General features: G+C 42.5%; 1 protein-coding gene across 1 annotated transcript in view; it reads right to left on the bottom strand.

The window, feature by feature from the left end:
* Positions 1–329, bottom strand: part of LOC112892591 (glutathione synthetase, chloroplastic-like) — a 15469-nt gene extending 15140 nt beyond the window's left edge. The window contains exon 1 of the mRNA XM_025959724.1: positions 239–329. Coding sequence (XP_025815509.1) covers positions 239–329 — 91 coding nt within the window. The remainder of the gene's footprint in view (positions 1–238) is intronic.
* Between the last annotated feature and the right edge of the window lie 71760 nt (positions 330–72089).

The raw sequence follows: 72089 nt of genomic DNA, 5'->3' as shown, positions 1-72089 counted from the left end.
AGAGCCTCAATCAGTGTGTAACCCAGTGTGCACCTGCTCAAGCCTAGTCATGATTGGGTTATACATGGTGTCGTGAATGTGTTGGCCAAAAGAATTCAAGCGATTGTCCACATAGCCATAGAAGTTTTGCTCCATAGTGTTAAGCCTTTGATTAACTTGCTCCCCATAAATCTCAAAATGAGAAGAGAAACTAGCATTGACATTGTTTTGGAGAGTAGTGAAGTAAGGATCAAAGTACCCTGCAGGAGGCTCCCAAAATTGCTGACCAGGTTGAGGAGGAGGAGGCACGTCTTGAGTAGCTTCTTGAGCAGGAGCTTCTTGACCGGCATTAGGATTATATGTAGCATGTGGATCATCAACCTCATTAATGGGAGTGAGAGCTCTCTGACGGAAATCTCTGTTATTAGCGAATGGTTTGTATGGTGTGTGCTTTTCTGGCCTTGGACCATCATAATTTGTTTCCTGAATAATGAAAGACATGATATAGGGAGCAAAGTAGATGTTGACCTCAAGATTTTTCTTCTTATGTTAAATTTGATGCATGATTATCCTCACAACATCCATCTTCTCACCCCTGAGAACATGATCTACAAAATTCCTTGAATATCCAAGAAAGTTTTCTCGATATCCGCTCTTAGGAACAAGTGTGCACCTAGAAATTTTGTTCAAGACTGCAGGCCAATGCTTAAGTCCTGTGATCCACCATAGACACGGTCAATTCTTGTTCTATTTGGCTCATAGTAGCTTGTAATGTCATCATCTCTCATTTCAGGGTCGTCTTGTAGACTGATAATGTCAGGACCTGTGGTGAACTGATAGTTGATTTTGATGGCACTGGCAAAATCAGCAAAAGAAGCTTCATATTTGATCTTCCCAGTCATCCATTCAATTTGCTCATTTGCAAAATCAAGTTCAACTGTGGCATAGAATTGTCAGATGATGGTATTGTTCCAGTCACACCTGTGAGTAAGAAACTCTCTTAATCCGATGCGTTAAAGCATCGGGATCAAATCATGCATGATTGGCTGAGAAGACATATAATTAAGATCAATGGTCTGATGTGCAAAGACTGTCTTGTTCACAAGATGACCATAGAATGCCTCTTCTTGCACTTTTGTGTGGAAATAAAGATTGTTAGTGTTTCGCTCAAGACCATATTGATAGGAACGTCTTTCCGATAAATAGGCTGCAGCAGTCCAAACTCTAGGGGCAGTGTTAGCTTTCTCATTGATCAAGACATCATCCTCCCCCTCATCTTCATAGTATTCGAAAGGATCATCCACAAGAGTATTGCTAGGAGGAACATATTCCTCATCCTCAGACTTGGAGGAGGACGAAGAAGGATCACGAACGCGTTGCCTCTTGGGAGCATTGTCCTTCTTTGTTGCACTTTTCTTGACCCTTCCATGAGAGGACATGACGAGGGGATACCGAGAAGACATGAGGGGATCGCGGAGTGTCCGGGGATTGAAGCGGAGGGTCCGCGAATCCGGCCAAAAATTGACTTATGGGTGAGGGGATCTTGTGGTGTGAGGTGAGGAAAAGAGAGAGGAGCGGTTATTTTGGGCGGATGGGAACAAATGAAGGGGTGAGGAGGTGTTATGTGCCCGGCGCTAGGGTTACAGGGCAAAAATCGGTTCGACCGAACAGTCCGGTGACTACCGGCGGACAGTCTGGTTTGAAGAAGGTTTCTGTGTGAAAAGTTCCAATTTCACGGACAGTCCGGTATACAACAGGCGGACAGTCCGCCAGGGGCGGACAGTCCGGTTTGAAGAAAGTTTCTGTGTGAAAACTCCAATCACACGGACAGTCCGGTTTACCACAGGCGGACAGTCCGGTATGAGTGATCAAAGTCCAAATTCCTTGTCCAACTTGCTGATGTTAATCCAAAAACTTCCAATACCACAAAATTCAAAATTCATGATGAATCCATGATATCCGATAACCAATTTGTTGAAGATTTGGCCATAAGGGGATTGCTTGAACTTGAGAATTTTGAGACCTCATGCATGGAATATAGGACATGTATGAAATGCATTAAGATGAGTTTACTCATAAAGGTAAAAATCATGAATGTGAAATATGTATCATGTCTCAAGACACATTAGAGAAGTCAATGACATTGAGTTTATTGCGGAGCTTGCAAAAGCGTGATTCATCCAACAGCTTGGTGAAGATATTGGCCAATTGATCATTAGTGCCGATTCCTTCAATCTTGATATCTCCCTTGCTAACATGATCTCTAAGAAAGTGATGCCGAATACCAATATGCTTGGTTCTTGAGTGTTGTATAGGATTGTTGGCAATCTTGATAGCACTTTCATTATCACATAATAAGAGAATATCCTTAAAATTAATGCCATAGTCAAGAAGAGTTTGTTTCATCCATAATAATTGAGCGCAGCAGCTCCCCGCTGAAATATATTCCGCTTCGGCGGTAGAGAGAGCCACGGAGTTTTGTTTCTTAGAAGACCATGAAACAAGGGAACAACCAAGAAGTTGGCATCCACCGGAAGTGCTCTTTCTATCAATCTTACAACCGGCATAATCGGAATCTGAATAACCAACCAATTCAAATTGAGCTCCCTTCGGATACCAAAGACCAATATTTGGAGTATACTTCAAGTATCTCATAATTCGCTTTACGGCCGTCAAGTGACATTCTTTAGGTGCGGCTTGAAATCATGCACACATGCAAACACTAAACATAATATCGGGCCTAGATGCGGTAAGGTAAAGCAAACTACCAATTATTGAATCTATAGAGTTTGAGATCTACCGGTTTACCTTCCTCATCAAGATCAAGATGACCATTTGTTGCCATAGGTGTTTTAATTGGTTTAGCCTCTTCCATACCAAATTTCTTCAATATGTCCTTGACATATTTAGATTGACAAACAAATGTGCCTTCTTTCAATTGTTCGATTTGAAGACCAAGGAAGAAGCTTAATTCACCAATCATTGACATTTCAAACTCCCTAGACATCATCTTTCCAAATTTTTCACAAAAACTTTCATTAGTAGAACCAAAGATAATGTCATCAACATATATTTGACAAATAAAGATATCATGACCAATCTTCTTAGTGAATAAGGTTGTATCAACTTTCCCAATTTTGAAGCCTCTAGAAGTGAGAAAATCTCTAAGCCTCTCGTACCAAGCATGAGGTGCTTGTTTCAACCCATAGAGAGCCTTAGAAAGTTTAAACACGTGGTTCGGTTTCATAGAATCCTCAAAACCGGGAGGTTGTTCTACAAAAACTAGCTCATTTATTTTACCATTTAAGAAAGCACTTTTAACATCCATTTGATATAGTTTAATGTTATGAGAAAAAGCATAAGCAAGTAAGATTCTAATAGCTTCTAATCTAGCTACAGGAGCAAAAGTTTCACCGAAATCCAAACCTTCGACTTGAGTGTAGCCTTGAGCCACTAGTCTTGCCTTGTTCCTTACAACAATTCCATCTTCATTTTGCTTGTTATGAAAGACCCATTTGGTACCAATAACATTGTAATTCTTGGGCCTCTCAACCAATTCCCAAACCTTATTGCGGGTAAAGTTATTTAGTTCTTCATGCATAGCATTGACCCAATCCGGATCTTGTAATGCTTCATCTATACAGTTAGGTTCAATAGAAGAAACAAAAGAATAATGTTGACAAAAAGAAGCAATGCGAGATCGAGTTTGAACACCCTTACTAATATCACCCATAATTTGATCAATGGGGTGATCTTTTGCAACATTATGATGAATCCTAGGTTGTGCACTTGGTTCTTGGGTTGATGAAGATGGAGGGGATGATGACAATAGTTGAGAGTCATCTTGAGGAACATTTTCTTGAACGATATCATTAGAGGGTTGATCTTGATCATTATTATTCATTGAAGAGGGTGGATTCCCCCTTAGAGAGCACGATGCACCAACATCTTCATCTTCTTCTTGTCTTGGTCTAATGTCTCCAATCGACATAGTCTTCATGGCGTTAGCCAAGCCTTTATCTCTAACATCTTCAATATTATCTTTTTCATCTTGAGAGCCATTCGTTTCGTCAAACTCAATATCATAAGCTTCTTCAACAATGCCCTTAGTCTTGTTATATACACTATAAGCTTTGCTACAAGATGAGTACCCAAGAGGAAATCCTTCATCACACTTGCCTTGAAATTTTGATAACCGGATACCTTTCCTTAGTATATAACACTTGCAACCGAAAACCCAAAAATAAGAAATATTGGGTTTTCTTCCAATAAGAGCTCATAGGGAGTCTTGTTGAAGAACCTATGACAATAGAGTTTATTTGAAGCATGACAAGCGGTATTGATTGCCTCGGCCCAAAAAGAATGAGATACATCATATTCCGAGAGCATTGATCTTGCCATATCAATTAGAGTCCTATTTTTCCTCTCAACCAATCCATTTTGCTCAGGTGTATATGTGGTTGAAAATTCATGTTTAATACCCTTCTCATCACAAAAGTTTTCAATTCTTGAATTCTTAAATTCACTTCCATTGTCACTTCTCACTTTCTTCAATTTGTTCTCAAATTCATTTTCCGCCCTTGTAACAAATCTCTTAAAAATATCACCGACATCGGCCTTGTCATGAAGAAAGAATACCCAAGTATATCTAGAATAGTCATCCACTACCACAAGACAATAACTATTTCCACCAATGCTTCTATAAGTAGTAGGTTCAAATAAGTCCATATGAAGCAACTCAAGAGGTCTTGTGGTTGACATGTTACTCTTGGATGGATGTGAATTTGAGACTTGTTTGCCGGCTTGACAAGCGCTACACAATTTATCCTTATCGAACTTGACATCTTTCAATCCAACAACAAGATCATGCTTGATAAGCCTATTTAATTGTTTCATGCCGACATGTCCTAGTCTTCTATGCCATAACCAACCCATAGATGACTTAGAAAACAAACATGTGGTTAGGCTTCCTTTCTTAGAGGCAAAATCAACAAGATATAAGCTTTCATGCCTAAAACCTTTAAAGATGTTGGTTTTACCATCTAGAGAAGTCACCTAAAATTCATTACTAGTAAAAGAACATCTATATCCATTATCACATAATTGAGCAATTGAAAGTAAGTTGAAATTAAGAGAATCAACAAGTAGCACATTAGAAAGAGTGAGATCATTAGAGAGAGCTATGTTACCCAAACCTTTTACCTCTCCCTTGCTATCATCTCCAAAGGTGATGTTGTCAAAGCCGGAAATACCATAGTCGATATAAGAGAACATTTTCTTGTCACCGGTCATGTGATTAGTGCAACCACTATCAATCACCCAATGTCTTCCACCAGCTTTATAATCCACCTACAAAGATGAATTAATTTTGTTTAGGTACCCAAACTTGCTTGGGTCCTTGAATGTTAGTTACCAAAGCTTTGGGCACCCAAATTGATTTTCTTTTAGTGCCACTAATAGGTAGACCAACAAATTTAGCACATACATTCCCATTAGCATTCTTTCTAAGGACATAGGATGCATCAAAGGATATGGTCTTCTTGTTCTTGCACATGTGATGGACTTACACCTTTTTCTTGCAAATAAAGCAAGTTTTCATCTTGTCTTCCTCATTATATTTGACTTGAGATTTCTCAAAGATGGTTTTCTTAGGGATGAAAGCCGATTTTCCTTTCTTGGGCTCATAATCAATACCATTGCGGTTAAGAGTGAATTTTTGACTTGTCCAACAATGGTTGAATTTGGCATGGCTACCAAACCATTTAGCTAGATCCTTGGACTAACAATCAACTTCCTTCTTCAAAGATTCATTCTCCAAGATAAGAGATGCATCACTTGTGCAAGAACTAATACTTGTGCTACAAGAGAAGTTAGATGTACTAGGACAACATGAAGCACATTTTAATTCATCACACTTTGCACAAGAAACTACTTTGTCCTTGACGGTCTCATGCGCAACTAGAGTGACATGAGCTTCCTTAAGCTTCTCATTACTTTCCTTTAGAAACTCATTCGAAGCTTGGAGCTCCTCATGGGACTTTTTAAGGTTTTCATGAGAAGTCTTTAGCTCCTCATACGAATTTAGAAGAGAGGAGTATTTTCTCTTCCATTCCATAATTTTGTCACTCTTTTTGCGTAATACATCGTCGGACTCACTAATCATCCTTACAAGATCATCATAAGAAAGTGAGTCTTCTTCATCATCACTAGCTTCATCATTAGTTACCTTAGATTCACCCTTGGCCATGAGGCAAAGATGTTTGGAGAAGAGAGATGGAGCTTCTTTGATAGCAATCCCGGCAAGAGCACTTGATGGCTTGTCATCTTCATCATCGGAGCTCTCATCGGAATCCCATTCCACAAAATAGGCTTGTCCATTCTTCTCTTTCTTGAAGTATTTCTTCTTCTTGTCCTCAATCTTCTTCTTACCATAATTTTTGTTTTTCTTGCTTGGGAAATTAATTGCAATATGCCCGGGTTCTCCACACTCATAGCACTTTCTATCTTCAAAGGGGTTTTTCTTTGAAGATTGGCCCTTCTTGTTGAATTTTCTCTTTGACATCATTCTTCTAAACCTCCTTACAAAGAGTGCCATCTCTTCATCCGATTCTTCATCATCTTCATCATCACTTTCTTCTTTTGAAGCTTTGGCTTTTAGAGCAATGCTTTTCTTATCCGGTTCATTGTCTTGAGCTTCAACTTGAGACTTCTTGAATAAGTCAAGAGTGATCACTTCCCCAAGTATTTGTGTGGGTGTCATGGTCTTCAATCTGGATCTCACAAGCAATGTGACGATTGTGTCATACTTCTCCGGGAGAGATCTTAGGAATTTTTGAGAGAATTCTTCATCCGGAACAATAAACCCAAGGCACTTGAGCTCATTCACGATATCATTTAACCGGTTGAATATTGTAGGCACATCTTCATCCTTATTCATAGCAAACTCACTAAACTTGCCCTTGAAGATGTATAATTTTTCCTCTTTGATGGTGTTTGAGCCTTCATGAATTTCCTTGAGTTTCTCCCATATCCCATGAGCACTTTCAAGTCCTTTGACTCGGTTAAATTCCCCAATATCAAGAGCACCGTACAACACATTTACAGCTTGATCATTTAATAGCTCATTCTCCTCATCTTGCCTAGTCATGTTCTTATCATCTAAGATCACATAACCTTCAATCATAATTTTCCATATTTTCCTTCCCATTGCCTTAAGATGAGCCGTCATCCTAGTCTTCCAATAATCATAATTGTTCCCATCAAAGAATGGAGGTTTCCCCACATGATTATTTCCCTCTAGAGCCATTTGTCCTACTCCGGGATGATTAAATCCTTATAAATTGGAGTCCACGGCTCTGATACCACTTGTAGGATCAAGGACACCGGCTAGAGGGGGGGTGATAGACGGTTTTAACTAAAAACAAAGCACTTAGGAGAAATTTAATTAGTACAACAAGAGATTTAAACTCCTAGCCTAAGTCGAGCTAAACTAGGGTGATCAAGCAAAGATAGAATCTAGGAATGTAAACTTGCACAAGAGTAGATGCGATAAAGAATTGTAAGGTAAGAACCAATTCTCAAGACACAAGAATTTATCCCGTGGTGTCGATGACTTGCCGGTCACCCCTAATCCACGTTGAGGTGGATTCAATGAACTTGATTGCTCCTCTACCAAGTCTTCACTTAGTCCTTCAGCCAATCGATCAAAAAACCTCTCCAAACCTTGGTTCCACTAGGATGCTCTTCACCGCTCCGGCAAGGTGAGCTCAACCACTCACAAATTTGGCCACGGCACCTTCACAATCTCCTTTGAAATGCTCGGTGGCTCACACGATCTCCAAGCCGTCTAGGAGGCCGCAACCTCCAAGAGTAACAAGCCTACGATGCTTGCTTAGAATCCCACTAGTGCCTCAATGATATGCAATGCACTAAACACACTCTAACTCACAAGAATGCAATCACTAAGCAATGGTGAGTGAGAGATGAGTGAATGAGAGCTCAAGGATGTTCTAGTGTCTTTCTCAAGTGCCAAGGGAGCTCTCATGCAGCCAAGGGGTGAGTATATATAGCCTACCAACACAAACTAGCCGTTTGGAGAAGTTGGTGGGTTTTTTGCGACATTGGCGGACAGTCTGCCAGCTACCGGCGGACAGTCCGCCTGCTCCCCCAACGGTTAACTGTTGCAAAAACGGTGTGGTCAGAACTAGCCGTTACAGACAAACCGGACAGTCCGCCATACAGGACCGGACAGTTCGGTTGGACGAAACTTTCTTTCTAGAAGCTTGAGATAAACCGGGCGGTCCGATGAAAGAAACCGGACAGTCCGAGGGTGCCGGACTGTCCGGTCTGATGAACCGGACTGTCCGGTTCAGACGTGAAGTGCAGGAAACCTCGCTATTGTGTGCATCTTTTCTCTCATGTGCCATGTTTCTCAAGGTATGCAATGCAAAGACTCGATCATAAGGCACTTAGCAAATTTCCAAGCAAACGATCATCGGCCCCTCTTAATAGTACGGCTATCTAGCCTAAAAGTCCGGTCGAGTTTTTCTCTACTTTTCTTTGGACAGGCAAAAATAAAATCCCTATGTTATACCTTTGCCTTGAGCTGTCCATTTTGAGTCTCTTCTTAGATCGTTGCGCCATTTTCTTCTTTTCAACTATTCATCTATGGACCATCCTACTCTCATAAACCTCAATGAAGCAGTTAGTCCACTTATAGTTGTCATTAATTACCAAAACATAATTTTGGGGCCTAGATGCTTTCACAAGCCCCAGAGCATGAAATGTTATTACTTCCATGTATTTGTGCATTTATGTTTGGAGGAGTTTATTGAAACCTTAGCTGCATGATCCTAATACCTTTGTTTGAACACTAGTATGTGTACGACGCTAGATTGCCATGCTAATAGGGTTTCGGTAAAAGACGAGTGATTGCTTGTCACTCGCGAAATATAGGGGTTGCTTGTTTACTTATGTTGGAATCATAAGGTCGACGGGCGGGGCTGGTTACGATATTCATGTTGATGATTGAGGCCTCATCTTTGTAGCAAATTTGGCTAAGGTCGAAGTGTGTGGTAGCATGTGGTTAAGTTTTTGAACATATTAACCACATGCTGAGAATATGGTGATTGGTAAGCTTAAGTACCTGATTGAACTAGTGCGTGGAACATACCTCCCCACCGTCTTGACTTTGTTCCCATGAGGCCTCATGGTGGGTGCAGAGCAGGGCTTTATACTTGAGGGCGGTGGGCCTGTTCCATGAAAAGAGAATAAATGGGAAAAAGTTGCACATGTGACTTTGGGAGTAACCATGTGATGTGTGTTTAGGTTTGCCTTGAAAGGTTAAGAAATTTAATTCGAATCGTCCGTTTCTCGCGGCCATTGAGACTACTCGATTCTTTTACCACATAGAGTAAGTAGAGGAATGATGATAATGATGATTAATATTGTTGGATGCTTAAATTAATTACTTCCACCATGTGTGATGTTGGATAGTTGCTCATCTAGAGTGGTTAACCAAAATAGAATTTGAAGCTAAAATTTGAAAGTAAGGACTTACTCTTTGTTTGTTACTTTTCGGGAAACAAAGCCAATGCCTCAAGCCAAAAGCCTTGCATGTTTAGGAGTCGGCTAAGTATATACCACTAGTTGGGTAAGTCTTGCTGAGTATTAATATATTCAACCTTGGTTGTGGCTTTGTTTTCAGGTGAGACTTTTGAGAACATGGTTGCTAGCTTGACTTGGCCATGTACTCTTCCTCTTGGTTGGTCGGTGGAATGGGATGCGTCCCCGGTCAACGATGATCATGCTGAATGATGTCGTGTACGGGCTTTATCATGACACCTTGTATCATCGCTAGACTATCATTTTATTTTTCACTGTACTATTAAACTCTGAAGTACTTGTTGTTTTATGAATTTAAACTTGGTTTGTAATAATAATTCATGTTGAACTCTATGATGTAAAATTGTGCAATATTGTAATCTCTAGGCTCACCTTCCTGTGAGTTGTACTGTGAGTTGTACGTATGCTTTGTTTCAATTGAAATCCAGTGGTTGCATCAGGAAGTTACCCGACAAACTGTAAAGTTACTCCATTTTAAGTGCGAGTTTGCCCGGATTGCCTTTATGGTGATATTTAGCGCACTTGAGCCGGGTTAATTCAGACGGTTCTGGCACAGCTGGTATTCGAGACGAAAAGCATACACTAGAGAGTATAACGAGACTTAAAAACTTGTTTTCTTAAAACTTGGCAACAAAACTGCGTTTGGAAAAATACGTTGGTTCATAAAGGATGGCGCCTAGTTCGTAAAGCCCTAGAGGATTATGGAAATATGACTAGGTGGCTATTTAACTTATATTTATTATGACTCACTCCCAGCATATTTACTTTCTGTCAAAACTTATTTTTGGGCACAATCGACTTTAAATTTCTTAACGACGCACCTACGCTAAGGTAAGATGGTAAGGATCCTCAGTCAACTTAGAGAGCTTGACTCTCATGTCAGTGATGCGAACCGAACGCTGCCCTCAAGCAGTGGCTTACTTGAGGTGCTGCCAATATACCAACTATTTGTTGATTATATTGGTAGTAAAATATGCTGCACGTACGGTGGCTTCAACATACAAATGTCCCGTAAGGCGATTTATGCGGGAAGTGAATACGTTATCACGGTAACGTATGAAGCACTGTCCATGCAGTATCGAATGCATGGATGCCGCTACTATAGTGAGCGGTAATGTATGGGGACGCTTTCGTGAGTGCTGGCATGAATGGTTCAATTTATATTCTGTTGATCTTCTACAGATACACTAACCACGTATATGTTAAGTTAAGAACGGTTAGGCAATTCGGCTAGTTAATATAGGGAGAGACGTATTATGTATGCCACCGAAATTAACCACGTAAGATCAAAGCTATTTAGCAATTGTTTTGCTTTCTGAGGATGAATACAACGTGCATGCATCATGAGCATAACTGAAAACTGAAAAGTAAAGGTTGAGCTTAATGGAGTGTGGTATGATTCATACCCATGTGGGTTCCTTTCACTTAAGGTCTATCTAGAAATCTGTCTTTTCTGCCATATATGGATAGAGGAATTATTTGAAGCTAGAAAATGACCTTATCTGTAGAAATACACAATAATAAAGTTTCTCCAAAATTTATCTACTACCTGCTGCAAAAAATTTGACATTTTTGGACATATACTCTATGAGAAACACTAGAAACTTCTACATCTTAGTTTTCTGCCTAGTTTGATCATTTCTGTTACAAAAATAATCTGACCTTCCTAGGAAAGTTTTATACAGAAATGTTCAACACAAAACTTGTTGCAAACGTGATAAAAAATCTACTGTTAAAATTTAGTAGTTTTTGGCTGAGTAGATTTTCTATGGTGACAAAACACTAGCTGGCTGTCCACTGTGATTTCTGGGTAGACAGCAAGGGAAATCTTTAAGGAAATGACCATCTTAGAGCCTGATCTAGCCAAAGTGTTGGGTATAAAAGTTGTGCAAAATTATCTTAGGATGTTCTGGTGAAGTTTGAGAAGTTTTGGATTACTCAATTTGGAGTTATGGAGTTTTGAAGTTGCTTCTAGAAATATTGGACTTCCATTGTCCGGTTCATATCCTATGGCAGGATTTGGTCAAAATTTTTACCCCTTGAAGATGATTCTTCTGGACAACTAGTTGAATACCAAAGTCGTCGGGAGTTGCCTGAACTAATCACTGACAAATTTGCAGCACCATTGGAATATCATAGTTAGAGTTATAGGCAAAACACTATAGCTCAGTCTGCTGAAAAACAGCCAGTACAGAGAGGAAAAGAATGAATTTTTCAACCATCTTAACCATCGATTTGGCCTCTGAATTGGATACCAAAGTTGTAGGCAACTACATTTCCTAGACACTGCCAAAACATGAAAAGGTTTGGATGAACAGACCAGGAGTTATGAATTTTCTCGTAAGGAGCCGTGTTCTGTCCATATCATGTCTATAATCTCATAAATTTGAAAATCTTTCTGCACTTATCCTACTAAGCTTTGGAAGCATTGTGGATCACTTAGCTAATGAAAGGTTTGCACATTTCATATTTTTGGATCGACACGTGGTGCCTCTGATGGTTTTGGGACTTCCAGTGGTAGTGGACAGCCACCACCGTCTAACATGGCCGCCCAGACTTAACTGCTCCGCTAGCTTGTCCAGGGGCAGCAGGTGTTTCAGCAACTCCAGCAGCAGCAACACCATCAGCAGGGTGGGCACAATGTCCACCAACCTCATGTTGCGAGCTATCATGACTTCCTGAACACTCAGCCCTCTCTGTTTAATCGAACGGAGGAGCCTTTGGACATTGACGCTTGGATTCGCACCATTGAATCCAAGTTTTCTCTACTTATGGTACCTTGTATTGATGAGAACAAGGCCTGTTTTGCCGCATAACAGCTTCGCGGTACTGCACATCTTTGGTGGGATAGTTATTTCACCATGCTCCCGGCCGATCATGTTATCACTTGGGACGAATTCAAGAATGCCCTCAGAGCCCATCACATTCCAGAAGGGCTTATGGAGAGGAAGCTGAATGAGTTTCTAGCTCTTACTCAGGGTACTCGCATAGTGCTTCAGTACTCTCAGGCTTTCAATAACCTGTGTCAATATGCGGATTATCATGCTGACACTGATGCTAAGAAGAGGGATCGTTTCCGCCGAGGCCTTTGTACCAAGCTCTAGGACCGCTTGAACCCAATCAAAGTGGACACTTATAATGAGCTGGTTAACTTGGCTATCACTCAGGAGGATTGTATCATGGCTCATCATGCTGAAAAGAAGAGGAAGGCACCCACTGGACCCTCTAGTGCTCCACCATAGAGGTATCGTTTCGTGCAGAATCTATCCCTAAAGTTGCTCAGAAGGCCCCTCAGCAAGGGCGCTGGGTTTTTAGGCCCCCACAACAGCAGGGCGTTGCACATTCCCCTACCCCTCAATAGACTGGCCCAAGGCTAAATGCTCCACCGCCTCTTCATTTGAGCATCACCAATCGTTGATTTATTTATGGAAATTCCACTTACTTTGCTCGAGAATGCCCCTAGGATAGACAGCCAAATCAGGGCCAAGGTTCTAGCCAAAACAACAAGAATAAGGGCAAGAGATAGACTATTCAGGTCAAGCAAGGGATGATTAATTTCACTACATTTGCAGAGCTTCCCGAGGGTGCACTAGTGATGTCGGGTACATTTCCTATCCACCACAAGCCTGCAGTTATATTATTTGATTCCAATGCATCGCATAGCTTCATTAGTGAAAAATTCAGTGCAAAAATAGGTTTTGATTTCAGTCACACGAAAGGGTCATATATGATATCAACACCTGGTGGTAAAATTGCTTCCAACCAAATAACACGGTTTGTACCAATCACGTTGGGTAGTAAATGTTGGGAATTTTAGCGATGTGCGAATAAATCCACAAGCGCACGGATACCGTTGTAGCTTTCACCTTAGAGTATTCCAAGGGTTACCAAATCCGAGGAAACGTGTGTATACTAACTTCTATTCTAGTCGATTCAAGAACACACCAAGATAGGTGGCGAGGGTAGAGAGGATTCCTAAGGTAGCACTATAGGTGAGTTAAAGATAGATCTCTCGAGCAAAATACTTGCTTCGGGCACCGGCTTACACCTGGTCTGCCAGGCGACTCCGGCCAACAGCTCTATGCTATATCTGAACATGAAGGATTACAAAGGACCGATAGGGCTGTCACAACCTACGGCCTACCTCTAGCTATCCATGGGATATAAGCCAAACGAAGGATAACCCCTAGCCTAGACACCATGTCTACGCTATTGATTACTATTGCAGTCTAACTACGTTTGACGTCCCGTAGGGCCGCAACAAACTATAACACTCCATATAAATGCGGAGCGATGAACCCGCAAGTAAGAGAACTGATCTACTCAACTACAAGAACTAATAGCGTATACTATAGACATACATGAGAGCACTCAAGCCTATACTATGATAGCAAAGGAATAAGGCCATTCATGCAACCAAGTATAACACTATAAGAAGGAATCACGAATGCTTACTTAACTCTAAAGAATGTAGCAACATTCGCAGAGGTACAAGTTAGAGAAGAGCGCTGATAGGCTTGGTGCCCCTCCAAACTACCCCCTCACTCTCTCCCTAATCTAAACACAAGCTAGGCAAGGCTTTGACTTTGGAATGAGGCTCAAGGCTCTCTTGGATGGTGTGTCTCAAAGCCTCTCCCCTCATATTTATGGGGGTGTACCAGTAGCTCTCGACCGGCAAAATAACATAGGCTCCTTGGAACCGACCTTGGGGAGAGCTGTGGAGGCACCACGTGGAAGATGGGCTCGATTGGCATCAAAACTGAGTGGTTCGGCCAAACCCTTTTTACCGCCTCTCGCGATGCCCTTTGGCTGGGTGACTGCTAGGTGGGCCCTCATGACGGTTCTAGGTGATTTGGCTGAAGTTAAGTCAGTTTCACCTCGGTTGTGGGCCCTTAAATCCATGTGAGCCTGAACGGCATGCTCTGATTGGTCGACGCCTTTTGCCTTGGATTGAGGGGTATGTTTCCTTGCTCTTGAGGTGTGTTTTCTCCTCTAATTGAGCTACACATAAATATTTGCCAACACTTGTGAAAATGGTTAGTAATAAACCCCTACCACTAGGTTGATGCTTGTCTTTCCGGTGTTTATGCAGAAGTTGACAGTCTAAAAATGGTACTTAAGAGCCGTCAACAACACCCCCACACTTAGCTTTTGCTCGTCCTTGAGTGAAGAAGAAAGGACTAAGGTGGAACATGACTTCTTATGGTAAGATATTCAAAGCCATACCTGAATAGCCAAACTTTGAAGTGTCTATCATGTTACCTTGGGTGGTTGATGGCTGGAACGATCTTGATCCAAATCCCCTCTACTCCTTCTATCTAAGTAACTTGGGTTTTTGAAAATGTAATTTTTTTCAAAAGATAACCTTACCTAGCTCCTCAAATGATTCTCTTAGATCACTCAATGTGTATTATCCTCACCAAGGAATTAACTTGCCTTTCTTCACCCTACTTCTAATGAAGCTTATGTGGAGCTCAAGGTAGGGATAAAGATGAGGCATACCTGCATCAAATATGTTGCAAAGCCAAAGACCGGATCCAAGTAGAATACAAATCATACAATCTGATCAAGATGTGCAAGTTTGTGGATGGAATATGGTGGAAAGGTGTATGGACTCCCTTTGTATGATTCCATCTCTCTCCTTGTTCTCTTTCTTTTGGACATGGGCTATCTTTGTCTCTTTTTTTATTTTTTTATCATGCTTTGAGCATGGCTTTATTTCTACTTTTTTTTTGCATAGCCTATGTCTCTTTTGCAAGGATACTTTTGGAGAGAGAGGTCACAACACATGTGGAGTTTTATTTGGTGGATGGATGAATGGGATAATACTAGCTTCCAATGTAGAAGTCTAGTATGTGGAAGTGGAGTGTACGTGATCTTGATCATGAAAGTATGAAGGATATTCCACAAGGGTTACAACAATCTGGCAAAGCTCAACATGATAGCAAGCAGCATATGTGTATCGGTTTTTCAATAAGATCATCATATGGCTTTGGTAGGATGGAGGCATATCACTAAGGAGCTAGCTAGGCCATTATTTTTTTAAGATAATTTTCCCAAGTACTTTGGACAAAACAGAGCAAGGTTCATTTTATCATGCCATATCTCAAACATTAACAACCTAGGTAGCATGCTTTCCTAAAGATATAGGTTCACAAGCAAATAGGAGCAAGCCATGAATATAACACATGTATGCCAACCATTAAGATCATGTTTTGAGCCAAGGTTCATTTTAATTCTGAGTTTAATTTCTTTAATGGTCAGAGATGAGATTCATTTAAACTCATGTATAAGGGAATAGAGAGGTAGAGTGCACATATGAACATCGCTCATGAAGAAGATAGGGATCAAGGCAAACCAGTGGTGATTCGTCTAAACCACGGGGGTGGCTGATTTACTCTTGTGCCCTCGCCTTGTCCCTTGTCATACTGGCATAGTTGATGTTGTGCGATACCTTTGTGGGAGATCTTGAGTGTGTATGTCGATGATGAACTTGAGACATTTCCCCCACACTTGTGCTTGTACTTGGTGCTGTGTATTCAGAACAAAAAGGTGGAAACAAAAGGGAGACTTTGCTGGTTCGGGAACCAAAAAGTCTTATTTTATTCGAACTCAAATATTTTTGTTGTTTTTTATTTTAATAGGGCAAGATGCAAGAACTAACACCATATCCAAACCAAGATAAGATTTGGCATGAAAGGAACTTACTTGGGATACTTACATACCTCCCCCACACTTAAGAGTTTGCTTTGCTAAGCAATGCAACTCAAGTGTGTGGAGTTCAAGCTTCCCTTCATAATCGTTCCCTCTCAAAGAATTACCATGGTGTTGTAGTCGGTGTAGCTCTCATATTCTTAGGAGTCACCTAACTTTTTAATCTCCACCTAAAATGGTTAGCGACCAAAAATACATGAAGGATAGTTTATCCTAAAGACATGAACTTGCTTTTATTTGAAAGGGAAATAATAATCCGGGCTATCTCCTGGCAGTGCTTTGTTTTTGGTCTCAAGCTAGACCATGGGAACTTCCTCCTATAGCTATCATTGGCGATGTGGTTCCCCTCTCACCACCAATTATCAATGTATTATTGAAGCTTCAGCTGCAAGGTCAGTGCCACAATGCATCCATGAAATTTGCAATGTTTATGATAAAAAAATGCATCTACAACCAACCTTCTAAAGATTTTGCAACAGAGGACCTTAAGGAGGTTGCAGTCCTCGTACGTGCCCAAGGCACAAAGCATGGCTGACTCTAGAGAGGCATTGAGCGAGCATGGTTCTTGGGGTATTTCAAGAATGAAGCTCCCATGCTCATCTATGGAATCCTTTCCTTCGGACTCCAGAGTTGGCGTCTCACAAAATTCCATGGCCTATGGATCCTCCATCTCAAGAGATTCAACATGAGATATCATGGCTGGATCTCGATCGTGGTCGAGAACAACATACTCCGGGCCAGTGGGAAGAGGCTCAAACTCAATCCAGGGTGATGATGATTCTTTGTCTTCACAACGGTGAAGGATTTCTTCTGAGTCGTTGTGGCAGAACCGCTTGAATTATTCCGGCTCAAGCGCACTAGTCGTCGCTAGGCAGACGACAGAAGCTCAACACACTTCAAATGGAACAACTCATTGGTTTGTCGGGTCACCGCCCGATTCAACCACGGTTACACAGGATCGACGTAGGTTTACCTCGTACGAAGACGAGTCCAGCCTTACAACAACTCACAACTTTTACACCACAGGATAATTAAACATTATTACACAGGGGTTTTATTTCATCCTAGCTAATACAAATTTATACAAGCATTATTCGAAACTTCAAGTTTACTAGGCAGTATTCAGAGTTAGCAGCGAAACAACAACGCGACTATATACATCATAGAGGTAGGCACCATACTTAGTCCAAAGCATGGCGTTACTCCGAAGCGTCATTACCGGCCGGGGACGGATCCCATTCCACGGACTAGCCAAGCGGAACAGTGCCGGGCCAAGTCAGACTATCAACTTGGTTCACGAACGACATACCTGAAAACCACATTACTAGCAATGCTGAGTATACTAATACTCAGCAAGACTTACCCAATATTTGGGTATACTTAGCCCATAACTAGACCATGATAGGTTAAATTGCTCTAGTTTTCTTTTGCTGAAAAGCAACAAAGAGTATGTCCTTACTTTCATATTTTAGCTTTCAGATTCTAGTTTTCTTTTAGTCATTCTAGGTAAGCACCTATACTAGTCAAGCAAGGTAGATATTAAGCATCCATCAAAATTATTCCATTAACTATTACTGTTATTACTCTATCTAGCAGAAGTATCAAGCAGTCTCAATCTCCACGAGAAACGGATGATTCTGAATCGAATTTCATAACCTTGCAAGGGATCCTAACTCACACGCTCGGAAACTTAACTTTCCGGGCAACCATTCCCATCTTATTCCGGGGCGTGGATCGGAGCCACCACAAGCGACTGCAGGACCATACGCACATTCACTGCGCGGGACGTACACCTACAGCACGACTGTATGGCCATACTCCCGTCTGCTACGCAGAACCTATTCCCACACATCAGTGCGTGTGTGTAACAAAAACCAAAATTCGAGTGGTGGGGTAAGTCCACTTGCCGGGCCAATTAGGTAATAGGCTTACCGAGTACCATATTTATGGTATGTGGCTAGTACTTTCAAACACTTGACCACCACTACCACATACTGCGACCTTATCAAACTTAAATCAACACAGACGGGGTATTCATTCAAGTCATGATATCATACATAACCCCGTCCGTTATCCTCATAGTGGTTGCAGAATGGTAAACAATCAACTCCTATATCGCGCGAGAGATAGGAAATCACTCGACTTTTGCCGGTCCTATTTGCAGAGCATCTATTCAGTAAAGACTCGAAAAACATTACATAGGTTCCTAAGTTTCATGCATCTAGTGTTTCATTACAACTCCTAAAACTTAATGCACAATATAGATATATAACCTAATAAGTGCATAATTTCAAAAAACTGGGTTATGCACCGGGGCTTGCCTTCTTGGGTGAGGCTGGGGTCAGGAATGTCAACTGCCTCCGAACTTTGGTTCGGGGCTTCTGTAAGATCCTCAGCGACGTTCACTTGGTCTTCAGATATACCCTGCTCGGTTTCCGGGACCAATTCGTAGGTTCCGTCTTCAAGCGTCGTTGGTTCTACATGATATGCAATAATTTAAATTAAGTGATTATTAAGTCAATAACTTTCCTTCACGATAAGGTTGCAATCCAACAATTCACATTCAATACACCACAAAGCAAAGGATTTAAATTCCAAGAATTAAAATTTTACTTATTATACATTAATCCAATTAACTCTACTAGTATCATAAATAATTTCTATAACTTCAAGCATAAGAGTATTGAGGTTAGGAATTTAATTACACACACTTGAAGTTGATACAAAGCTTCTATTAATTTCTTACTTTTAAACTTAACAGGTTACTGGTACAAAAATGAACAAATTCAAATTAAGTTAACAAGTTTTATTTTTAGTTTGAAATCTATAGGGGCACTGGCTTTGAATTTTGGTGAGTGTGTTTACTTCTATTAGATGAGCTTGTCATAAATTTTTCATAAATTTTTGAAAGCAGAAACTAAGGTATTTGAATCAAATTCAAATTTCAAGTTTAAATCAAAACCTTAAGTTAAACAGTGCTATAAATTATTAAAAAATTACTACCAATTACTCAACATCAGAAAGATATATGGTAAAAAGATCTAAGCATAGAAGCATCAGAAACATGCTTGAATAATCTTAATTCATTTCAAGCTTAATTTGCACAAATTTAAATGAGTTCCGGTTAGAGTTTAGTACCGATGGTGAAATTTGCACACAAGTTCACTCCTGCCACATACAAGTTGCATACCAAAGATTTCATGAAATAAAGCTAGCATGCAAGAGATACATACAAGATTCCCTTTTGTTAAACTTTAAAATAACACTTAAAACATTGAGTTTCCAACTAAACTTTAGTAACAAAAGTTGCAGAGCCAGACTCTTAGAGTACAACAAAACCGGTTTGACAATTTTTGGATTTTTCTACAATTTTCTATAGATTTTCAAAGTTGGCAGCTTTGAATTGGGGGGTACTGATATTGTTGCAGAAAAGACCCTAGAAAGAAAAGATGAGTTGCAATTGGGTCCCTAGTCAGTTTGAACAGAGGAACCGAATGACGGCGGCCAAATTCCGGTGAGGCGGCTCACCGGCGGCAAGGGGAAAGTCGTGGAAAAGGTTCAGGGGCTCACGGCGGACTCGGGGATGACCAGAATCGAAGAAGAAAGGCTCAGAGGCGGTGGTTCGATGGAGGTCCGAGCCGGGGCGGCGAAGCTCCGAGAGCGGCGACGGCGTTCCAGCAGTCGGAATGCATGAGGGTGACGGGAAAGTGGCCAGGAAGCTTCTACGCGTAGATGTGGTGCTGGTGGTGAGCTTGTCGAGGGCTAAGAGGGGGCGGAGCGTTGGGACGATGGTGAGCCCGAGCGGCGGCGGTGGAGAGGATCATCGGCGCGGTGTTCTGGGCGACGTAAATGTGAGAGGATGAAGAGCTGGATAGGAAGTTTTGGTGGGATGTGGCGGTGCCAGGGGAGCACTAGGTTGCGGACGTGGGGCCGCGGAGGTGGCTAATGGCGGCGAGCAGAACTGCGGCGGAGCTCTGGCGACAGTAGTCGAGCGAAGAAGAAAAAGAGGAAGTGAAAGGCGGCCGCGTGAGGAGGGAAAAGAAGTTGAGGAGGGCTCCTGGACACGCTGCAAGACCAAGAGGAGTCACGGGCGAGCGGGGAGCCGCTGGCGGCCGGCGGCGCGACGTGGCGGCTTCGGGCGGCGGCGGTGCGACATGGCTATGCGGGGAAAACGCCAGCTGGGTCAGGCGAGCGGCGGGCGGGTGAGTTGGAGGCCAGGTGGTGCGGGTAGGGCGGTGAGGGGGCAGCTGGTGGCAAAAGAGTTCGCCAGTGCGGGGGCGGCGGGCGGCCGCAGCAATGAAACAGAGAGGGAGGGGAGAGAGGAAGACGATGAGGACTTATCCGAAATTTTCCAAAAAGCAAGGGGTTCATGGTAAAGTAAAATTTTCTTTCAAACCATATCCCAAATGAAAATATGCCCCAAATCAAAAGTGTGGAGCTTAAAAAGAACTACAACTTTGCTTTAAGGGTCAACTTCAAAGGAGTTAAGGTTTTGAAACTATTTCAAAATCTGACAAACTATGCAATTTCAAATAATACCTATTTAAATTTCACATTTCAAATGAAACCTTAGGGTAATTCCATTTCTTACAGTGTTTTAAAAGTAAATACTTGCTTTTGCAACACAAACCTTCATACATTTTTAAATTACCTTTCATTCAAACACATTTTACAAAAGAACCCTAATTTTTCCATAATTACAAAAATACCTTGTAACTTGCATTTAGGTTTTAAACACATTTACAAGAATAAACGCAAACTTTACACTAAACTCTAGTGTGTCTTACCCCCAAGTACCAGAAATGTCACAGCCTTCCCCCCTAAAAAGAATATCATCCCGAGATTCCGGAATAGGATGAAATCGGATGATTAAATATGTGGATTGGCTCTAAGGAAGTCTGGAAAGTTGCGTTGAAGATATGATTCAGTTTCCCAAGTCACTTCTTCTTTGATGTGATGGTTCCACTAAATTTTAAACATCCTGATGGTCTCTCTTCTTGTGCTTCTTTCCTTGGTATCCAGCATTCTGATTGGATGCTCAGTATAAGATAGATCTGATTCGATTTTGATGGCTTGTGAATCAATGATCTCGGTAGGGGTTTTGATACACTTCCTAAGTTGAGACACATGGAAGACATCGTGGACGGCTGCTAGTTGAGGAGGAAGTTGAAGACGATAAGCTATGGGTCCACAGACTTTGTGAATTTCAAAAGGTCCAACATATCGAGGAGCGAGTTTTCCTTTTATGCCGAACCGTTGAATACCTCTGGTAGGAGATACTCGAAGATATACGAAATCACCAACTTTAAATTGCAATGGTTTTCTTCGTTTGTTCGCATAGCTCTATTGTTGAGATTGGGCTACTTTTTGATTATACTGGATGGTCTTCACTTTTTCTTCTACTTCAGTGACAAGATCAGGTCCAAAAATTTTATGTTCGCCTGTTTGAGACCAACTCAAAGGTGTTCGGCATCGGCGACCGTATAATGCTTCAAACGGAGCCATCTTGAGACTCGACTGATAACTGTTATTGTAGGAAAATTCTGCCAAAGATAAGCATTTTTCCCAAGTCTTGTCGTACTAGGATTACACAGGCTCTAAGCATTTCCTCTAAGATTTGATGTATTCTTTCCATTTGTCCGTCTATCTGCGGATGATATGCGGAGCTTCGTATTAACTTGGTTCCAAGAGAATGTTGAAGTTGCTCCCAAAAACAAGCAATGAACTGTGCTCCACGATCAGAAATGATCGTCTTAGGCACTCCATGGAGATGAACGATTTGGTCTAGGTAGATCTCAGCATACTTTTTGGCATTGTAAGTGGTATGCACGGGAAGGAAATGGGCGGTCTTTGTTAATCGGTCAGCAATTACCCAAATAGAATCATACTTTTGAGAGGTGTTGGGTAAGCCAACGATAAAATCCATGCTGATATCTTCCCACTTCCAAGAGGGAATGGTTAAAGGCTGAAGAACACCAGCAGTTTTTAAGTGGCTGGCCTTAACTCTTTGGCAAATGTCACACTCCGAGATATACTTTGCAATTTCTCTTTTCATGCGAGTCCACCAGAAGTTTTGTCTCAAGTCTTGGTACATCTTGGTACTGCCGGGGTGCATGGAGAACTTGGACAGATGTGCCTCGTCCAATATCTGCTTGCAAAGCTGATGGTCCTTGGGTACTACAATACACTCATTGAACCATAAAATCCCCTTGTGATCCACTCGGAAGCACTTGTACTTTTCTTCTCCTTGGGCTAGCATCTGCTTGATGATTTTGACCCCTTCGTCATGCTGTTGTCCCATAACGATACTATCCTTAAGTGTAGCGTCAACTGCGATATGATTTAAGCTACCTTGAGGAATAATCTCGAGATTGAGTTTCCTCATTTCCCAACAAAGAGTTTCACTGAAGGCTTCTACTGATAAGCAAGAGAACTGCGCCTTGCGGCTAAGTGCATCCGCAACTACATTGGCTTTGTCTGGATGATAGTATACTTCCATATCATAATCCTTTATAAGTTCTAGCCAACATCTTTGCCTCATATTTAGATCTGCTTGCGTAAAAATGTACTTGAGGCTCTTATGGTCAGTGTAAATGTTGCACTTAGTACCCATCAGATGATGTCTCCAAATCTTAAGTGCATGAATAACAGCTGCAAGTTCAAGATCATGTGTAGGATAGTTCTGTTCATGAGTCTTGAGTGCTCGCACTGCATAAGCAATTACTCAGTTGTCTTGCATAAGTACACAACCAAGTCCGATGCCCGAAGCATCACAATAAACATCAAAAGATTTGGAATTATCTGGTTGAGCCAAAACTGGAGCAGCAGTGAGATATGCTCTTAGGGTGTGGAATGCTTCTTCACATTTCTCATTCCAGGAGAATTTAACTCCTTTCTTCAGTAATTCGGTTATGGGCTTGGCTATTCTAGAGAAGTCAGGGATGAAACAACAATAATAGCCAGCTAGACCAAGAAAACTGCGGATTTGATGGATTGAAGTAGGAGGCTTCCAATCCAGTACTTCCTGTACTTTACTCGGATCAACGGATATGCCGTTACTGGAGATGGTGTGACCTAGAAATTTAAGTGTATCCAACCAAAACTCACATTTGGAGAATTTGGCATACAAACGATGGTCTACTTATTACAAGTCAAGCCATACATACGCATGCCACATATAGTACAACAAAGTGGCCCTTGGTTAAAGTAGACTACCCACTCCCTATGTCACACTATTCTACTAAATACATCTAGGATATCGATGATACAGATGAACTAGAAATCGTCGAGGTTGCCCATAGAAGGCTGGCTACCGGAAGAAGAATGATTTGGTTGGGGGTTAGGTCCTGGATCTCCATGCTCGGAATCGAGATCTGAAATTCCTTCAATTTTCTCCAGGTCTTCTCCTTCATCTTCACTCTCAGGCTCCTCAGGTATATCAGGAGGTGCCGGCTGCTCATGGAGCACATTGATGTGGGCGATGGCGTCGTCAAGCTCAAGGGTGAGGTCGTGGACTTGCTACTGGAGGAACTCAATAATGGTGTTGCGCTGGATAATCACTGTATCACTCTCGAGGATCTGATCCTCTTGGTGGGTGATGGTTTCGTCTCGCTGTGCGATAACCTCATCTTTAGCAGTGATCGTGGCTTGGAGCTCTTCAATCTGAGTAACCTATTGGTCAATATTTCTGTGATGACTTTGAGCTATGCTGGTCAGATGGTTCATACTGCGGTGCTAAAGTATCTGATAGTGGTGCTGTGCATTCATGAATCTGATTGTAGCACATAACATCTCTTCGGCCAGATCTCCCAGCAAATGGCCACAATGTGATACTCGGAAAACCCACTCGGGGTCACTAGAATCTACTGCAGGGAATAGGCCAATAGGATACCCGGCAACTTCTTCTGGATGTTGGTCACAAAAATGTGGATAGCTTCAAGGGATGCCACTTCTATAGTGTCAACAAGGCGATAACTAACCATATTAATCTCGATGGGCTGCCACAGAGAACGAAAAGGATGTTGAGGGATGGTCATCTTCACTCTGCACCGAGGAACACCCTCTTCACTATACTCAACTCCATCATATTGCAGGGGCTCGGTGTAGCAAAATAACTAAAGTGACTCCCACAAAAGATGTGGAAAACCCTCCCAATGCAAGGCATTGGTATGAGCATGTCCCTCGTGGTCCCAAAAGATCTTTGCAAATTCCGCCATCTGAAGCAAGAATTCAAATGGTGAGATTGAAGGTTTTCAACAAATAGTTGAATAGATTGGGACAATAAATGTGAGTTAGATGCATGGGATGGCTGGAATGCAACTACCCTGTCGAGAACTCACAAGGAAAATAGAACAAGACAACCGATTCTGATAACAGTAAAGGCTGGAAATCAGATGGATGTTATAGATCTTGAGAATGAAACAATAGATGCCGAGACACTCAACTAAAGCTGTCGTAAGGATCATATCGAGACTGCACTTGGAATAGGCAACACTCTAGATGTTCTTAAAAGAACAACACATTCAATGCATTCACTTTGTTTGATCATGGATTATGCATGCACGTACTACTCGACCTCACAACCAAAAACAACTGCCAAATATCTTTGGACTTACGTGGTTAATTTCGGTGGTACAATACATACGTCTCTCTCTATAATAACTAGTCGATAAATTCTATCCGTCTTAACCTATTAATCGTGGTTAATGTACCTGCAGAAAACCACAGTTATATATCACGAACCTTTCATGCCAGCACGTCATGAAAGCGTCCCCAAACATTACTATTCACTATACAAATAGTATCCGTACAATTTCTGCCGTACGGATGATGTTAACATACGTTACGTCTGCAATGTATTCACGAGGGTACCGTATAAAATGGGGGTATGAATAGCGATCACCATACCCTGTGCCTAACCATATACTCCCAATATGATCAACTAATTGTTGGTATATTGGCAGCATCTAAGTAAGTCACTACTTGAGAAATAGCGTTCGGTTCGCATCACCGACGGGAAGGCCAATCTCTCTCTGTTGGCTAAGGATCCTTACCTTCTTAACTCAACGTCGAGTAACGACGCACCCGAATGTAAAATCTAAGATTGGTTGTGCTCAAAAGTAAATTTTGATAGAAATATAGTGCTGAAAGTTAGAGTAGTACTATATATATATATTAGTAGCCACCTGATAACTCCCATATAAACCCTTAGGGCTTTATGATCTAAGCACAAACCTTAACGAGTCCAACGTAATTTATAAACTCTTTTGTTAAACAAGTTTTATTCTGAAAGCATTTTTAAGAGCTGCTGCAATCCTGGTATCCTTATATCTCTGGTACCGGCTGTAAGCGTAAACCTACAGCTCTGATACCAGCTGTGGCAGAACCGCTTGAATTATTTCGGCTCAAGTGCTCTAGTCGTCGCTAGGCAAGCGACAGAAGCTCAACGCACTTCAAACGGAACAACTCATTCGTCTGTCGGGTCACCGCCCGATTCAACCATGGTTACACAGGATCGACGTAGGTTTACCTCGCAAGAAGATGAGTCCAGCCTTACAATAGCTCACAACTTTTACACCACAGGATAATTAAACATTATTACACAGGGGTTTTGTTTCATCCTAGCTAATACAAATTTATACAAGCATTATTCGAAACTTCAAGTTTACTAGGCAGTATTCAAAGTTAGCAGTGAAACAACAACGCAACTACATACGTCGCAGAGGTAGGCACCATACTCAGCCCAAAGCATGGCGTTACTCCGAAGGGTCATTGCCGGCCGGGGATGGATCCCATTCCACGGACCAGCCAAGCGGAACAGTGCCGGGCCAAGTCAGACTATCAACTTGGTTCACGAACGACATACCTGAAAACCACATTACTAGTAAGGCTGAGTATACTAATACTCAGCAAGGCTTACCCGATATTTGGGTATACTTAGCCCATAACTAGACCATGACAGGTTAAATGGCTCTAGTTTTCTTTTGCTGAAAAGGAACAAAGAGTATATCCTTACTTTCATATTTTAGCTTTCAGATTCTAGTTTTCTTTTAATCATTCTAGGTAAGCACCTATACTAGTCAAGCAAGGTAGATATTAAGCATCCATCAAAATTATTCCATTAACTATTACTGTTATTACTCTATCTAGCAGAAGTATCAAGCAGTCTCAATCTCCACGAGAAACGGATGATTCTGAATCGAATTTCATAACCTTGCAAGGGATCCTAACTCACACGCTCGGAAACTTAACTTTCCGGGCAACCATTCCCATCTTATTCCGGGGCGTGGATCGGAGCCACCACAAGCGACTGCAGGACCATACGCACATTCACTGCGCGGGACGTACACCTACAGCACGACTGTATGGCCATACTCCCGTCTGCTACGCAGAACCTATTCCCACACATCAGTGCGTGTGTGTAACAAAAACCAAAATTCGAGTGGTGGGGTAAGTCCACTTGCCGGGCCAATCAGGTAATAGGCTTACCGAGTACCATATTTATGGTATGTGGCTAGTACTTTCAAACACTTGACCACCACTACCACATACTGCGACCTTATCAAACTTAAATCAACACAGACGGGGTATTCATTCAAGTCATGATATCATACATAACCCCGTCCGTTATCCTCATAGTGGTTGCAGAATGGTAAACAATCAACTCCTATATCGCGCGAGAGATAGGAAATCACTCGACTTTTGCCGGTCCTATTTGCAGAGCATCTATTCAGTAAAGACTCGAAAAACATTACATAGGTTCCTAAGTTTCATGCATCTAGTGTTTCATTACAACTCCTAAAACTTAATGCACAATATAGATATATAACCTAATAAGTGCATAATTTCAAAAAACTGGGTTATGCACCGGGGCTTGCCTTCTTGGGTGAGGCTGGGGTCAGGAATGTCAACTGCCTCCGAACTTTGGTTCGGGGCTTCTGTAAGATCCTCAGCGACGTTCACTTGGTCTTCAGATATACCCTGCTCGGTTTCCGGGACCAATTCGTAGGTTCCGTCTTCAAGCGTCGTTGGTTCTACATGATATGCAATAATTTAAATTAAGTGATTATTAAGTCAATAACTTTCCTTCACGATAAGGTTGCAATCCAACAATTCACATTCAATACACCACAAAGCAAAGGATTTAAATTCCAAGAATTAAAATTTTACTTATTATACATTAATCCAATTAACTCTACTAGTATCATAAATAATTTCTATAACTTCAAGCATAAGAGTATTGAGGTTAGGAATTTAATTACACACACTTGAAGTTGATACAAAGCTTCTATTAATTTCTTACTTTTAAACTTAACAGGTTACTGGTACAAAAATGAACAAATTCAAATTAAGTTAACAAGTTTTATTTTTAGTTTGAAATCTATAGGGGCACTGGCTTTGAATTTTGGTGAGTGTGTTTACTTCTATTAGATGAGCTTGTCATAAATTTTTCATAAATTTTTGAAAGCAGAAACTAAGGTATTTGAATCAAATTCAAATTTCAAGTTTAAATCAAAACCTTAAGTTAAACAGTGCTATAAATTATTAAAAAATTACTACCAATTACTCAACATCAGAAAGATATATGGTAAAAAGATCTAAGCATAGAAGCATCAGAAACATGCTTGAATAATCTTAATTCATTTCAAGCTTAATTTGCACAAATTTAAATGAGTTCTAGTTAGAGTTTAGTACCGATGGTGAAATTTGCACACAAGTTCACTCATGGCACATAGAAGTTGCATACCAAAGATTACATGAAATAAAGCTAGCATGCAAGAGATACATGCAAGATTTCCTTTTGTTAAACTTTAAAATAACACTTAAAAAATTAAGTTTCGAACTAAACTTTAGTAACAAAAGATGCAGAGCTAGACTCTTAGAGTACAACAAAACTAGTTTGACAATTTTTGGATTTTTCTACAATTTTCTATAGATTTTCAAAGTTGGCAGCTTTGAATTGGGGGGGGGGGGTACTGATATTGTTGCAGAAAAGGCACTAGAAGGAAAAGAGAACTTGCAATTGGGTCTCTGGTTGGTTTGAACAGAGGAACCGAATGACGGCGGCCAAATTTCGGCGAGGTGGCTCACCAGCGGCGAGGGGAAAGTGGTGGAAAAGGTTCAGGGGCTCACGGTGGACTCACGGATGACCGGAATCAAAGAAGAAAGGCTCAGAGGCGGTGGTTCGACGGAGGTCCGAGCCAGGGCGGCGAAGCTCCGAGAGCGGCGACGGCGTTCCGACGGCCTGAATGCAGGAGGGTGATGGGAAAGTGGCCAGGAAGCTTCTATGCGTAGATGTGGTGCTAGTGGTGAGCTTGTCGAGGGCTAAGAGGGGCCGGAGCGTCGGGACGAGGGTGAGCCCGAGCGGCGGCGGTGGAGAGGATCACCGGCGCGGCGTTCTGGGTGACGTAAACGCGAGAGCATGAAGAAGAGCTGGCTAGGAAGTTTCGGTGGGATGTGGCGGTGCCAGGGGAGCACTAGGTTGCGGACGTGGGGCGGTGGAGGTGGCTAACGGCGGCAAGCAGAACTGCGGCGGAGCTCTGGCGACAGTAGTCGAGCGAAGAAGAAAAAGAGGAAGTGAAAGGCGGCCGCGCGAGGAGGGAAAAGAAGTCGAGGAGGGCTCTTGGACACGTTGCAAGACCAAGAGGAGTCACGGGCGAGCGGGGAGCAGCTGCTGGCGGCCGGCGGCGCGACGTGGTGGCTTCGGGCGGCGGCGGTGCGACGTGGCTGGTTGGGGAAAACGCCAGCGGGGTCGGGCGAGCGGCAGGCGGGCGAGCTGGAGGCCAGGTGGTGCGGGTAGGGTGGTGCAGGGGTAGCTGGCGGCCAGAGAGATCGCCAGTGCGGGGGCGGCGGGCAGCGCAGCAGTGAAATAGAGAGGGAGGGGAGAGAGGAAGATGATGAGGACTTATCCAAAATTTTCCAAAAGTGCAACGGGTTCACTGCGAAGTAAAATTTTCTTTCAAACCATATCCCGAATGAAAATATGCCCAAAATCAAAAGTGTAGAGCTTAAAAAGAACTACAACTTTGCTTTAAGGGTTAGCTTCAAAGGAGTTAAGGTTTTGAAACTATTTCAAAATCTGACAAACTATGCAATTTCAAATAAAACCTATTTAAATTTCACATTTCAAATGAAACCTTAGGGTAATTCCACTTCTTACAGTGTTTTAAAAGTAAATACTTGCTTTTGCAACACAAACCATCATACATTTTGAAATTACCTTTCATTCAAACATATTTTACAAAAGAACCCTAATTTTTCCATAATTACAAAAGTACCTTGTAAATTGCATTTAGGTTTTAAACACATTTACAAGAACAAACACAAACTTTACACTAAACTCTAGTGTGTCTTACCCCCTAGTACTAGAAATGTCATAGTCATACTCTTCGGAAGTGGCAGATTTTGCAACCTCAAAGGGAACAGGCTCAGATGATACAAATGGAGATACATGCATCATCTTCGTGAGCGGGTTTTTCTTGCGAAGAGGCTTCACCATAGGATTTTCTAAACAAGAGGTAGTGGTGGCTAAAGCGGCTTCCCTAGGCTTTTCATCTAGGCTCCCTTGAGATGCATTGAGAAGTTTTTCTAGCGGGAAGACTAGGAGAAGATCAGAATCGAGGATGTCAAAAATTTGGAAGTCTAGGTTGACCTAGATTCTGTCTATTGTGAGTGGCACGGCACTTGCAAGCCCCCGACATTCAAGGATGTGTCCAGATGGACAACTTCTGAGGAGCTTGTCGGATGGTCTTAGCGGTACATTGCCCAAAAATGTGTACGCTAAGTGCCATGACATGATATTGACCTCCATGATGGGGTTAAACACCGACAGGCTTTTATGGTAGTTCCCCTTATAGAGCAAGGATTGATCATAGAGGGTGAACTAATCCAAATCGCTTTGGAAAAACATCCCACTCCATTCGACCATTCTTCCTTTATGGCCTCCTTGAGATTTGCTTTGTTGGGAGGATAAGGAAGTACCGTAGGCCTGAGGGAAGGTTCTATCAAGGGATTTCTATATTGATCGGTGTGGATAGAAAAAGATTCCTCCCCTAATTGGGCATTAAAGAGATTCGAGGTGTTTCTATGGCTTCTATATGGATCATCCTCGAATTGAGAAGAGAACTTTGGGGGTCGAATTTCTCCCTCCGATGTTCCTGGTTTGGGCGAGGGTTCTATGGCTGAAACAGAGGATGTGGATCGCTCAAAGAACTCGCCCTTAGGAGCAGAGAGGCTTTGGATAGAAGGTTGCTCCACGTTAGCGGGGGTAAAGATAGCAGAAAGAAAATAAAAAAGGATAGTGAATAGATCACTAAGGATAGAGAAGCTTTTGAAGGATGGCTTCTCCATGGGTAGCGGGGGTAAAGGTAGAAGGAAAGAAAAGCAAAAGATGCGAGGATGACTAGGTAAGAAGAAAGATACAGCAACCGTTCCCGGCAACGGCGCCAGAAAGCTTGTTGGGTATTTTAGCGATGTGCGAATAAATCCGCAAGCGCACAGGTACCATTGTAACTTTCACCTCAGAGTATTGCAAGGGTTATCAAATCTGAGGGAACGTGTGTGTACTAACTTCTATTCTAGTCGATCCAAGGACACACCAAGATAGGTGGTGAGGGTAGACATGATTCCTAAGGTAGCACTATAGGTGAGTTAAAGGTCGATCTCTTGGGCAAAAGACTTGCTTCGGGCACCGGCTTCCACCTGGTCTACCAGGCGACTCCGGCTAACAGCTCCACGCTATTTGAACATGAAGGATTACAAAGGACCAATAGGGCTGTCACCACCTACGGCCTACCTCTAGCTATCCGTGGGATATGAGGCAAATGAAGGATAACCCCTAGCCTAGACACCACATCTACGCTATTGATTACTACTGGAGTCTAACTACGTCTGACATCCCGCAACAAACTACAGCACTCTGTATAAATACGGAGCAACGAACCCGCAAGTAAGAGAACTGATCTCACTCAACTACAAGAACTAATAGCGTATACTACAGACATACATGAGAGCACTCAAGCCTATACTATGATAGCAAAGGAATAAGGCTATTCATGCCACCAAGTATAACACTATAAGAAGGAATCATGAATGCTTAATTAAATCTGAAGAATGTAGCAGCATCCGCAGAGGTACAAGTTGGAGAAGAGCGCCGACAAGCCCGACGCCCCTCCAAACTACCCCCTCACTCTCTCCCTACTCTAAACACAAGCTAGGAAAGGCTTTGCCTTTGGAATGAGGCTCAAGGCTCTTTTGGATGGTGTGTCTCAAATGTAAGCCCCTCCCCTCATATTTATAGGGGTGTACTAGCAGCTCTCGGCCGGCAAAATAGTGTAGGCTCCTTGGAACTGACCTTGGGGAGAGTTGTGGAGGCGCCACGTGGAAGATGGGCTCAATCGGCATCAAAACTGAGTGGTTCGGCCAAACCGTTTTTACCGCCTCTAGCCACGTCCTTTGGCTGGGTGACTGCTAGGTGGGCCTTCATGATAGTTCTAGGTGATTTGGCTAAAGTTAAGTTGGTTTCGCCTCGGTTGTGGGCTCTTCAATCCATGTGAGCCTGAACGGCGTGCTATGATTGGTCAACGCTTTTTGCCTTGGATTGAGGGGTGTGTTTCCTTGCTCTTGAGGTGTGTTTTCTCCTCTAATGGAGCTGCATACAAATATTCACCAACACTTGTGGAAATGGTTAGTAATAAACCCCTACCACTAGGTTGATGCTTATCTTTTTGGTGTTTATGCAGGAGTTGACGGTCTAAAAATGATATTTAAGAGCCATCAACGGTAAAACCATCAAAACTGATCTTATCATCCTGGCACTTGAAGGCATAGATATTATTCTAGGAATGAATTGGATGACTGAACATGGAGTTACATTAGATATTCCTTCAAGGGCTGTTGAAATGAAATCCCCAACCCATGGAGCCTCTACTCTTTACCTGCCATTCCAAGAGTGCATAAATTATTGTGCTTTCATGATGGAAGGAGTCAAACTAGAAGATATTCCCGTGGTATGCGAGTATGCAGATGTTTTCCCGAATGACTTGCCAGGAATGCCACCAGATAGGGACATTGAGTTTATCATTGAATTGCAACTAGGCACTGCACCTATCTCCAAAAGACCCTATAGAATGCCGCCCAAAGAGTTGATCGAATAAAAAATTCAGCTCCAAGAACTTCTAGACAAAGGCTTTATTCGTCCAAGTGCCTCACCTTAGGGTTGTCCAGCTCTCTTTGTGAAGAAAAAGGATGAGAGCTTGAGGTTGTGTGTGGACTACCGACCTCTCAATGCGGTGATAATAAAAAAATATGCACTTCCCTGCATTGATGTTTTCTTTGATCAACTAGCCGGAGCTAGAGTATTCTCAAAAATCGACCTTCGCTCTGGATATCATCAGATTAAAATCCATCCAAGTGACGTTCCAAAGACCACCTTCTCCACTCACTATGGATTATATGAATATCTGGTCATATCCTTTGGTCTCACAAATGCTCCTGCCTACTTCATGTATCTCATGAATTCAGTATTCATGCCCGAACTTGACAAGTTTGTTGTGGTCTTTATTGATGACATCCTTATTTATTCCAAGAATGAGGAAGAACATGCGCATTATTCTCCAACGTCTTAGGGACCAACAACTCTATGCTAAGTTTTCCAAGTGTGAATTCTAACTGGATAGTATAAAATTCTTGGGACACACTATATTCAGCAAAGGCATAGCTGTCGATCCTAGAAAAGTACAAGAGGTGATAGATTGGAAACCTCCCACATCGGTTCATCAAATCCATAGTTTTCTTGGTTTAGCTGGCTATTATCGTCGCTTTATTCGGATTTCTCCAGAATCGCTGAGCCTATGATTGAACTATTGAAGAAAGGAGTGAAGTTTGTGTGGAGTGAGAGATGTGAAAAAGCTTTCCACTCTCTAAGGGAACAATTGACTATAGCCTCAGTCTTAGCTCAACCCGATAACACCAAGCCGTTTGATGTTTATTGTGATGCTTCTGGCACTAGACTTGGTTGTGTGCTTATGCAAGATAATTGAGTCATTGCTTATGCTTAACGAGCTCTCCGACCCCATGAACCAAATTATCCTACTCATGATCTCGAGTTAGCAGTCATTCATGCTCTAAAGATTTGGAGACATTATCTTATGGGCACTCATTGCAATATCTACACCGATCATAAAAGTCTCAAGTATACCTTCACTCAAGCCGATCTGAATACGAGGCAAACAAGATGGTTGGAACTGATTAAAGATTATGATCTCGAGGTGCACTATCACCCAGGCAAGTCTAATATTGCCGCGGATGCAGTAAGCCGCAAGGCTCATTGCAACTGCCAATCCGCAGAGTTCTATAATAAAACACTATATCATGAGATGAGGAAACTCAATTTGGATATGGTTCCCCAAGGCACTTTAAATCATATCTCTGTTGAACCAACTCTCCACGATCGAATCATCATGGCACAATTAAATGATGAGGGAGTAAAAATCATCAAGCAAAAGCTCTCCAAAGGGGAAAGACAAGAATAGAGTCTTATGGTTTGAAAGCCGCATCGTTGTTCCAAAGAACCATGAACTCCCAAAACAAATTCTTGACGAGGCTCATCTTTCAAAATTCTCTATTCACCCAGGTAGTAGCAAAATATTTCAAGATCTTAGGCAAACCTTTTGGTGGAATAAAATGAAAAGGGAAATTGCTAAGTATGTCTCGGAATGTGACAAATACCAGAGAATAAAAGCCAGCCACTTGAAAAAGTAGCCAGTAAACTTCAACCGTTGCCTATACCATCATGGAAATGCAAAGACATAAGTATGGATTTTATTGTTGGATTGCCAAACACTTCCCAAAGACACGATTCTATATGGGTTATTGTTGATAGGTTCACGAAGACGGCACATTTTATTCCGGTATGCACTATCTACACTGCCAAGAAATATGCCGAGATTTATCTGGAACACGTTGTTTGCTTACATGGTTTGCCCAAGACAATTGTTTCTAATCGAGTTGCTCCATTCGTAGCATGCTTTTGGGAACATTTGCAAGCTTCTCTAGGCACCAAGCTGATTCAAAGTTCAACTTATCATCCTCAAACCGATGGCAAACCTAAAGAGTAAACCAAATCTTTGAAGACATGCTTAGAGCTTGTGTCATTCATTATGGCAAAAGTTGGGACAAATACTTACCTTTAGCAGAGTTCACCTACAACAATAGCTATCAAGCAAGTTTGAAGATTTGGTAATCGAGGCAGAGGAGAAAGTGAGGGTAATACAAGGTATTTGGACCAGATTTGGTAATTGAAGGTATCGTACTCCTTTGAGTTGGTCCCAAACCGGAGAACGCAAGGTATTTGGACCAGATTTGGTAATCGAGGCAGAGGAGAAAGTGAGGGTAACACAAGAGAATCTTAGAGCTGCATAGTCTAGATAAAAGAGCTATTTTGATAAGAGAAGAAAGTCCTTGCAATTTGAAATTTGTGATCATATCTACCTTCGGGTTTCACCAACCAAGGGTGTACGAAGATTTGGGGTAAGAGGAAAATTGGCTCTCCGATAGTTGGCCCTTATGAAATCACCAAAATTTGTGGACTCGTGGCCTTTAGAGTGCGACTTCAACCTCAACTTGCAGCCGTACATGATATCTTCCATGTCTCTCAGCCCAAGAAATATATCCGAGTTCCTACCGAAATTGTTGAACAAAAGGAAATATGAGCCGGACCTCTCTTATGTTGAATATACTATCAAAGTTTTTGATCAAAAGGAAAGGGTCACAAGAAGAAAAGTGGTTAAAATTTATGAAATCCAATGGAATAATCACACCGAAGATGTTAGCAACATGGGAAATTGAAAGTTATCTAAACCAAAATTTCCATGATTTTCTAAATCCACCCAAAGGTGCACGCACTTTCCACACTAGGATACTTATCCAAATCTCGGGACGAGATTCTTTTTAAAGGGGAAGGGTATAACATCCTAGGTGTTTGAAGTGCTAAAACCAGATCATGCATAATGACCAAAAATAATTCAAACAATGCATTTCTTATATGTATATGTATGCATGTGTATGTTTGTGTACATAGGACTTTTTCATTTTGTGTTTGTAATCTTTCATGCTCCACTTGTCATGATAGATGTAGTATAAAAACACAACCACATTTTAATGCTTTGCAAGCTCACTTAAAAGACCAATTGCAAATTTGAATTTTAAACACATAAAATGAATAGGAATTCAAATCCTATTAGTCTTAAATTTAAAATAACTTTTAAATTATAGCTCAAATGAACTTTGGTCTAAAACAAAAGTTGTATATTTTTAAATTTTGTACAACTTTCAAATTCAAAGTTTTTCTAATTTCAATACAAAATATTGAGAAAATTTTATTTCAAACCGGCCCTCCCTTCCTTCTCTCTTCTCCCTCTTTTCTCTCTTCCCTCCCCTGTTTTTCTCCCCCGCCGAGCAGAGACCGCCGGCCACCTGGCCGGCGATGGCTGACCGGCGCAAGGAGCCAAGGCCCGTGCCCGACCGGCCCTCGGCCGCTCGCCATCCCTCTCCCTCGCTCGCGAGCTCACCCAGCCCCCGCACGCCACGCGCCGCGCGAATCCTCGCCGCCGCGCCGTGTCAAGCCAACCCGCGGCTGCGCTTCCCGGCACGGCAGCTGCAGCAGCCCTCGCCCAACCGCCTGCCACGCAATCCGCCCTCGCCGACGCCAGGATATTTTTCTCCCGACACGCCACGCCACGTGCCTGCCGATGCCTGCCGGCCGCTCCATGACGCCGCCGCGGCCGCACGCCTCGCCGGCGCCCCTGCACGCCGCCCCGGCGCCCAATGCCGAGCGCCTGGCCGCGCCACTCCCTCCTCCCTTCCCCTCACGAGCCTATAAAAGGCCAGCTCGAGCCCCTGCGCTCGCGCCAAGCTCGCCCGACGGCCACAATTGCCGCCGCCGAGCCCTGCGCCCGCCGACGACCACCCTCCGGCCTCCCTTCGCCCCCATCAACCCCTAGCTAGCTCGCCCCTGACCTCCTGAAGCTCGCCCACCCAACCACCACCGCTCCCCATCGCCGGAATGCCGCCGCCGCCGAGCCTCGGCCACCGCCGGCGACCCCCTTCCCGGCCACCCCAGCCCTAAATGAGGCCATCCCCAGGTAGCTCTCGCCTCCCTGGTGCTCCCCGGCCAGGCCTCGTCGCCGGTCGACCCTCCCCCTCGCCGGATTTCGAGCTCCACCACCGCAGTCCCGGCCAAGGGCCACATTGTGCGATTTCAGTCTTTCCAGGGTCCTTAGCGCAAAAGTGCAGGGCCTATCTGCAAACTTCTGTTTCCACTCTAGTTGTCAAAGCTGCGAATTTGTAAATTAGTTTAAAAATCGAATACAAAACATAAAAATGCAAAATAAAATTTTCTGAGTTCCTTGTGATGAAATATATAACTTTGCTTACATACACATCTTTAGTTACTAAACAATGTTTGCTCTAGTCTAAATGCAAGTTTAAATAGCTTTTATGCATATATTTTGTTCTAGGCTAGCACTGAGGTTCATTTCTGGACAGTAGATTATTTTATAGATGTTGACCCTTGTGTAAAAATCTCAAGTGCATAACAAGTCTAGGTGTAGTTATTATTATATTTTTCTTTATGCACTATTTTGATAGATGTGTTTATTCATGATGTTACACAACTATGATGAGCTTGAAACTTTTACAGTAGTGTTATCTTGTCACATAGATGCTATGGAAAAAGTTTGGGACATTTTCCTTCTTCCTAACTTGCTCATATGATTTTAGTTAAGAGTAACTGCATTAAATAAGTATAAATAGTTTATGTGCTTGGAAAAATATGCCAATTTCACCAGAGCCTAATTTTGATATGTTAGTCATGCTAGAAAACTTTTATGGTCATATTCACAGTAGATATGCAGATAAAAATATATCTTTGCTGCTGCACATCCATTTTGTTTAATTTTATATGCTCTGTTAGTTGCATAATAAAATCTTGAAAATTTACAGTAGATTCACTAAATATGTGAGAGTACTGTGTAAACTTTTGGGCATCCGTACTTGCTTGTTTTGATCTGTATAAATAAATTTAGGTTCTAGCAGTAGCTGTTTACTTTATTTTTCATGAATAATCTGCTGGATAAAAATGACTGAAAAGTTTACAGTAAATTGGTCACTAAGAAATGTGCTCTGCATAAAATTTTGAAGAACAGAACCAATGTCTAGCTTTAGTTAAAGAGTGTCACAAGTTGCGTTGTGTTGGGTAGAGAAAATAAAAAATGGCTGCATGTTAATAACTTATGAAAACACCCCCTTTCACCTAATGAAGTAAGTAAAAATAATTAGTATTCTATAAATTACTGCCCAATGAAATGTAAATAAAATGCTTTACAACTTAACTTGGAGTTTTGTTGGATTACAACTTTATAGTGAAATATTTTTTTTTGATGTAACAGGAGGGAATTATCCCCTACTGGATATATTAAGAAAAGAAATAGTTACAACGTGAACTAATTTACAACAGATTCTAGCCAAGCTTTCATGGCTTGAACATACTTTTAGTTGACCCTATTGATAACTGATGAGAAGTGAAATTTGAAACTCTCCTGAACATTTCTAACAGTTTGGCCTTCTGCTTCAAAAATAAGGGCGTTACATGACCTCCAAATACTCCAGCACATCAGAACTACAATTTCCATGAAAAAGGAACCTGCAGACTTGATCTGAATGATTCCAGCAATTGGAGAGGTTCACGGTTTCTTGCACTGTTCAGGCGTATAAAATTCCAGCATTGGACAGCAAATGTGCATTTCAGAAAGAGATGTTCCACTGATTCCTCTATTCCTGTTCCACATATAGCACAGCCATAGTCTTCTAGAGTCATATTCCTTCTTCTCAGTACCCCCCTTGTACTTAGCTTGTTTTGTAACAACAACCAAAAGAAGATCTTATGTTTTAATTGACATGAGGAATTCCAGAGCCAATTGAATGCAGGATGAATATCCATTTGTCCTTTCAGATGTTTATACGCTTTTGGGCAAGAAAAGGTTCCTGATCCCCAGATATATTCCCACCTATCCTTGTCATCAGTTCTTGGCAAGTTGGATAATATCCCTTGGAGTTCCACATATTGTGTAAATGCTTCTTCAGATAGTGGGATGTGAAAAATTCTATGAAGTTGAGCTTGCAGAGACACAGCCTTTTGCAATGTGATACTTTTATTCCTGGCAAAAGAAAAGAGTTCGGGGAAATTAAGCTTGGGAAGGATATCATCCCACATATCTTCCCAAAGATGTACTGAAGAACCTGAAAGGGGGCGTGATGAAGCCATCCCTTTATAAACATCCACCAGTTTTAGTAGATCTCGCCACCAGAAAGATCCTTTTTTTGTTGCACTTGCTACTTTCCATTTTTGTAATAATTCTCCCACACTAAATTTACCCAAGGTAAATCTTCTTTGTTGTAGAATTTGTGTAAGCTCTTGAGCAGTAAAGCTTCATTATGTGTTGTGAGATCTAGAACTCCCAAACCTCCCTCCTCTTTAGGTAAACAAACTAGCTTCCAAGCTGCTTTTGGTGGCTTTTTGGAGTTGATGTCAGAACCTCTCCATAAGCAGTATTTTCTGAACTTGTCAAGCTGTTTAATAACAGTAATGGGCAATTTCATTGAACTCAACATGAATGTAGGAAGTGATGAGATAACTAAATTGACCATGATTAACTTCCCAGCTTGTGATAGCATATTAGATGTGACTAAAAGCCTGGATTCACATTTCTTTACTAGTGGCATGAATTCTTGTACTGAAGGTTTGACTGTTCCTAGAGGTAACCCCAGGTAGGTCAAAGACAGAGATCCAGTTGAGCAGCCTAGGCAATTGGCGAGTGATGTTAATCTTTCCTCTGCAACATTAATAGGAACCATAACAGACTTTGAGAAGTTGACCTTTAAACCAGTTGACAAGGCAAAAGAATTCAGTATCCCTCTCAGATAAGACAATTGGCTCTCACAAGCTTCCATTATGATAAGAGTGTCATCAGCATATTGTATGACTGGGAAATCAGACCCTGCCCCTGTTGGTAATGGCAAATTTAAGTGACCCTGCTCTTTTGCCTTATTAATCAGGGTTTGTAAGAGGTCAGCAGCAAGCACAAATAATAGAGGTGAGAGTGAGTCCCCCTGTCTCACTCCCCTTCTGCAGTGGAAAACCTTTCCTGGCACACCATTCAAGAGCACTGATGAAGTCCCTGACTTGAAGATCATTTCCATCCAGGCTAACCATTTTGATCCAAAACCTTTGTTTTTCATTACTTGTAACATTAGCTGGTGTTCTACTTTATCAAATGCTTTTTCAAAATCCAATTTGAGGATGATCAGCTCTTTTTTGGAAATATGACAAAGATGCAGATATTCAAATGACCAGGCCAGACAATCCTGAATTGTCCTTGATTTGATGAAGCCATACTGATTTTGGTGAATTATGCTTTTGATTACTTGCTGGAGTCTGTTTGCCAAAATTTTGGCGATGAGTTTGATGGAACAATTGAGTAAAGATATGGGTCTAAAATCAGAAGCTGTCAGAGGATTGTCTTTTTTGGGAACTAGTGTAATAAATGATCCATTGATACTCTGTAAACATATATTTCCTTCATAGAAAGCATCCATCAATCTGTAGAAGTCTAGGGCAATGATATGCCAGCATTTTTTGATAAAATCAGTATTAAATCCATCTATGCCAGGTGATTTGTCTGAAGGCAGCATTTTAACTACTTGGTCTATTTCTTCTTTTGTGAAAGGATGTTCAAGAAACCTGAGATCTTCTGATTTTTGAAACAGGCTTTGGAGATCCAGATTAATATTACTCAATTCAGTGATACCAAGTTTGCCTTTATATGCTTCCCAGAGCAACTGAGCCTTGTCTGAATGTTCTGTGATATTTTCATCATTACTATTCTGCAGCACTGCTATTGAGTTTTTCCTGAATTTGATTGTTGCATTTGCATGAAAAAACTTTGTGTTGCCATCCCCAAACTTGATATTCTTGATGTTTGCTCGTTGTTTCCAATAAATTCTTTGCTGATCTAGTAAGGACGCCAGCTTATCATAAGAATTGCTTTGAAGTTCCATTCTTGGATAGATAGGTCTCTGATTCCTCAAGGATTTCCAGCAAATGAACTAGAATTTTGATTTTTCTATCAAGAGAGAAAGGCTGGAAATATGCTGCTGCCAAAGTTTTTAGAACTCTTCTCAGGTTTTTGAATCTGGCCATGATAATCTTTGCTGGATCAGAACATGTGACAGGGATTGACCATCCATGTTGTACCACTTGCAGGAAGTCATTATGCTCCATCCAATAGTTTTCAAACCTGAAAATCTTAGCTCTAGGGATGTTAGTATTGATAAGAATGATACAGGGAGCATGATCAAATGATTGCATTGCCAGAGAAGAGGCCACTGTGTTTGGGTAGTTGGAGGTCCATGACATGGAAAAGAAGAACCAGTCCAAGCGCTCTAGCAGTGGGGGAGTCTGCTTATTTCACCATGTAAAGTTTCTGCCCTTTAAAAGGATTTCCACCAAACCAAGTGAGCTAATAGCCTCATTGAACATGAAAATTTCATTTGCATTTGCTCCTGGTCTGTTTCTGTCCTCTACTTATGAGGTTAAAGTCGCCAACCACTAGCCAATCTATATTGTCTGGCATTTGAAAGTTTTTAAACCAGTCAGTGAACAAACGTTTCCCTTCATCTGTCCACGGGGCATAAACATTTCTTAGCAACCAAGAAGCTCCTGAAAGCAATGATGTGAGCATTACAGAAAGTGCATATTCATTGGTAAAAACTGTCTCTCCCTCCAAAAGGATTCCTTTCCAGATGATAATAGAACCCCCTGAAGCTCCTATAGAAGGCAGGAACGCAAATTTGTTGAAAGCCGCTGGTGAGATTTTCCTAACAAACAATGAGTCAAAATTTTCCTTTTTCGTTTCCTAAAGGCAGGCAATATCACAGTTTGACTCAACAAATTTATCACGACTTGCATTCCATTTTCGCTCAGAGTTTAGGCCTCTGACATTCCACGAGAGGACTTTCCAAGAACTATTTTGAGAATGATAATTCATTCAAGTGATAGAAAAGGATCACGATTGCCAAAAGCACAACAAGAGGCAAAGAAACAGCAAATAAAGTATGCCTAACTGAACCAAGTTCTGACATTAAAGTGCCACAATAACCAAGCATCTGGGCACATAAAAACCAGCTGTTCACAAAATAAGAAGTAGTAAATAATATGTTTTCCAGAGACATTGAGGAAACATCAAAAGCATATTCTGGCAGAGTAGCAGCCCATAAAGCAAAGCCATAGAGCCACAGCTTCAAGTCACTTCTTTGACTCTTTTCTTGGAGTGTCATCATCCTTACTAGCTTTCTTGGACTTGGCCTTTGAGCTTCTAGAAGAAGACTGGCTGCTCTGCTGATAAGCGCCATTACCCTTTCTATTCAGAACTTCATCAGTAACCTCTTCTGGTGCCATCTTGGCAAAAGTGATTCCCAGATTTTTAATCACACTTGAGGAAAGAGTTGGAGGAGTTGCCGAGCACGCCAGACAATGCTTGTCAGAACAATTATTGATTTTGAAACCTTTGTTCAATTCCTTAATTCTGTTACTCCTTCTCAGATGGGTAGTGGTTAGATGCTTCAATCATCAAACACAACTCATGCATGTGCATTCATATAGAATCGACTACTCTCGCCGACGGAACATACAAGCTGATCCCCGAGTCCGAGAGTGAGCAACATGAATCTAACTAAAGTTGCTGAAGACCCGAACCAAAGTTCGGAAGAGCCCAAGGCTAACTTTGCTCACAAAGGCAAGCCCCGGAGCATGAACCCTATTTTCGACATATGCAATGTTATTACTTCTATGTATTTGTGCATTTAAGTTTATATAAGTTTGTTGAAACCTTAGCTGCATGATCCTAGCACCTATGTTTGAACACTAGTATGTGTAGGACGCTAGATTGCCATGCTAATAGATTTTCGGTAAAAGTCGAGTGATTGGCTATCACTTGCGAGATATAGAGTTGCTTGTTTACTTATGTTGGAAACATAAGATCGATAGGAGGGGCTGGTTACGATATTCATGTTGATGATTGAGGCCCCGTTTGTGTAGCAAATTTGGCTAAGGTCGTGTGTGGCGGCATGTGGTCAAGTTTTTGAATGTACTAACCACATGCCGATGATACGGTGATCGGTAAGCTTAAGCACCTGATTGAACCGAGGCATGGAATATACCTCCCCACCGTCTTGACTTCATTCCCACGAGGCCTTATGGTGGGTGCAGAGTGGGGCTTTATACTTAAGGGCGGTGGGCCGGTTCCATGAAACGGGAATAAAGGAGAAAAGTTGCACGTGTGAATGTGACTCTAGGAGTAACCACATGACGTGTGTTTAGGTTTGCTTTGCAAGATTAAGAAATTCGATTCGAATCGACTGTTTCTCGCGGCCATTGAAACTGCTTGATCCTTTTACTACATTGAGTAAGAAGAGGAACAATGATGATGATGATTAATATTGTTGGATGCTTAAGTTAATTACTTCCACCATGTGTGATGTTGGATAGTTGCTCATCTAGAATGGTTAATCAAACTAGAATTTGAAGCTAAAATTTGAAAGTAAGGATCTACTCTTTGTTGCTTTTCGGCAAAAAAACCAACGCCTCGAGCCAAAAGCCTTGCATGTTTAGGAGTCGTCTAAGTAAATACCACTAGTCGGGTAAGCCTTGCTGAGTATTAGTATACTCAGCCTTGCTTGTGGTTTTATTTTCAGGTGAGATCTTTGTGGTTTTGTTTTCAAGTGAGATCTTTGAGGACATGGTTGCTATTTTGACTTGGCCGTGTACTCTTCCTCCTTAGTTGGTCGGTGGAATGGGATGCGTCTCTGGCCAACGATGATCGTGCTGAATGATGTCGTGTACGGGCTTTATCATGACATCTTATATCGACGCTAGACTATCATTTTATTTTCCGATGCACTTTTAAACTCTGAAGTACTTATTTTATGAATTCGAACTTGGTTTGTAATAATAATTCATGTTAAAATCTGTGATGTAAAATTGTGGAATGTTGTAATCTCCATGCTCACCTTCGTGTGAGGTGTATGTATGCTTTGTTTTGATCGAAATCTAGTGATTGCATCGGGATGTTACCCGATAGACTGTCAAGTTACTCCATTTTAAGTGCGTGTTAGCCCGCATTGCCTTTATGGTGATGGTTAGCGTACTTGAGCCGGATTAATTCGGGCAGTTATACCACACTTCCGCATTGACGATTTAGTCCTTCATCGCATCCAGGATGAGAGCGGACTATACAAGCTCAACTCGCGATTGGAAGGGTCTTTCATCATCTCCAGCATGATAAGACCAAGATCCTACCGGCTACGAGACTCTGATGGCCAGGAAGTTCCAAACTCCTGGAACATCGAGCATCTATGGCGGTTGCACGCTTAAAGTACTCTATATATAATCCTTCAGCTGCACGATCGCGTGTTATGTCAATAAAGAGTTGCTATGGTTCCTCAATGCCTGCTTTTCACTTGTGCTAAATTGTATAACTCGGAGGCTTATGCCCTTAGTATTAAACAATAAGCCATCCCAAGTACTAATGGGTTACTCGGGGCGATGCCACAAGTTCTACCTATGCAACTACTACTACGCCCATGAGGCTAAGATATAAGTTACACTTGTGCAAAATTGTCCAGTAACAACTATGAGTACTAGTCTTATACTAGACAGTAACTACACAACGCGACTTCTGAAGGGGTTACTACACCCATACCTCTAGTTAGGCTCCGAGTACTTGCCACAGGCAGTATCTACGCGAAGTTAAAAAACTGAAGAGGTCATTGAACTTATACGTCCAGACAAACTAGAGCTCCATCTCGTGTGGGAAAAATCTATGACTGTTTCAAGGGCCCATCAAGGAGCCGCAAAAGTGCGAACGCCAAGTTAATGACTACATCCAGAGTCGCTACACTCAGAGTAGCTTAGCCCAAGCATATCGCAAGAATCTAAGACCTACGATTATGGGTATTACTCATCACATAAGTATTATGAACAAATCGGAAGGCAACCAAAGAGGAAAATATTTACATAGATACACAGCTGGATAGATTGTTCATGACATGATCATTATTCTAATCCTGATCCAAGTTTTCAACTATATTCTGAGCCACTGGACCGACTTCTTCTAGGTACTCCGCAAATTTCTCTTTAGAGCAATCCGCAGCCATACCATCGGCCAGTGGACTCATGTTCACTTTGGGCCAAAACGACTTGACAAGCCCGAGAACGTGCACCACGTAAGTCTTGGTGGTCTCCGAGACGTAGCTAGATATTCTTTGCGAGGCCTCATGAAAATGCTCCAATAGAGTCCTATTATCAACTACTCCTTCCTCCACAGGGTCTACCATGTTGACAATTACCTGTGCAGCGCCCTCAAGATCCTCAAGTTGTTTCTGCCTCAGCTCTTTCTCCTCGGTCGAAGACTTGATTCGCCGCATGCATTCTACAAGTTGCTTGTCAGCATCCTCAAGTTGCTTCGCTAGGAGCTCCACGTCATCTGAACGACGGTACACAAGATTCTTCATCTCAGTCAGCAGCCCTTCTTTATATTTTAACATATTTTTGAGCTCTGCATGCAAACGACAAGGAGAAGTACTCGTACAAATTCAGATAATACTATCTAGCAACATCAATCTGGGCAAAGTAGTTGGGAGCAGGTTACCTTGATGTGTTTTGGCCAATGACTTGTTCCTCTCCTACAAGTTTTCAATTTCTTTCTTGAGGATCCAGACTTCACTTGTGCGCTCCAATTTAATGGTGTCAAGTTGGCACTGCAGCTCGATATTTTTATATTTCTGCACTCTAATCTCGGCATCCTTGGCTTGTAACTGACAAAGATCATCTTCAAAAGCTCTCAACTTGTCTGACTTTTGCCTAGATCAATTGGCCAGCGTCTGCTCAAAAGGAGAAATGTTCAGATAAGCAAACAAACTAGTCAACAAAGCAGAATCCAACATAGTGGAAAACATACCGTGGAGAATTTATACAAATCTTTGAAGGTATCCTGGAACTGCCTTAAGACATCTGAGGCCAGCATGGGATCATCTATCAGTTCTGTTGGGATAGCATGCTGCCACCCAGATGGTGAAACCAGGATTCCACCCGACGAAGTACCCGCAGCACCTGCTTCATCGGCATTTGGTTGCTGTTGCGGGATACCTGCCCCTTCACTCGCGGTAATTAGTCGAGCCTCCGGAAGATGAGTATTCGCGAGCGGGGGTGACTCAATTGGCTCACCAGTGGGAAGCTCGAGGGCTGGTGAGGCCACCCCGGGATATTTTTCCATTGTCTCCCTGGCACCTACTGATGCGAACCCACTAGGGTTTGTTCCTGATTTTTTGATGAGAGGTGTGGGATAACTCGATTGATGGAGGAGACGACTTTCACGGCCTGACTACAGCCTTCCAAGGATGCTGCGCCTTAGCAACTGATACACCACCTCCTATGGTTGCTGCGATCTTGTGGAGCGCGACACCTGGCTACTAGGGCACTCGTCCTGCAAGCAATCGAAGAACTAGCAAGAACAAGTAGAACAAGTACTGAAAATATGAGATGTAATTGAAGGTCTCAAACTGAATCTCAAATATGGTGAGGTTCCGAAAATAAGTAGATGGGCGGCTGGATCATCATGCGCGCCTACAAGGAAGTAGCAAAAGCTAAACTTATATCTAACAAAACCCGAGTGTTCTTGGCGGCGGCTAAAGGTTATAAAGAAGTGGGGGTCATGTCCCAACCCTAGGACGCATCTGAATGGGACTCAACTTGATATACGGCTCATTACGCTAAAATAGGGTGACGCAGCACCATGGCTGAAAAGGACTCTGTATTAAATCGACGATTGCGGTTGACTCCGAACAGATATGAAGGTGATTCAGATCCGTTGGAAAGTAGATTTGATAAGATTTCCAAGAAGTACTTGAACAACCAAAATGGAGTTTGCATGAAGTCGTGGCGGACATCACAAGTCGTGTCTATCCTGCAGTCCGAATCCAACTTGCGCGATGCCTCTTCCCTTTTGATCCAATCCATTGTTCCTGAGTAAAATAAGAGTGCACGTGTCTCTATTGTCTAAATATAATAAACCTGAGCTTAAGAGTGAACTTACTTGATGGGTAAGCCGATGAGCACGAGCGCCACATGGTGTTGGCAAAGTAGATACTGGTGTAGGTGTGGATTTATCGTTGGTGGCGATATCCTCATCATCCTCCCCTTCTTGCATTTGAGTCGTCCTCGACTCAACCTCATCGTCCTCTCCCAAATATTGGTTCAAATCTACAATGTTAAATGTGGGACTAATCCAAAGTCTACAGGCAGGTCTAGCTTATATGCATTATCATTAATTTGCTCTAGCACTTTAAACGGTCCATCAGCCCGAGGCATCAATTTAGACTTTCTCAAAGCAGGAAATCTATCCTTTCTCAAGTGCAACCAAACCAATTCACCAGGTTCAAAGATCAATTGCTTTCTACCTTTATCACCAGCAAGCTTATACTTAGAATTCTTGCGCTCTATATTTTGTTTAGTTGTTTCATGCAGTTTTAACATCAGTTCAGCACGTTGCTTAGCATCAAAGTTTAATTTTTCAAAACTGGGCAAAGGCATTAAATCAATAGGAGCACGAGGTATCAAGCCATAAACAATCTCAAAGGGGCATATCTTTGTAGTAGAATGCATGGAACGATTATAAGCAAACTCAACATGAGGCAAACATTCTTCCCACAATTTAATATTTTTCTTTAAAATAGCTCTTAACATGGTAGACAAGGTTTGATTAACAACTTCAGTTTGACCATCAGTTTGGGGATGATAATTGGTAGAAAATAGAAGCTTAGTTCCCAATTTTGCCCATAAAGTTCTCCAAAAGTGGCTAAGAAATTTGGCATCACGATAAAAAACAATTGTGTTTGGCACACTATGCAAACGAACAATTTCTCGAAATGACAAATCAGCAACATGTGTAGCATCATCAGTTTTATGACATGGTATAAAGTGTGCCATCTTAGAAAATCTATCCAAAACCACAAAAACGCTATCACGTCCCTTCCTAGTTCTAGGCAATCCCAACACGAAATGCATAGAAATATCCTTCCAAGGAGCACTAGGAACTGGTAAAGGCATATACAAACCATTCGGATTTAATCGTGATTTAGCTTTCTAACATGTAGCGCAGCGTGCAACAAATCGCTCCACATCTCTTCTCATTTTTGGCCAAAAGAAATGACCAGCAAGTACATCCTCTGTCTTCTTTGCTCCAAAATATCCCATCAAGCCACCTCCATGTGCTTCCTATCACAACAACAAACGAACGGAGCTAGCTGGAATGCATAGCCTGTTAGCTCGAAACACAAACCCATCATTGATGATGAATTTGTTCCATGCTTTTCCATCCTTACAATGCAGCAAGACATCTTTAAAATCAGCATCGTTCACATATTGTGTTTTAATTGTGTCCAAACCAAAAATCTTGCAATCAAGTTGTGTCAACAAAGTATATCACCTAGACAAAGCATCAGCAATGATGTTCTCTTTCCCTTTCTTGTGTTTGATGACATAAGGAAAAGATTCAATAAATTCAACCCACTTAGCATGTCTACGGTTCAGTTTTCCTTGACTATGAATATGCTTCAAAGATTCATGATCAGAATGTATAACAAACTCTTTGAGCCACAAATAATGCTGCCATGTTTCTAATATGTGCACAAGAGCATACAATTCCTTATCATAAGTAGAATAATTCAGAAAAGGTCCACTCAATTTCTCACTAAAATATGAAACATATTTACCATCTTATAACAAAACACCACCCAAACCAATTCCACTAGCATCACATTCAAGCTCAAAAGTCTTATTAAAATCAGGAAGTTAGAGGAGAGGTGCATGTGTCAACTTATCTTTCAACATGGTGAACGCATTCTCTTGTGTAGTGCCCCAAGAAAAAGGCACCCCCTTCTTCATAAGCCTTTGAATGTGATACGGATGTGGGTGTGGTTTGGTGCTGAGTGCAAGCTTCTCCACCATATCACTGCTAGCCAAATTGTTGCAGCTACCTCCATCAATAATCATACGACAGGAACGCTCTTTAATGACACACTTGGTTTGGAATAGCGCGTGTTGCTGATTTTGCTCTGCCTTCTCCATTTGTGCACTAAGCACACACTGCACAATGAGACTCTCGTAGTGTTCAACGTCACTTGCATCAATATGCTCTTCTGGTGTTCCCTCGTTACCTGCATGGTCAGCATCGAATAAAGCAAGTGTATCTTCATCAAAATCACTAGCGGAGGAATATACACCATCATCTTTGACCACCAAAACACGCTTGCTAGGACAGTCACGTTGCACATGCCCAAAGCCCTTGCAACGATGACACTGGACATCTCTTGTTCTACCCGTGGATGCAACGAGGAAGCACTAGCGGCTGGCTTCTGGACAGTCTTGGTTGCTGAAGTGGTGGGAGGAGCACGTGGCTTGTCGCTGGATGGAGAAGGTGCTGCTGCATTACTCGGTGAAGGAGCTGGTACAGGTGCACGTCCACCTATAGAAGTATTCGTGTGTGGTTGCCATGATGTAGATTTACCTGCAGAAACATTAGATCTGGTACTAGCACGTCGTTCCTGCACTTCCCTTTCAGCTTTACAAGGAAGATGGAACAAACGGGTTACGTTAGTATAATCTTTATAAGCAAGAATGTCCTGAATTTCTCAATTTAACCCTCCCAAAAATCTAGCCATAGTAGGTTCCTCACCCTCCACTAAATTACAACGTAGCATACCCATTTGCAATTCCTAATAATATTCTTCTACACTTTTAGTGCCTTGTCTCAATTGTTGTAACTTATGTAACAGATCATGTGCATAGTAAGAAGGAACAAATCTAGCCCACATAACCCGTTTCAAAGCATCCCTTGTTTGTGGCATGTCATCAGTATTTTTCTTACCATGTTCTATCCACCAAACAGAAGCAAAATCAGTGAACTCACTAGTAGCAGCCCTAACACGTGCATTCTCAGTAAAATCATTGCATGCAAACTTTTGATCAACAGCAATTTCCTAAGTAATGTATGCATCAGGGTCATATGTACCATCAAAAGGAGGTGTCTTAAATTTAATCTTGCTGAAAGCATCATCATTGTTGTGTATCTCACATCGACGAAAACCACCCATACCTCTATGATTAGTGGGTAGCCATCGGCAATGGTGAGCGTCTCGTTCATCTTGTTCAGTATCAACAATATATTCATCCTCCCAATCATCACCATGCTCGTTGGTCTTCGCATGGAGCTCATCAAAGCGCTGTAAAAGAGCAGCAAGACTCTTATCAATATTGCCGACCATTGTTTCCAGGCCCGTAAGTTTGGTGTTAGTGGTAATCTGCGTGGCCTCCAATTGTCCAATCTTGTCATTCGTCACCTGCATATCATTATCAAGTCCCTCTGTGTGCAGCTTCACTTGCCTTTCAAAATGTTGTATGATGCCCCTAGTACATGGAGACTGCTGCAAGCTATGATTCTCCTCCTCGGAGCCTGCCATGGTGAGAAAAATAAGGAAAACAAGAAAACAAGTGAAGTAATAGGATCCCTATAGCTAATAGGATGTAGCTACTGCAAGACGCTCACTCTCAACCTGTTGCACAAGCTCTTACCAATTCTTACCATGCTGCTAGAAGGGGACGATAAACAACAAGTCCGCAACCGTGGAATGAAGTGTATCGGTGCTACAGCAACAAGACCTGTGTAGCTGTAATCAAATATGTGGAGCTGTAGGTGGGCTAGAATAAGGAAGTATTAGCACCACGTTAGTCACAAAAACAAGCTGAATAATCGTTTAACAATGGTACTGTGCTGGTTCTAGCCTAGACCGTGCTGGAGATGCGAGTCTGGACACAAAGGAAGTCACAAAGCACCACCCTGAACAGAAGGAAAAAACAAACACAAGGAATTAGCCCCTTTCTTTTCTTTTCTTTTTTTCGCTTTTCTTCTTCTTTTTTTCTATTTTTTTTGAGGGGAACCTCAAAAACAGATTCTAAGAACAAAGGAATACAAGTGAGCAAGTCACCACACACACTTTTTCCAGAAAGAGTAGGGGTATAAAGGTTATTGCCTGGAGTAAGCCGAACAGCTAAATATATATATGAAGTGTTATTGCCTCTATTGCACAGTTCGGACTCAGATTCAACCAGCACCGATTCCAACTCGGAGTTGATAACAAAGAGGCATCAGATTCGGCAATCGAGAGATAAAAAGGCTACCCGAATTCAAGTCGGTCTCGGCCAACACGCGCTTAATCGATTCCAAGTTGAACTTGACAGCCAAAGTGTAATTTAATTGGGCCAAAACAGTGATTAAAAAGGTAGCGCACGTGACCAAAGGTGACAAGAACTTGAAACTCTAAAGGACTACAACTAAGACCAGCAACTCGACACAACCGATGCAACCAAAAACTCAACATGCCCTAACTAAGTAGTACAAGTAAAGGCTCAAAAGGGTCTATAGGATTACGGCGGGGGGGGGGGGGGGAGGGGTGGGGCGGGGATTTCTACTATTTTTGGCTTTTTCTGGACTGTAGGAAATTAAAAAAATGAAGGATTTACTTTGTTACCAACTGATGCAAACCCGCTAGGGTTTGTTCCTGATCTTTTGATGAGAGGTGTGGGATAACTCGATTGTTGGAGGAGATGACGTTCACGGCCCGACTACAGCCTTCTAAGGATGCTGCCTTAGCAACCGATACACCACCTCCTATGGTTGCCGCGATCTTGTGGAGCACGACACCCGGCCACTAGGGCACTCGTCCTGCAAGCAATCGAAGAACTAGCAAGAACAAGTAGAACAAGTACTAAAAAATACAAGATGTAATTGAAGGTCTAAAACTGAATCTCAAATATGGTGGGGTTCCGAAAGCAAGTAGACGGGCGGCTGGATCAGCACGTGCACCTATAAGGAAGTAGCAAAAGCTAAACTTGCATCTAACAGAACCCAAGTATTCTTGGCAGCGGCTAAAGGTTATAAAGAAGTGGGAGAACAACCACAAGGGTGCTGGGGTCGTGTCCCAACCCTAGGATGCGTCCGAATGGGACTCAACTTGATACACAGCCCATTGGGCCCAAATAGGGTGACGTAGCACCGTGGCTAAAAAGGACTGTATAGTAAATCAACGATTGCGGTTGACTCCGAACAGATATGGAGGTGATTCCAGATCCATTGGAACGTAGATTTGATAAGCTTTCCAGGAAGTATTTGAAAAACCAAAATGGATCCGGATGAAGTTGTGGCAGCCATCACAAGTCATGTCTATCCTGCAGTCCGAATCCAGCTTGCCCGATGCCTCTTCCCTTTTGATCCAATCCATTGTTCCTGAGTAAAACGAGAGTACACGTGTCTCCATTGTCTCAATATGATAAACCTGAGCTCAAGAGTGAACTTATTTGTTGGATAAAACGACAAGCACGAGCGCGAGTAATAGGACCAAGTGATGTTGGCAAAGTAGATACTAGTGTAGGTGTGGATGTATCGTTGGTGGCAATGTCCTCATCACCTGCATCTTCTTCAGTTTCAGCGGTGGTGGGTGCAGGGGACTATGAGGGCATCGGTGCTGCATCCTTTGTCGGGGCCGTCAGCTGTGCCTCCAACGTTGCAGCATCCGTTGGCTTCTCCGACTCGGGGGCTAAGCAAGTCACGTTTCCACTAGTGTTGATGCAAAAATTTGGTGATCGGTTTCTTGCGTGGCCACACATGAGGACGTAGGAGTTTTGCTTTACTCCGGTGCAGGCTCCAATTAGCTTCGCACAAGTGCTAGGCGTGCTTGTTAATTTGATCTGTAATTGACAAGGAATAATACAATCGTCAAATACTAGAATGTATCGGCTGGATTTCCAAATCGTTCCAAAGGAGTATCGGCTAGAAGCTGGATATAGATATAATAAGAAATCAGCTAAAAAACAGCTGATTCTACTGTGAGGCAATACCGTTTACTCAGTACTACTTCATGAACAATACTTAGATTTAGATCTAATCGGCTATTTCTGTGCAGTAACTTAAAACAATAAAACATAACTACAGCCGATAGAAAATCTAGGATCTAAGTTGGATAACTATTGATAAAAAACTAAAGTACACAAGATTAAATGAATCAACCTTGCAAAGTATAGCAAATATCGATAACAGGTGAGTAAATAAATTGAGAAGGAAGCGATGCGCCATCAATCAAAGATCTAATTTTCTCGATAAACACGGAACTTACCAGTAAGCTGGAGATCGAAGCGATGTAGACCTGCTATTGAAAGAACTCATCGAAAAGATAAAACTATGAAACTAGGGTTTGGCGAAGTCACTGACAATGAAGAACTCATTGATTGTGTGATTATTCTGATTACAAGCCCACAGGCAAATATTTATTGCCTAAGCTACAAATTCTGGTCAATCAAGACATTACATAACTTGGCTAAAAAGAAACAATCTTTCTAAAATAAAACACTACCACAAGACTCGGACTCTACACGATAACTTGCTGATGTGGACCATCAGCGCCAATTCCGTTCCATCGATTGTGACACCATCTTGGACAATCGGCCGCATCCTCTTCTTTAGCATCGGCCAGTCTCATCGGCTTCCTCCTAGCCTTATCTTTGACCAGACTTCATGTCAAAAAATGGTGTCAACACATGCCCCCCAATTTTTGAATAAAATATTTGTTGTTCCGAAATTCTCTCCAGTCATGATTACCTCTCCAATCCGAGCATGAACGATCCTCTAGTCTCCACCACAATGACTGGTCTTTTCAATTCACTCCGACTTCTCGATCCTTGGAACAAAAATCGGCGCATGCTCCTAGCCCTTCCATTTCCCGATCAATTGTAGCAGTGAGACGCTTGCACTTTCCAACCAACTGTAGCAAAGAGATACTTCGTCTTCCCCCAGCGGTTATAAATAGTAATCCTGGGCAAGGTCCAAAGGATCAAACCGTATCTGTTGTCGCACTATCTTCCCCAAATCCTCCACAAATGTAAACAACGGCCAGCAACAAGCGACCGGCAGAAGGTCCATCTGGCGCTAATCAATACCTCCGCGCTCATCTCCGCCGTCACGGCTGAGAGAATCTTTGCCTTCGCATATCTTCATGTTCATGCCTATGACCTTTTCTAATCTTGCAGGGCCATCTCCATGGCTGGTGAAGCTTCTAGTGCTGTCCGCGGTGCATCGCTCGCAGCCCCAACGATCTCCTCCTCCGGCTCTGCAGACTCCTATGACGGGAGCGACGCCCGACGCTTTCTCCGTCAGAGGAATGAAGTTTGTGACTTCTACTCTGAGGCAACTTGCAAGGTCGGACGCCTGGAGTTCTGTGTGGAGGCTACCCAAGCGGAATTGTCGACTACCGAGGGTGAAACTTCTACTACCCATGCATTGTTGGTTGACACCAACGCCAGAGTTGTAGGTAGGATTTCTGTTCGACCAAAATCTCCCTTCTTCGGTAATCTTCCATATTTTGATTGGTTTCCTCTTTTATCTCGGGAGCTCTGGAGGCCTAACTCCAGGCCCTGCATCTGGCGGCAAACCATGCCACCACCATGATGAACGCTCGGGGCGCTCTGCTCACCGATCGCCTGCAAGACATTCCCAACCACGCCAGGGAGATCGCTAGCCATGGAGTCCGTCAGGGGGCTATAGTTGCTCTAGCTGTGGTGCAGACTCAACTTGGGCATGAGCTCCGAACTCTGCACTACATCTTCCTTGAAGGAGAAGATCAAGCAGGCTTTGACGAGCTTGATGAAGACATTGGGACCATTGGCGCTAAAGTCGACGTCGAGGGTGTAGTCAATAGGGTCTTCCTTGATGAGTAGACTGTACCTGATACAGTGGATGTATCATCTTTCACCTCTATGTTTATGTATCATGCCTTTATTCTGCATCAGTGTAAACAATGTTTCCCTCTGCATACTTTTAGTAGCCGATATCCAAAATGCTATTTTGAACAAATTTGATTTTTGCAATAAGGGTGACGCATATCGCATCGGCCATATCGGATATGCTCAAGCACCATCGGCTTAATCGAGCACTCTTGCCTTTATGCATGATCGCTCTATCACCCTCAGGATAAGTACCCTGGCTCGAGCCCAGATATCGATTTACCATTCCTTTATCGGATCTCCGAAATGGGAGATATGAAATTCACTAGTTTTTACTCTCAATCCATAGGTGGAGATACCTAGGGTGGGTTTTCATGGCCTATAGTCCCCTGCCACCGAAGCACGAACTACTTTAAATCGCGAATCGGCAGCTTCCTGCGACATTCCTTCAATGCAAACGTGGTTATACCCTTTGATAGATAGCAAGCAGCTCCTATAACTTGATCGACAGGACCCAACCAACTAAACTATTGATTTTGGCAAAGCTAGACCTTTTGAGGAAAGCAGATGCAGATAACGAAAGGAAGCTATTAGTTTTTCTTGTACTCGACTCGGCAGGCGATACTCCTCGTATCGGCTATAATTTTTGAACCAATCCTCTTTGGAAATGATTGGCTCAAGCATCTGCCCATATGCTAGGATAATATTTTTTTCAAGTATTTACCATTTAAAGCTCGCGAAACTTCTCTCCTTCAGGCATTTCCAGAATGTAGGCATTGCTAAGAATACACTGATTTATCCGATAAGGACCTTCCCATGTATGGGACCATTTGCCATACTTCTGATCTCTAGACCCTATCGGCATAATCAATTTCCAAACCAAATCCCCTTGGGCAGACTCTTTAACCTTGACCTTTTTATCATACCATTTGGCCACCTGTGCTTTATTTGCATCAACATTTATCAAAGCCCTAAGCCGATGGGAAGTCAAATCTTCTAAGCCATCTTTCATCAGATCTGTATACTCATCGGCTGTCAGCTCATTTTGTAAAGAAACACGTCTTGAGCCAGTTTTTATTTCCCAAGGAAGAACGGCTTTGTGTCCATAAACTAACTGGAAAAGGGACACCTTTGTAGACCCATGACAAGCCATCCGATATGCCCACAATGCCTCATTGAGAAAAGTATGCAATCGCCTCGGGTGTTCGTCAATCTTCCTTTTGATCAACTTGATTATTCCTTTATTAGACACTTCTGCTTGTCCATTAGCTTGAGCATAATAGGAGAAGAATTCAACAATTTAATTCCCATACTGATAGCAAATTCTTCAAATTCGCCTGAAGTGAACATGGTACCCTGATCGGTCGTGATAGTTTGAGGAATACCAAATAGATAGATTATATGTTCTTTGACAAAATTGATCATATGTTTGGAGGTTACTGTCTTCAATGGAATTGCTTCAACCCACTTGGTGAAGTAATCTGTTGCTACCAATATAAACTTATGATTCTTGCATGATGATGGATAAATTTGGCTGATCAGATCGATGCCCCATCCCTTGAAAAGGCCACCGTTTTATGATAGGGTTCATAGCCAATGTGGGAGCCCTCTGGACTATGGCAGAACTGCTTGAATTATTCCGGCTCAAGTGCGCTAGTCATCGCTAGGCAAGCGACAGAAGCTCAACGCACTTCAAACGGAACAACTCATTGGTCTGTCGGGTCACCGCCCGATTCAACCACGGTTACACAGGATCGACGTAGGTTTACCTCGCACGAAGACGAGTCCAGCCTTACAACAGCTCACAACTATTACACCACAGGATAATTAAACATTATTACACAGGGGTTTTGTTTCATCCTAGCTAATACAAATTTATACAAGCATTATTCGAAACTTCAAGTTTACTAGGTAGTATTCAGAGTTAGCAACGAAAACAACAACGCGACTACATATGACGCAGAGGTAGGCACCATACTCAGCCCAAAGCATGGCGTTACTTCGAAGGGTCATTGCCGGCCAGGGACAGATCCCATCCACGGACCAGCCAAGCGGAACAGTGCCGGGCCAAGTCAGACTATCCACTTGGGTCACGAACGACATACCTGAAAACCATATTACTAGCAAGGCTAAGTATACTAATACTCAGCAAGGCTTACCCGACATTTGGGTATACTTAGCCCATAACTAGACCATGATAGGTTGAACGGCTCTAGTTTTCTTTTGCTGAAAAGCAACAAAGAGTATGTCCTTACTTTCATATGTTAGCTTTCAGATTCTAGTTTCTTTTAACCATTCTAGGTAAGCACCTATACTAGTCAAGCAAGGTAGATATTAAGCATCCATCAAAATTATTCCATTAACTGTTACTATTATTACTCTATGTGGCAGAAGTATCAAGCAGTCTCAATCTCCGCAAGAAACGAACGATTCTGAATCGAATTTCATAACCTTGCAAGGGATCCTAACTCACACGCTCGGAAACTTAACTTTCCGGGCAACCATTCCCATCTTATTCCGGGGCGTGGATCAGGGCCACCATAAGCGACTGCAGGACCATACGCACATTCACTATGCGTGACGTACGCCTACAGCGCGACTGTATGGCCGTACTCCTGTCCGCTACGCGGAACGTATTCCCACACATCGGTACGTGTGTGTGATAAAAACCAAAATTCGAGTGGTGGGGTAAGTCCACTTGCCGGGCCAATCAAGTAATAGGATTACCGCGTACCATATTTATGATATGTGGCTAGTACTTTCAAACACTTGACCACCACTACCACACACTGCGACCTTATCAAACTTAAACCAACACAGATGGGGTATTCTTTCAAGTCATGATTTCGTACATAACCCCGTCCGTTATCCTTATAGTGATTGCAGAATGGTAAACAATCAACTCCTATATCGCGCGAGTGATAGGAAATCACTCGACTTCTGCCAGTCCTATTAGCAGAGCATCTATTCGGTAAAGACTTGGAAAAACATTACATAGGTTCCTAAGTTTCATGCATCTAGGGTTTCATTACAACTCCTAAAACTTAATGCATAATATAGATATATAACATAATAAGTGCATAATTTGAAAAACTGGGTTATGCAACGGGGCTTGCCTTCTTGGGTGAGGCTGGGGTCAGGAATGTCAACTACTTCCGAACTTTGGTTCGGGGCTTCGGTAAGATCCTCGGCGATGTTCACTTGGCCTTCAGATATACCCTGCTCGGTTTCCGGGACCAATTCGTAGGTTCTGTCTTCAAGCGTCGTTGATTCTACATGATATGCAATGATTTGAATTTAAGTGATTATTAAGTCAATAACTTTTTTTCACGATAAGGTTGCAATCCAACAATTCACATTCAATACACCACAAAGCAAAGGATTTGAATTCCAAGAATTAAAATTTTACTTATTATACATTAATCCAATTAACTCTAGTAGCACCATAAATAATTTCTATAATTTCAAGCATAAGAGTATTGAGGTTAGCAATTTAACTACACACACTTGAAGTTGATATAAAGCTTCTGTTAATTTCTTATTTTTAAACCTAACAGGTTAGTGGTAAAAAAATGAACAAATTCAAACTTATGTTAACAAGTTTTATTTTTAGTTTAAAATCTATAGAGGCTCTGGTTTTGAATTTTGGTGAGTGTGTTTACTTCTATCAGATGAGCTTGTCAAAAAAATTTCATAAATTTTTGAAAGCAGAAACTAAGGTATTTGAATCAAATTCAAATTTCAAGTTTAAATCAAAACCTTAAGTTAAACAGTGCTATAAATTATTCAAAAATTACTAACAATTACTCAACAGTAGAAAGATATATGGTAAAAATATCTAAGCATGGAAGCATCAGAAACATGCTTGACTAATCTTAATTCATTTCAAGCTTAATTTGTACAAATTTAAATGAGTTCCAGTAAGAGTTTAGTACTGATGGTGAAATTTGTACACAAGTTCACTCATGCCACGTACAAGTTGCATACCAAAAATTACATGAAATAAAGCTAGCATGCAAGAGATACATTTAAGATTCCCTTTTGTTAAACTTTAAAATAACACTTAAAACATTAAGTTTCAAACTAAACTTTAGTAACAAAAGTTGCAGAGCTAGACTCTTAGAGTACAACAAAACTAGTTTGACAATTTTTTGAGTTTTCTACAAATTTCTATAGATTTTCAAAGTTGGCAGATTTTCAAAGAGGAAGTGAAATGTGGCCGCGTGAGGAGGGAAAAGAAGTCGAGGAGGGCTCCTGGACGCACTGCAAGACCAAGAGGAGTCACGGGCGAGCGGGGAGCAGCTGCTGGCGGCCAGCAGCGCAATGTGGCGGCTTCGGGCGGCAGCGGTGCGACGTGGCTAGGCGGGGAAAACGCCAGCGGGGTCGGGTGAGTGGCGGGCGGACGAGCTGGAGGCCAGGTGGTACGGGTAGGGCGGCGAGGGGGCAGCTGGCAGCTAGAGAGATCGTCAGAGCGGGGGCGGCGGGTGGCGCAATAGTGAAATAGAGAGGGAGGGGAGAGAGGAAGACGATGAGGACTTATTCAAAATTTTCCAAAAGTGCAACGGGTTCACTTTAAAGTAAAATTTTCTTTCAAACCATATCCCAAATGAAAATATGCCCAAAATCAAAAGTGTAGAGCTTAAAAAGAACTACAACTTTGCTTTAAGGGTCAGCTTTAAAGGAGTTAAGGTTTTGAAACTATTTCAAAATCCAACAAACTATGCAATTTCAAATAAAACCTATTTAAATTTCACATTTCAAATGAAATCTTAGGGTAATTCCACTTCTTACAGTGTTTTAAAAGTAAATACTTGCTTTTGCAACACAAACCTTCATACATTTGAAATTACCTTTCATTCGAACATATTTTACAAAAGAACCCTAATTTTTCCATAATTACAAAAATACCTTGTAACTTGCATTTAGGTTTTAAACACATTTACAAGAACAAACACAAACTTTACACTAAACTCTAGTGTGTCTTACCCCCAAGTACCAGAAATGTCACTGTGGCAGAACCGCTCGAATTATTCCGGCTCAAGTGCGCTATTGATCGCCGTACAACTGCAATCAGCCCAACGCACTTCAAACAGAACAATCCTTTGGTCTGTCGGGTCTCCGCCCGATACAACCACGGTTCAGTAGGATCGAAGCAGGTTTACCTCGCACGAAGGCGAGTTCACATCGCAGAATAGCTCATCAACTTTAATTTACAGCCATATATATACATTATTACAAACCGAGTTCAAAGAGAAGTAAATTTATGCAACCATGTTCAAACTGACAAGCGTAACAGTTTGTCCAAACTCACAGCGGAAGAAAGAGTTTTACGCGACTACACACGTCGCGAAGACGGACACCAAACTTAGCCCAGGGCCTGGTGTCACTCCGGAGGGTCAATGCCGGCCGGGGACGGGTCCCACTCCACGGACCAGCCAAAAGGAACGGACGTTGGCCACACAAGGTTGTCCGTGGGATTCTCGTAGGTCATACTTGAAAACAGATATTGGCAAGGCTGAGTATTCTAATACTCAGCAAGACTTACCCGGGGCTGGGTATACTTAGCCCATAACTAGACCCATGAAGGCATTGTAAAGGCTCTGGGTTTATTTTCAGCTGAAAAGTAACAAAGAGTATGTACTACTTTCAAGTTTTAGCTTTCATCTTCTAGTTGAGTAACTATTCTAGATTAGCACCTACACTAAGCAAGCAAGGTGGTGATTATCATTCATCAAGATTATCCATCATTAGTTCCACTTCTTACTCAATGTGGTAAAAGGGATAAGCAGTCTCATGCATCGTGAGAGGCGGACGATTCCTGAATCGAGATTCAACCTTGCAAGGTAAACCTAACACACACGCTTGGAATACCAACAGGGCGTTCCGAAGCAACCGTTTACCTTTCATTCCGACTCGTGGACAGGCCACCACAAGCGACTTGCAGGACCGTACACACATCACTCGTGCAGGACATACGTCTGTAGCGCGACTACAAAACCCGTATTCCTGTCTGCCATGCAGAACGTACTCCCACAGGTCGGTGCGTGTGAACATAACATAAAGATCGAGTGGTGGGAATATATCCACTTACCGGGCCGATCGGTTACTAGGCTTACCGCTTTACCATATTTCGCGGCATGTGGCTAGTACTGTTCAAACACTTAGCCACCACTACCACACATATCGACCTTATCAACTTTTAACAAAACAGACAGGGTAAACTTCCAGGTCATGATACAGCACATGACCCTGTCCGTCATCCTTATAGTGGTTGCAGAAAAGTAAACATGCAATTCCTATGTCGCGCGAGTGACAGGAAATCACTCGACTTCTACCGGTCCTATTAGCGGAGCATCTATCCGATAAGGACCCGGGAGCATTACATTGGATTCCTAGGATTCATGCATCTAGGGTTTCATTACAACTCCTAGACTTAATGCATAAATATAGATAAATAGACATAGATTGCAGTGTAATAAAGTAGTGGGATATGTCCGGGGCTTGCCTTCTTGAGTGGAGTTAGGGGCAGGAGTGTCAGAGGTTTCCGAACTCGGGTTCGGAGCTTCAGTTAGTCCCTCGACGACTTGTGCTGGATCTTCTGGAAAACCTTGGTCTTGTCCTAAGACCAATTCGTAGTCTCCATCGTCAAGCGTCGTTGATTCTATTTGAGATGCAAAAGAATGAGTAAGACAAAGTTTAATTTTTAAGATTTTATTTTACAAAAGTTAACACACAAAAGTTCATAAGGATATCTCTAAACCTATTGCAAACAGGAATTAAAACATTTGAATTTTGGATTTGAATTTGAATCCAAATTTAAATTCAAACTTGAAATAAAAAGGATTATAAGATTTTAGAAATCTAACCATACATTAATCATTAACACATTAAAGAATAGAAAAAGATTTTAACTAACTAGGTTTATAGAACCTAATTAGCTAGCATTTCCAATTTTGAAAAGTTAAATCAAAAGAAGTTGAGTTATGAAACAAATCTAAGTTTGAAACTTTAATTCAAGGTTATACCTAACTCACATAACATTCATGTCAACAATCATGAGAAACAAGTTTAAATATAGAAATTATATACCAAAGACCTTTTTAATCTTAGATTTAAAATAGGTACAAAAGTATTTGGTTTCATATCAAACTTCATAAACAAAAGTTGTAGAATTTGAACTCTACTTTCTAACAAAACTAATTTTGCAATTTTTGGATTTTTCTGTGATTTCCTATGAATTTTGCAAGACAGCCATAGCAATCACATAAAATAACAGACACCATTACGTATAGACCCTTGTTTGATACTGTTTCTCTGAGTCTATGGGTTTGCAAAAAGCACCCCGGGCTTTTGCATCTTCTGAGCCGGGGTCCTTGACCAGAAACGAAAGGGGCAGAGAGGGGGGGGGGTGGTCACCGCCGGCGAGGGAAGGCACCGGTGGCGAGGTTGCGCGGAGGGAAAGTACCGCAGGGGGTCTGCGCACCCTTGGTCGCACTGAATTGGAAAGAGGCAGAGGGCAGTGGTGGTGTAGCAGAGACAGCGGCCGGCGGCGGAGGGGACCGGTGGGGGACCGGGTTCCGGTGGTCAGGGACGGTGAAGAAGTGGTCAAAAAGCTTCCTGGAGGAGTGGAGATGCTCGGGGTGGGCTCAATTGGAAGTGGGGAAGGCCGGAGAGGGACTCCCTACAGTGAGCCAGGGGCGGTGGCGGCGGCGCTTGGCGGCCGTGGAGCTCCGGTCAGGGTTGGGAGGCGACCGGGGGGTGGGGAGCACGAGCGAGGGTTGGGACGGTTTCCTAGGGGGTTCACGAGGGCCGGGGGTGGCGGTGGCAGCCGCGGAGAGGAGTGCCAGGGCGAGGAGCAGGCTCGGGGAAGAAGGAATCGACGCGTGGAAGGGGCGAAGCAGGAGGTGGAGCGGTGACGGCGTAGAGCGGTGGCCGGGGGAGCTGTACCGGTGGCGGGAAACAGAGAGCACGCACGCGTGGTCTGAAACAGAGGAGCGCGAGGGCGCCAGGAGGAAGACAGGGAACTAAACTGTGAAAAGGAGAAAACTTAGGGGCCTATCTGTAAAGCATGATTAACTTTCACACCACTGCTCAAATGAAGATGGGCCCAAAAGCAAAAATGTTTAGTTTTTCAAAATGCACAACTTTGCTTTAAGTCTCACCCACAGAAGAGCTAAGGTTTTACAATCAACTTGAAATTTAGCAAGATTTCTAAACTTTGCTTAAATCCTATTTTAAAATTACACCACAATTATATCCAAAAGGTAGTTTCACCTATTTTTGCGTTTTAAACATAAGTTTTTAACTTTTACAAAATAACCCTTGTACTTTCCAAATCTACCCTCCATGCTCACCCATTTAGCACAAAAGGACCTTAGTTTAAATATAATTATATAAACAATCACTTTTACTTATTATTAACACTTTCAAACACACCTTTACTACATTTGGCACATAACAACTCTCCAAAACTCTAGGGTGTGACCAAGCTATTTACCAAAATGTCACAGCCTTCCCCCTAAAAAGAATCTCATCCCGAGATTCCGAAGCAGGATGGAATAGAAAGATCAAGCTCAGAAATTGGTTCGGAAGAATTCAGGAAAGTTATGCTGGAGATAAGATTCAGTTTCCCATGTTGCTTCTTCTTCCATGTGATGGTTCCATTGAATCTTATACATTCTGGTGGTTTCTCTCCTAGTGCTTCTCTCTTTAGTGTCTAGGATTCTGATTGGATACTCTGCGTAGGTCAGATCTGGTTTGATTTCGATAGTTTGGGAATCGATGATTTTGGTGGGGATCTTAACACACTTTTTGAGTTGGGATACATGAAAGATATTATGGATAGCTGCTAATTGAGGAGGAAGTTGGAGACGATAAGCTACAGATCCACAGATTTCAAGGATCTCAAAGGGTCCGATGTATCGAGGAGCAAGTTTCCCTTTTACACCGAATCTTTGAACTCCTCGGGTAGGAGATACTCGAAGATATACGAAGTCTCCGATTTGAAACTGTAATGGTCTTCTTCGTATATCAGCGTAGCTTTTCTGTCGAGATTGGGCGGCCTTTAGATTATTCTGGATAAGCCTGACTTTATCCTCTGCTTCCACAACTAGATCGGGTCCAAAATTTTTACGCTCGCCGGTTTGTGACCAATTCAAAGGAGTTCGACATCGGCGACCGTATAAAGCTTCAAATGGGGCCATCTTAATACTTGTCTGATAGCTATTATTGTAAGAGAATTCTGCTAGTGACAAGTATTTATCCCAGTTTTTGTCAAATTGGAGTACACAAGCTCTGAGCATATCTTACAGAATCTGGTTTACCCGTTCAGTTTGCCCATCTGTTTGAGGATGATAGGCGGAGCTTCGAATTAACTTAGTTCCAAGAGCATCATGAAGTTGCTCCCAGAATCGAGCAACAAATTGTGCTCCACGATCAGAAATAATTGTTTTAGGTACTCCATGAAGACGAACAATTTGATCTAAATAGATCTCGGCATACTTCTTGGCAATATACGTAGTATGCACGGGAAGGAAATATGCAGTCTTGGTTAATCGATCAACGATTACCCAAATAGAGTCATGCCTGCGAGAAGTGTTGGGCAGGCCAACAATAAAGTCCATACTGATATCCTCCCACTTCCACGAGGGAATGGGTAGAGGTTGAAGGATACCAGCAGTCTTCAAATGACTGGCTTTGACTCTTTGGCAGATATCACATTCCGACACATATTTGGCTATTTCTCGTCTCATACGAGTCCACCAAAAGTTCTGTTTCAGATCCTGATACATCTTCGTACTGCCGGGATGTATAGAGAATTTGGATAGATGGGCCTCATCCATTATTTGTTTACGGAGTTTATGGTCCTTCGGTACAACAATACGCTCGTTGAACCATAATACTCCTTCAGGATCTACTCGAAAGCATTTATACTTCCCTTCTCCTTGTGTTATCTTCTGTTTAATGATTCTGACCCCTTTATTACGCTGTTGCGCTAGAACAATGCTATCTCTGAGTGTGGCTTCAACCGAAAGATGGTTTAAGTCACCTTGGGAAATGATCTCTAGGTTGAGCTTACTCATTTCCCAACAGAGAGTTTCGTCGAATGCTTCAATGGATAGGCAAGAACAATGCGCCTTGCGACTAAGGGCATCTGCAACGACATTGGCCTTGCCCGGATGATAATGCATTTCCAAATCATAATCCTTGATAAGTTCTAGCCAACGCCTTTGCCTCATATTCAAATCTGCCTGGGTAAAGATATACTTGAGGCTTTTATGATCAGTGTAAATATGACATTTCGTACACATCAGATGATGTCTCCAGATCTTTAGAGCATGAATAACAGCTGCAAGTTCAAGATCATGAGTAGGATAGTTCTATTCATGAACCCTAAGTGCTCGTGATGCATATGCAATTACTCGGTTGTCTTGCATAAGTACACAACCAAGTCCAGTTCCCGATGCATCACAGTAGATGTTAAAAGGTTTTGAGACATCTGGTTGAGCTAAGACTGGTGTAGTCGTAAGATGATTTCTGAGAATATGAAATGCATCTTCGCATTTTTGATCCCAGGAGAATTTTACACCTTTCTTTAGTAGTTCGGTCATAGGTTTGGCTATTCTGGAAAAGTCAGGAATGAAATGGCGATAATAGCCAGCTAGACCGAGAAAACTACGAATTTGATGGACGGAAGTCGGAGGTTTCCAATCCATCACTTCTTGTACTTTACTGGGATCGACGGATATTCCATCACCAGAAATGGTATGGCCCAGGAATTTGACTGTATCTAGCCAAAACTCACATTTAGAGAATTTGGCATATAGGTGGTGGTCTCTTAATCGCTGAAGGATGACATGGAGATGTTGAGCATGATCTTCTGAGTTTTTAGAGTAGATCAAGATGTCATCAATAAAAACTACGACAAATTTGTCAAGTTCTTGCATGAAGACAGAGTTCATAAGGTACATGAAATATGCTGGGGCATTGGTGAGACCAAACGACATAACCAGATACTCATATAGACCATATCTGGTAGAGAAAGCTGTTTTGGGAATATCGCTGGGCCGAATCTTAATTTGATGATAACCGGAACGAAGATCTATTTTAGAAAACACCTTGGCTCCGGCTAACTGATCAAAGAGGATATCAATGCGGGGTAGAGGATACTTATTTTTAATAGTCACCGCATTGAGAGGACGATAATCCACACATAGCCTCAAGCTATTGTCTTTCTTTTTCACAAACAGGGCTGGACAACCCCAGGGTGATGCACTCGGACGAATGAAACCTTTGTCTAAGAGATCTTGGAGTTGGGTTTTTAACTCGGCCAACTCATTAGGAGGCATACGGTAAGGTCTCTTAGAGATAGGGGCTGTACCAGGTTGGAGTTCTATGATAAACTCGATATCTCTATCTGGAGGCATTCCAGGCAAATTGTCTGGAAAGACATCGGGATACTCACAGACGATAGGGATATCTTTTAGCTTAACCCCAGAGGTAGCATAAGTACAAGGGTTAAAGCATTGTTGTTGTGGGAGATAGAGAATGGTTGACTCACTTTCAGGTGAATCTATTCCCACGGTTCTAGAGGGGATATCTAAGGACACATGATGCTGGTTCATCCAATTCATACCCAAAAGGACATCCATCCCCTTTAGGTCTAATACTAACAAATCTGTTTTGATTAGATGATTACCCAGCTGAATTGGTACCCTTCTACAGATTTGATTGGACAAGATCTTACCACCAGGAGTTACAATCCTGTAAGCTTCATTTATACTACAGATATCCAAGCCCACTTTAGTCCCGCAATCCATACTAATAAAACTATGGGTGGCCCCAGTATCGAAAAGAACAATAACGGGATAATGGTTGATAGAAAATGTACCCGTCATTATTGGTGTCCCCTCAGGAAGTTCGGAGAGCGTAGTAAGATTCACCCGCCCTTGACGGACCTGCACCACTTGCCTCTTGCCCTTGCCTTTATTATTTGAATTAGATGTTTGCCCTTGGAAAGATTTCCTAGGTTGAGGGCAATCCTTGATAAAGTGGGATGGGCTTCCGCAATTGAAACAACGATAGTTGTTGTTTCGTGGAGTAGCTGGCGGAAAGCTCGGCCGCAGACCTTGTTGGGGTTGTTGCTGATTTGGTGGCAGTGGTGGTCGGTTGAATTGTGCCTGTTGGGGAGGTCGAGCTACCCATCTGCCAGGCAAATTATTTCGAGGCGGAGCTCGAGGAGCATTACTCGGGACCAACCGATACCTTGGCGGCTGTGAAGTTGCAGGCCCTGTGGGTGCCTTCCGTTTCTTTTCCGCTTTGTGAGCAGCAATGCAGTCTTCCTGAGTAATGGCCATGTTGACTAACTCATTGAAATTGTTGGCCTTCACTAAGTTCAGCCATTCCTTCAATTTAGTATTCAGGCCTCGACGGAAGCGATCACATTTACGGGCATTAGTGTCCGCATGTGATCCCGCATACTGACATAAGTGATTGAAAACTTGCGCATACTGTGTGACAGTACGGGTACCCTGGGTCAAACTCAAGAATTCATTGAGCTTCCGCTCAATGAGTCCCGCTGGTATGTGATGTGCTCGGAACGCAGTTCGAAACTCGTCCCAGGTGACGACGTGATCGGCAGGTTGCATCGCATGGAATTGATCCCACCAAAGACGAGCAGTGCTTCGGAGTTGCTGGGCCGTAAAGAGTACCTTATTCTCATCTGAACATGGAGCTGGTAATAAGGCGAACTTGGACTCAATAGTTCGCAGCCAGGCGTCTGCGTCCAAAGGCTCATCGGCCTTATGGAATAATGGAGGTTGAGTGCTGAGGAAGTCCTGGTAGCTAGCCGACAGGGGTTCACCTCGGCCTCGAGGTTGCTGCTGGAAGTGGCCCATCTGAGCTTGCACAAGTTGATTTAGAAGCTCGGTTTGCCGGGCCATAACCTCGGCCAGGTTTGGAGGTGGCGGTGGTGGTTGCTGAGAACTACCAGGCTGACCTGCCCGGAATCCTTCCGGGGTTCCACGAGTAGCTCCAACCATCTGAAATGAAGGAGATATCCATTATCAATAACTTTCCTATTCCAAATTTCAGATGATATACAATTTCCAAACAGGAATGCAATTCTTATGCTCCATTCAACCCACTCATTCGGATGCAAGAAGATAAAGGAAGATAACAGACACAAGATTTGGGTTACTACATAAGCACTGATGATCCTTATGTCTTACATTAGTACCCCTAGACTACTACAAGCTATCACTTAATTACATATGCCACATATACAACAAGTGGCTCCAAACCTAGGCAAACTACACACTACCTATTTTACACTTTTACTACATTAAGTACAACTGGATTGGCACCCTCTCAACTTAAAAGTCTTCTAAGTTACCTACTGATGACTGGCTACCAGAAGAGAAATGATGGGGACTGATAACAGGGTCTCTGTGCTTAGAGTCCATTTCGGAGTCTCTTTACTTTGCTGAGAAATCACAAGATAAATGGAATAAGATAGTCAAGTCTGATAACAGCAAAGGCTAGAAATCAGATGGATACCTAAGATCCTATATAAGATACCCAACCTAAAACTATCATTAGAACTCCATTAGCCTATTTCTAAGGCAAACAACATATCCTTTATTCATAAAAATTCTTTTGTTAACAGATGATGTATGCACGCACTACCCGTCCTCACAACCAAAACAACTGCCGAGTATCCTCGGACTTACGTGGTTAATTTCCGGTGGCATAACCATACGTTATTCACTATATATAACTAATCGATAAACCCTACGCATCCTAATAGCGTAATCGTGGTTAGTGTACCTGCAGAAGAATACACACATATATATATTTCATGAACCTTTCATGGCAGCACGACATGAAAGCGTCCCCAAACATTACTGTTCACTATAGAAACAGCATCTGTACAATTACCGCCGTACAGACAACGTTAGCATACGTTATCAAAACAACGTATTCACGGGGGTACCGCAAAATGCGGGGGTATGAACCGCGATCGCCATACCCTGCGCGGAACCATATACTCCCAATATAACCAACCTAAGTTGGTATATTGGTAGCATCTCAAGTAGGCCACTGCTTGAGAAACAGCGTTCGGTTCGCATCACCGACAGGAAGGCCAAACTCCCTCAGTTGGCTGAGGATCCTTACCTTCTTACCTCCGTTCGTAGGTGTCATTACAGAAAGTAAGGTTGGATTGTGCAGGAATTTAAGTTTTGACGGAAAGTAGTGCTGCAAGTCAGAACTATATATATACTCTAATTGCCACCTGTACTTTCCCCATATAAATCCCTAGGGCTTTACGTTCTAAGCACCAACCTTAACGAATCCAACGTATTTTGTAAACTCATTTGTTGGCAATCTTTTATCCAGAAAACACTTTTTAAAAGTTTTTCCGGATGTAAAAATAAACCTACAGCTCTGATACCAGCTGTGGCAGAACCGCTCGAATTATTCTGGCTCAAGTGCGCTATTGATCGCCGTACAACTGCAATCAGCCCAACGCACTTCAAACGGAACAATCCTTTGGTCTGTCGGGTCTCCGCCCGATACAACCACGGTTCAGCAGGATCGAAGCAGGTTTACCTCGCACGAAGGCGAGTTCACATCGCAAAATAGCTCATCAACTTTAATTTACAGCCATATATATACATTATTACAAACCGAGTTCAAAGAGAAGTAAATTTATGCAACCATGTTCAAACTGACAAGCGTAACAGTTTGTCCAAACTCACAGTGGAAGAAAGAGTTTTACGCGACTACACACGTCGCGAAGACGGACACCAAACTTAGCCCAGGGCCTGGTGTCACTCCGGAGGGTCAATGCCGGCCGGGGACGGGTCCCACTCCACGGACCAGCCAAAAGGAACGGACGTTGGCCACACAAGGTTGTCCGTGGGATTCTCGTAGGTCATACCTGAAAACAGATATTGGCAAGGCTGAGTATTCTAATACTCAGCAAGACTTACCCGGGGCTGGGTATACTTAGCCCATAACTAGACCCATGAAGGCATTGTAAAGGCTCTGGGTTTATTTTCAGCTGAAAAGTAACAAAGAGTATGTACTACTTTCAAGTTTTAGCTTTCATCTTCTAGTTGAGTAACTATTCTAGATTAGCACCTACACTAAGCAAGCAAGGTGGTGATTATCATTCATCAAGATTATCCATCATTAGTTCCACTTCTTACTCAATGTGGTAAAAGGGATAAGCAGTCTTATGCATCGTGAGAGGCGGACGATTCCTGAATCGAGATTCAACCTTGCAAGGTAAACCTAACACACACGCTTGGAATACCAACAGGGCGTTCCGAAGCAACCGTTTACCTTTTATTCCGACTCGTGGACAGGCCACCACAAGCGACTTGCAGGACCGTACGCACATCACTCGTGCAGGACATACGTCTGTAGCGCGACTACAAAACCCGTATTCCTGTCTGCCATGCAGAACGTACTCCCACAAGTCGGTGCGTGTGAACATAACATAAAGATCGAGTGGTGGGAATATATCCACTTACCGAGCCGATCGGTTACTAGGCTTACCGCTTTATCATATTTCGCGGCATGTGGCTAGTACTGTTCAAACACTTAGCCACCACTACCACACATATCGACCTTATCAACTTTTAACAAAACAGACAGGGTAAACTTCCAGGTCATGATACAGCACATGACCCTGTCCGTCATCCTTATAGTGGTTGCAGAAAAGTAAACATGCAATTCCTATGTCGCGCGAGTGACAGGAAATCACTCGACTTCTACCGGTCCTATTAGCGGAGCATCTATCCGATAAGGACCCGGGAGCATTACATTGGATTCCTAGGATTCATGCATCTAGGGTTTCATTACAACTTCTAGACTTAATGCATAAATATAGATAAATAGACATAGATTGCAGTGTAATAAAGTAGTGGGATATGTCCGGGGCTTGCCTTCTTGAGTGGAGTTAGGGGCAGGAGTGTCAGAGGTTTCCGAACTCGGGTTCGGAGCTTCAGTTAGTCCCTCGACGACTTGTGCTGGATCTTCTGTAAAACCTTGGTCTTGTCCTAAGACCAATTCGTAGTCTCCGTCATCAAGCGTCGTTGATTCTATTTGAGATGCAAAAGAATGAGTAAGACAAAGTTTAATTTTTAAGATTTTATTTTACAAAAGTTAACACACAAAAGTTCATAAGGATATCTCTAAACCTATTGCAAACAGGAATTAAAACATTTGAATTTTGGATTTGAATTTGAATCCAAATTTAAATTCAAACTTGAAATAAAAAGGATTATAAGATTTTAGAAATCTAACCATACATTAATCATTAACACATTAAAGAATAGAAAAAGATTTTAACTAACTAGGTTTATAGAACCTAATTAGCTAGCATTTCCAATTTTGAAAAGTTAAATCAAAAGAAGTTGAGTTATGAAACAAATCTAAGTTTGAAACTTTAATTCAAGGTTATACCTAACTCACATAACATTCATGTCAACAATCATGAGAAACAAAGTTTAAATATAGAAATTATATACCAAAGACCTTTTTAATCTTAGATTTAAAATAGGTACAAAAGTATTTGGTTTCATATCAAACTTCATAAACAAAAGTTGTAGAATTTGAACTCTACTTTCTAACAAAACTAATTTTGCAATTTTTGGATTTTTCTGTGATTTCCTATGAATTTTTCAAGACAGCCATAGCAATCACATAAAATAACAGACACCATTACGTATAGACCCTTGTTTGATACTGTTTCTCTGAGTCTATGGGTTTGCAAAAAGCACCCCGGGCTTTTGCATCTTCTGAGCCGGGGTCCTTGACCAGAAACGAAAGGGGCAGAGAGGGGGGGGTGGTCACCGCCGGCGAGGGAAGGCACCGGTGGCGAGGTTGCGCGGAGGGAAAGTACCGCAGGGGGTCTGCGCACCCTTGGTCGCACTGAATTGGAAAGAGGCAGAGGGCAGTGGTGGTGTAGCAGAGACAGCGGCCGGCGGCGGAGGGGACCGGTGGGGGACCGGGTTCCGGTGGTCGGGGACGGTGAAGAAGTGGTCAAAAAGCTTCCTGGAGGAGTGGAGATGCTCGGGGTGGGCTCAATTGGAAGTGGGGAAGGCCGGAGAGGGACTCCCCACAGTGAGCCAGGGGCGGTGGCGGCGGCGCTCGGCGGCCGTGGAGCTTCGGTCAGGGTTGGGAGGCGACCGGGGGGCGGGGAGCACGAGGAGGGTTGGGACGGCTTCCTAGGGGGTTCACGAGGGCCGGGGGTGGCGGTGGGTGGCTGCCCACGGTGAGCTACGTTCACCGGAGAAGAAGGAGGAAGACGGCAGTGGCGCTCGGGTTTCTGGGTGGAATGTGGTGCGAATGTAGAGGGGAATGGAACGTGAAGGCTTTGGAGAAGCTTACGGCAAGAAACTAAAGGCTCCGAGGGGGCGCTCGGCCCATGCCACGGCGGCGGCGACGTGTCGAGCGGCCGGGGATGTAAGGAAGCCGTGGCGGCCGCGGAGTGGAGTGCCAGGGCGAGGAGCAGGCTCGGGGAAGAAGGAATCGACGCGTGGAAGGGGCGAAGCAGGAGGTGCAGCGGTGACGGCGTAGAGCGGTGGCCGGGGGAGCTGTACCGGCGGCGGGAAACAGAGAGCACGCATGCGTGGTCTGAAACAGAGGAGCGCGAGGGCGCCAGGAGGAAGACAGGGAACTAAACTGTGAAAAGGAGAAAACTTAGGGGCCTATCTGTAAAGCATGATTAACTTTCACACCACTGCTCAAATGAAGATGGGCCCAAAAGCAAAAATGTTTAGTTTTTCAAAATGCACAACTTTGCTTTAAGTCTCACCCA

The sequence above is a fragment of the Panicum hallii genome, chromosome 5 (genome assembly GCF_002211085.1).
Source record: "Panicum hallii strain FIL2 chromosome 5, PHallii_v3.1, whole genome shotgun sequence".
In the NCBI taxonomy this organism is placed as follows: Eukaryota; Viridiplantae; Streptophyta; class Magnoliopsida; order Poales; family Poaceae; genus Panicum; species Panicum hallii.
Note: the sequence above shows the minus strand (reverse complement) of the source record. Positions and strands in the feature narration are given on the sequence as shown.